Raw genomic sequence first — 60,263 nt, 5'->3', positions numbered from 1 at the left:
CGTTGTAAAAGCCATTGTAAGGCATTGTATCATTGTAAAAGGCATTGCTCTGTGTTCATTGCCGTGCACAAGTGGAGGAAGAGGAAGACAGGGATGAAGGTCAAGGCAGAGGGCACGGCAGCATGGTTTAACTGTGGAATTCGCTTCTGCTATTGTTGGGTTTCAGGGTGGAGAAGCGTTGGCGCCGTGCCAGGTCTAACTCTCAGGTGCTGCGTGTTGTGCCGCACGTCTCAAAACACGGCTCAAGTCTCTGCCAGACAAAACAAGCCACCGAAACTCCATCAGCTCCTGTGACACTGACACCAAGAGCCTTAGTTGTTGCAACCAGTTGGGAGTGTGCAGAAAGAGGCCTCCACAACAACTGTAAGGTTGAAAACTGCAAGGTTTAATACACTACCATTTAGTGTATTAAGAGAATGTATGCAGAATTCATACCACATACTGTAGCTAGTTCTGTGTAAATGCGTGCACTGTAGATTTCTGTCATTTACTAGGATGTGTGAAGACATAATGAAGATACATTAATACATTACGTTTCCCATGAAACTCTCCATAGATGCATAGATCTGTTCTGGGCTGAATGCACTGAAACACTACCATTTCATAGAGTGCTAATGAATGCATAATTCATTCATATAGCTCGTTCTGTAGTTCTGTGTGAATGTGTGCACTGTGTAGATCTCTATCATCTAACTGGGATATATGTGAAGATTGGGTGGAGACATATGAAGATACATTAAGAATGTAATTAAGGTTCCTATGAGACTCGTTTAGGTTAAGTAGGCGCATGCACATCCATCCCACCTCACTGGGGCCAGGTGCAGGACACAAAAAATGTAACAGTGATAAAATAAAGTAGATGTCCGCACACTGGAGACTCCAAAACCGACAAGGTTTATTAAAACCACTACATCCTATGAGACTCTCCCCAGATGCATCTGTTCTGGGATCTGAGGCTGTGGCTCTATGATTTGGCACACTGTTCCAATCCAGCCCCCAAAGCTGCAGCGTCCCTTCTATCAAATATTTAACCCGGCCGCCATCAATTTTTCAAACTTAAGATGGTCAATTCCAGGTCATGTGCCGGTTTTCTAGCCAGACGACGACCGCCTTTGAACACGCACCCTGGATTGGTCGTGTCCCGGGGTCTAGAGATGGGATGGGATGATATGGTGGTGCGGGGGTAATGGAAGTCTGGTCGTGGAGCAGTGCTTTGAAATGGGTGTGTCTGTCTGAAGACAGTCTGTCCTGGGTCTGGACACAATGGCCTCAAATTTGCCCTCGTTTTCATCGGCCCTGGGTTTCTTGCTGTTAGACTATTCTGTAGCATGATGTTGGGTAAATATATATATAGATATTAGATAGATAGATAGATAGATAGATAGATAGATAGATAGGTATAGTTAATATACAGATGCTAACTTGAAACAATCACTATATAAAAACCAAGGTCATACTAAAACCCACAGTTCCTTCTTCCAACTTTCCCTTCTTTACAATTTTCATTTTACGTCAGTAATTAAATGAGGCCGGCGCTGTTCCACGATTATCCCCAAGACAATAGTAGCAGGGATTCAAATAGCCTGGAGCTTAGAAACAACAGGAGCCTTGGCCCACCACACACACACACACACTCACTTTAGGGCCATAGGTGCTTGGATGGCTACCCATTCAACTGCACCCTGTTTCAGCATTCTCCCTTCATTGAACTTTATGTACAAAGGACGAGAGGATGAAAGAGGACAACAAGAGAGGAAGGGTAAAAGGAAAACGTGCGAAAGAGAGAGTTGTGCCAAAGAGGCAGCTGTGTTTCGGCTACGGGCAAAGGACATCCACGGTAAGAGGCTCTGCGATCTGTTCACGTGAGAACATCTCATCTCATCCCTGGCAGCGCAGAGAGCACCTTCAGCCTGGTGCTTTTGGCAGCCGCGGTTGTGTGTAACTCCCTACCAGCCCATGCAGCTCAAAACTGGCCCCATCTCATCAGCTGTTTCACTTCCTTTGCTACGGGTTTATCTACAGGCAGTACACACTCATCCAAACCAGGTCAGGGATTGAAGCAATGCCCTGTTTTTAAGAGCCCCCCTCCCCCCTCCCCCCCTCGTCCCCTCTATCCATCATCACCAACAACACAGACACCATTCCACACCACTTGACTGATGCTTCTCGTAGTTCTCAAAGATAAAAAACAGCCATAAAACAGAATAAACTATGATCACTGAAATTATTTACCATTAATCACCCATTAGACCCATTCTTGGTACTTGCAGTGTAAAGCAATTGAGAAAGAAAGCAGTAATTTGACAGGTGGTTACTCATGAATTCTACAGCTATGCCATTCACCTACATTTAGGAACAAAATGATTAGTGCATTGGTTTTTAAAACATGCACGCACAGAAACCAAGATATCTAGAGTTACAAAATATGGCTACAGCAGCTATTTCTTTATTAGCTTTAATGCTAGGGATTCTATAGCCGCGTTGACGCCAGATCCTTCTCAGTTGAGAGTGAGTCTGGCAACGGTTATAGTAGTGTGTAGAGACATTTGAAATGGCCCTCAATGGCCTCTTGGCCAGACAGACCTGTAGAGCAAGTCCCAAATTTGCCAAAGGTTGGTAAAAAAAAAAAGCTTTTCACAAACACCACTGAATAATTTGTACTTAAATATACAAACAGTAAAATATTATAATGAAACATTCTTATACTGTCAAATCAGTATCTTGTTAAGATCGGTTGGACTCAAAGGGTTGGACTATGGTGACGTGATGTCTAAGTTCCTGATAAACACAGCAGGGGGGGGATCTCCTATACCTTGGGCCTCGGTCTAGAGACATGATTACATAACACAGAACATATTGGTGGTCCCTAAAATAGGATGTAGACGAGTTGTTCTACTCAGGAGTGATTCAACTTTGATCCCCTGAGCTGCTCCGCTCCACTGCACTCCCTCTTACACACCCACCCCCAACCCCACACACACACACACAGACACACACACACACACACACACACACACACAAATAGACCCCCCCACCCCCCAAATCCCTAGCCAATCCCTTTAAAGCACCCAATGTTTACATAGGGGGTGTTAAGAAAAAAGCCTGAGGGCACAACCAACAAGTTGCCCATCTGCCATCTGTCACGCCACCATGGCTACGTTTTTTACACCAACACCTTGACGTGTCCAGGTAAGGACCGGGTGTCCTAACCTGCACCCCTTACACACCTTATATCCCAATATAGGGTCTATCACTGTCCCACCTGAAAAGCCGATAGACGGCCAGACAACGGCCACCTGCTCGCTGGGGTGCTTCCTGACCACTTACGTGCGTGACGTCGGCCATGACGGGCCGTAAGCGGGGGCCGGGCAGGGGGCCAAGACTCAAGCGGCGCTGCTGCCCTGGAGGTCCAGAAGGGGCTAAATATACTTAAGCAGGCCCTGCGATGCCTGCACTGCACTGCACTGCATTGCCTGGCTGGATTGCTGGCCCGGGCTTGACGACGCTAAGCAGATTGGTGGCATTTGGCATCTGTGTGCCCTGCGAGGAAGGGGAAGCGATCCGGGATTAGGGAGCACTTATCAAATCACCTCAGCGGCCGCGTCTCAGATGGCCGAGCAGGTGGACGGACCGACCGACGGACGGACGAAGAAGTCCCCGAGGAGGATCAATAGTGAAAATTAATTCACTACTGGGGATTAGGTGGGTTATTGACTAAGGTGTTATGACAAGCTCAAGGTTACGCTTCTGAATCATTAAATCAATTCCCCCTCATCATGTGCGAGCGAGAGAAAGAAATACCAATAGGTTCAGTCGTCTAGTTTATCTTTATACCATGGTCTTCACCTCAGCTGTAGAGGTGAGCTCAGTGCAGTCTCTGGAGGTAAACGACGTTCGATTAGCATTGATTATGACAACACTATACATTCTTCATATAAATCATATCATGTTATAAGTTTTGCACAATACCATACAATTTGGTGCAAAAGAAACTGATGTTGCATAGACCACAGAAAGCCATTTAGCTGAAGTAGCAATGACAACAAAGCCTACCTTACACTGGCAGACTCTAACAAGATTCTTGAAAGATTCTTGAAAGATTGTGGTCTTTGACTAAAGCTTGAATTAGGGTCAATAGTTAAAAGACTATACACTTTCAAGAATATTTCCCAAATCGTGTCCAAGTCTGTTAGTCTGTTAGATACTTCAATAAAGTATCTATCTATCCCAAAAAAAAAACCCTTGAATTTCCCCTTGGGGATCAATAAAGTATCTATCTATCTATCTATCTATCTATCTATCTATCTATCTATCTATCTATCTATCTATCTATCTATCTATCTATCTAGTATAGGGTAGGCTCAAGAAGATGCATATGTGCTCAATGTGGGAAGATACCAAGCCAGTGTTTGTCTCAGGGCCGGGCTCCTCTGGGAGATCTATCTCGGGCACGTGCCTCTCACCCAAAAGAGCCCAGTAGCACCCCGCTGAGGTCAGGTGCACCCTAATGCCCCGCTGAACACGATCCTCAGGAGCACGAGCTCAATCCCAGGATTCCAAACCCGTCAGGCTTCTGTGGAGTGTGGTCAGGCAAGTCCAATCTCCACGGTGACTGGCAATTCACTGGACTTAAGGAATCTGCTGGTCATGCCTTGGCGCTAGATGCCACAGGGCACCTTCAGTGATCTTCCAAGCGTTGGTGCATCAAATACTGTACACTACAAATACACTGTAATGATAGCGCATGAGGGACGACCAAGTCAGTTAGTTAGAGGAGGTCGTTAGACATATCGCAGATGCACGACTAAAAAAAAAAAGAAAACAATTGTCAGGAAATACTTTTAAAAAATCCACAAACTTCATGATTTTCTCCCTGTTTGTCATGCTTAGCTGAGTAACATTTTAAGCTTGCAGTCCATATCCAGGGATGATCAACACATCAACACATACTCAATTTGTTTGTACTGTTGGTGCGGTTCATTTTGATAATGTGAAGACTAGCACACTCGAGTGTGGATCCGAGACTGGACCCGAGTACATCAGAAAATGGTGCTCTGGGGGTACGGCTTGCTGGAACTCCATGTGGTACCAAAATAGACACTGTTGATGTTCTTTTGTTGCGGCGTCACTAAGCCATATTGGTAAACAGAAGCTTATGTCTTATGTCACAAATGGACCACATTGTGAATGGAGACCAGCTGAGGCAGGGCTGGAGAAAAGAATTTGCGTCGAGCTCAGTGCAGTGAAACGGACCATGCGTGAAGGCGCTCAGTTCAGTGCTTGGCCCACTGGCTTACTCAGTAAGTGCTACACCTTTAGCCAAGTAAGTACCACACTACTGGCCAAGTGGGCACAGCACCTCTGGGCCAAATTCACCTTCTGCCTGCCGCCCAACGCATCTCAGCCTCTGAGGTATAGCTGAGGGGAGGACAGGCGGCCTAATCTGCACCATCTGGATGGACAGGAGAGTGGGATTACACCCGTCAGGGCACACAGATTACCGGATGGACGATGCCACTGAGGTGCGACACACACACACACACACACTCAGATCGATTACCTCACAGGGGCACTGACCCCGTGGAAACAGAGCGATCGTTAAACCCGATGGGCATCATCACGGCATGAGCCGCGGGCAGGAGCTGCAGTGGCTGTTACATAAGCGGAGAGACGCGTATACGCAAGAATGAGCTTGCTAAATTAAGCAGCTTACCGTCTGTCTGGATGTAATCAGGAGTATGAAAACTAAATTCGAGAGCTCTCTGCGAGGCACATCAGAGTTGCTGAGTGAGCGACTGCTATTCTCAAACTCCAGCCAGCTGTGAGGACAGATTTGGGGATTAGGTTCCCAAAACAAGACATCCTCCACTTTAATGATCTTTCTTCAATCTTGTTTGTTTGTTTCGTTTTGTTTTGCTTGTTTGTTTTCGTAATCTCAGTGGAACTGCAGGCGGGGTGTTATACTTTCATTTGCTTTTACTTAACAACAAAAACAGTACAACTACAATTTCCCAGATACACAATAAACAAAAACATAACTTGAATATGTTTTAAACATTGAGATTGAGATACCTATTGGGAACCAGACTCTGCTCATATTAAATAAAGCCATGCATTCTCATCGGAACCTAACTATTCTCATATTAAATAAAGCTATGCATTCTCATCGGAACCTAACTATTCTCATATTAAATAAAGCCATGCATTCTCATCGGATCCTAACTATTCTCATATTAAATAAAGCCATGCATTCTCATTGGAACCTAACTATTCTCATACTAAATAAAGCCATGCATTCTCATTGAAACCAAACTCTCCTCTCATATTAAATAAAGCCATGCATTCTCATTGAAACCAAACTCTCCTCTCATATTAAACTAGAAAAGCATTCAGAGAGCGCAAACCTCCACCAAGCAAAAATATACCGGATCACTCCCAAAATGTAATCATCTCTTCATTGTGTAATTTCAGACCATACCTGATTTAATCAAAATCCATCCATAACTTTGAGTTATCTTTCGAACAAACAAACAAATAGACAGACAGACAAACAGACAAGACAAACCCCGATGAAAACATAACCTCCTTGGTGGAGGTAATTAAGTCAGTCTCAATGCCCCTGTGCATAAGAGACCATCAGGAGAGCATGCTGGTACTGCTCTATCTTCCCCAGCTAAAGCCACTATCTCTGTATCTCTGTACCACCGTTATGTCTGATAAGACTGCCCAAAGGAGTCGCTTTGAAGATTACCTTACAAACATTTCCAACATAGAGAGTACCGTTTGGAGTAAATGTGATCAGATATGGTGGAATGCACTGAAACAAGTTACCATTTGTCCTCAGTCTCGGACTTTGATGTGACACACACAAACCCCAACAAAAGCCATTCACACATATCCACATAGAACCTTCACTACATGACTACTGCACTACAGCAGAGCTGTACATTCAGACTCATTAAACACTGCATTAGCTGCAGCATAACAAACCTCCTTATATTCCATTAGGCATCAGTCACGTGAAAACCATTTCTACTTTCATCAAAAAACCTCAAATTTCTACATATTTGGTACAGCTAATATCAGCAGGCAGTAGTGGAGTGAATAATGTACACAGCCATAAGGACATATCAGAAGCAGCACTCACGGAAATACTTGAGCGTCTCCTCGATGAGCTCGGGGGAGAGTCCGAGAGCGACCTCTGGTGGCAGGATGGGGGTGTGCAGCCAGTCGTCGTGGTCGTACCCAAACACACAGTCCGCCCGCAGCGTGTATCTGGGCAACTCCTCCGACAGCAAGCTCACCAGCTCCACCTCCGGCAGGTCCGCATTGTAGGAGAGGTCTGTGAGCGTGTGTGTGTGTGTGTGTGTGTGTGTGTGTGTGTGTGTGTGTGTGTGTGTGTAAGATTATGTAAATGTGCGTATGTGATTGAATAAGAGAGTGTGTGTGTGTGTGTGTGTGTGTGTGTGTGTGTGTGAGTGAGAAAGAGAGAGAGTGAGTGAATAAGTGAGCGAGTGAGTGAGTGAGCGAGAGAGAGAGATGAGTTTGTGTGGGTGTGCGTGCATGAGTGTGTGGGTGTGCGTTTGTACACAATTAATTCATGTGAATGTTTGAATATAGCATACGAATATGAATGTGTGTGTCCATGAGGAAAGGTCATTTGGCAGGAGAAAAAGAGGGGGAAGAAAAGGGAGAGAAAAGCATAAACAACATTAATTTCCAAAAATGAATGAAAATCTTTACGTAACGAGACCTGTCCCGTTTTATGTATGAATGCTCGATTCATTACGCTGCCTCCAGATTAAAGGCCTGAATCAGCTCTCAAGTGGCCATTCATAACTGGACGGCACACCAGGCACTCTCCTAATGAGCATCACTTCAGCAGGTCGTACGGGGAAGAGTTCTGGCGCCCCCTGCAGGTCGCTGGTGGAACTGCACACAACCTCTTCCATAGTCATAAACAGGATGCCTTGTACAGTAAGGGTGACCACACGTCCCCCGTTTTCTTTAAGATAACTTGTATGCATTTAAACAACATTTTTGGGATTATAGTCCCCGTTTTTGGACTTGGACATCTGGTCAACTTATTGAACAAAAAAGGACAATCAACCCTGTGGGCTCCTAAAGAGCTACAATACTGTATCAAGAGCAGTTATGACCGAAACACTAAAATATAGTCATGCAAGCAAGTAAGTATATGGAATATGGCGTCAAGCATAACTCATGCTAAGTGACCTAGCCGCTAACATGGGCTGTTGACAGCGTTGACCTGCAGCAGCTCTGTCACCTGCGGCATTCAGTTCCCATTAGGCTAAACCGGAGCCCTGATTTAAGGCGTAGTGCCAGACGAGGTTCCTCACTATACATCCTGCATTGTGTGCGCCTAACCAAGTGGAACCAATTAAACTCAACTCACACAGCATGTGTTCCTGACATTGTGTTCTTCTGCTTACATAATACTTATGGCTACGTGAGGCAGCTAGGTCTGATTACCATAATGCAGGAAAATAACCTCAAGTCCTGCTACAGCTCCAGAATGTAGGCCTACATAAGCTCTTACTGCTGATGTAACGTGATGTGTGCTTGGGTAAGATGATGTAAAATGGTAGCCTATATGATGGCGAAAGGACTAACAAGGTTCACATCTAAACCCTCACTTCTTGCGCTTAGATTAAAATGAATATCCATGTTCAAAGCAGTCAATATAACTGTAGTAAAATCCACTGGAAATTGATGTAGCCTACGTATATCAAAACCAGTCAAGAAAACTGTAGTAAAAGACACTGATTTAAGAATTTGTGATAACCAGTGAAGTTCCCCTACCCCCACCCCAACCCCTCAATAAGATAATAGATCATCTTGTAGTGGTGAATAACAAGTCAGTTGAGACTTACAAACTAACGCTGAGTTTGCTAGCCCAAAGGCTTCATGACTTGTGCAGCTGGCTGGCCAAATAATTAAATAGCCACAGAATTGGATTAGTTTGACTGAGGGCTTGTTTTGTTTGCTGTTGTGAAGCACTTACAAATCTCCAGTGGCATGCCAATCAACCTTCCCTCTAGTGTTTACTCCAAGGTCTCAACCATTTAGTAGTAATGCCCTAAAAGACCATTGAGGACACAATCAGTGGGATTTGGCTCACTGAGAAACAGTAACAGAGCTACAGTTGAGGCAATAGATAATCAACTAAAAGGGAGTTATATCCTTTATAATGAGTAACTCTTTAAGGATAGTGAGGCATCTGAGGCTGAAAGGGCTTTTGTTTGCTCTGTACAGTATATTTCTGCCAGGGAAATCATGAAGCTTAATTTTTATATATCTAACAGATTATTGTTCACTAGTTCACTAGTTTTCCACCTAATATTCATCAGTGTCCAGATGTTCAATATCTGCCAACGGACAGACAACAAAGCCAAACCACAAACAAATCCTGAATGCAAACACTCCAACGACTCCCATTATCTGACTGACCCAGCCTCCGTCTCGTGTGTGTGTGTGTGTGTGTGTGTGTGTGTGTGTGTGTGTGCGCGCACACAGAGATCTGTAAACGGATATCCTAATGCTGATAAACATCATCAGTGTATATATGCTTGACTGTACTTCATTGCCTCATGGTTGCTGATATCTGAGCTCACAGCCAAATCATGTTCCACCTCTCCATTGACAAATGCATTATTTGGATTGAATAGTGGGCATGGCTTAGGCTCTGTGTGGCTGAGTCACTTTGCTTTGCATCTACAAAACCAGGACTGTGGTATGCGCGCATGTGCACACACACACACACACACACACACACACACACACACACTATAACACCCTCATGCAAGACAGAGAACTCAAGAACAGAACTGACACTGTATATAACAAAAGCTATTAAGTTATGGCCTATTAAGTAATGGCCTACAATCCTCCACCGTTGCTGAAGGCTTTATATGATCAAATTAGCCCACCTTCTCTACTGGGAAAAGAAGAAATCCCATGATCATTGCATAAGATCTTTAACAAAGTAGCTGAACAGACAACCTAGAGGCCAGTACAGTCTAGGAACTCATTACCTCAGCCTTTGGCACTGGTTCAACTTCACAGCAGGAGGTGTGTATTTCATACACCAACAACGTGGGGATTTCTGTATCGCTACAAAGCTGCAAGGGGGACATTTCACTGAACGTGTGTTTGTGAATAAACACTGCATATTGCAACTGTGGGGTGCTGCTATAGCTTTGCTGAACAGTCCGATTCAGTTGTGTTGACCGGCGAGGTTGCTTGGGTCGACTCCACACAGACCTGATGAGATTGCTATTGATTGTCCTCCTAAAAGCACATTTGTTCTTAGTGCTCAGACAGACCTGATCACTGGCCCCTGTCTTGTTTAGGAACAGCACAGCACAGCGCTGGCTAACAGTGTTTCATAACAACAACAACAATAACAACAACAATAACAGCAGCAACAGCGACAACAGCAACAACAGCAACAACGCAAACACTGTGATGATTTGCAAGTTCTAGTCACAGGGCAATTCTCACATTGTTGAAGAGAATCTGAAAACAAACCAACACTATTTTGTCAGCAATAAGTATATCTCCTGTATAGCTTTGGCTAAAAACCGTCAGCCAAATGTAATGTGTTGTGATATACAGTAGCTTCATCTGCTATGTATAGATACAAAATTACAAAATGTAATTGTACAACAGTTAGGTCTCATCAAACTATTTACAAACTATATTTTGTTAGATCATAGACATTTTTAAACCCCTTAAACAGGAATCTGAATGGAAATATTTACCAGATCAATCTGTCAAAAAAAACAAACAAACAATTCAGAGCAATTCTAGGAATACATCAATTAAATGAGCAAAAACCACAAGATGACTCCTATGAGGACATGAGTCTGACTACATGATGAATGTCTCTTCACATTGCAAATCCTTATTAGACCAGAGACTTCCCTATAATGGTGATATCCCAGGGCATCCCCACTTGGATTCTAGATATCAGTCAGCATTTTTAATTGAACAGTATCTTTTTTAAACCACTTAAACAGGAATCTGAATGGAAATATTTCAATGTTTACAAGATCAATCTGTCAAAAAAAAACCAAACACGATTAAAAAAAAAAATCTCCAGCCAATCTCCAAGGGATACATCGATTAGCAAGACCACAAGATGACTCCTAGGAGGACATCTGACATCTGGAGACATCTGGAGTCTGACAGACATGATAAATGTCTCTTCACAAAGCAATTCCTAATGGGCCTCTCTCCCCCAACACAGACCCCTTCTCTCAGAACACGCTAAGACAGTGCAGCTCACCTGTCAGTGTGGACACATCCTTGGCGGCGCGTCCGGCTTTGGTCTCGGCGTTGACCCCTGCGTTGACCCCTAGCAGGGCCTGCGTCTGGGGTCGGGGCGTCCGGGTCCGGCTAGCAGGGGCCCCGCGTCCCCCCGCCTGCTCCCCATGGACGGGTCGGGGGCCCCGGGGCTCCAGGGGGGGCCGGGGAGGCGAGCGTGCTGAGGGCGGGGACGACTGAGGACGGGACGACGACGACGACGACGACGTCCCCCCCGAGGGCTGCTGGGACAGCGCGGCGGGGGGCCGGCGGTTCAGGGTTCTGGGCGGGGGGCGGTGGGGGTGGACGGGGCTGGACGGAGGCCGTCCGACGGACCAGGAAGAGCCTGTGGCGCTCTAGGAATGGAGACGTTCGCGATGGTCAACATGGGTCTGGGAAGATGCTCTCATCTGACTCCTGATAACAGAGTGATAGAGAGAGAGAGAGAGAGAGAGAGAGAGAGAGAGAGAGAGAAGTTAGTACATCACTGTATATGCTTTGGCAACACTGTTTATGAATGGTCATGCCAATAAAGCCTGTTGAATTGAATTGAATTGAATTGAGAGAGAAATAGAGAGAGAAAGGAAGAGAGAGAAAGAGAGGATGTGTTTGAGCCTATGTTGCCTTTTCACATTTCAGTTAATCTCAAAAAAGATTTAAATGGTGGCTATGCTGTGTTCTGCACGTACAGTATTTTTGAGGCAAGCCCTGTGCCTAGGATCAGCTACGGCAACACAGCCAGATTGCTCCACAGGGATTACGTGTATAACAAAGTGCCATTTCATGCCACTGTTCATATATCAATCTGTACACTGCAGCAAATCCACAAATTATGTAAACCAACACGGATTAACCCCTGAACATAACCTTGTTATCTCCTAGAGGAGACTCACTCAACTCAGAAGAGTAGGCATATCACTTCACAAATACCTCCTTTCTTTCCTCACTCCACTCATTCAATCAGCATTGTGACTCTTCGCATGAATCAACCACTTGACGAGCGTCTACAAGACAACAGTAACTTTACTCACTCTGTGCTTTTACTCAGTTAGCCTAGCGCTGGCTAACGCTCATTCAATTCAGCCTTGTTGTTTTTGCCGTGGCCTTGTAGAGGACACAACAACAGTGTTTGGCTTGTTCTTGTTCTTCGCGTATCACTTTCACCGGGGAACCTGGCCCAGCCAATGATAACTCATCGATCTGTAACCAGATAGCCACTGATGTGGTTCCTTCGGGTGAACAGTATAACCTATTCTAGTGTTATCAGTGTTGTGCTATTTTAAGGTCAATAATACAGCCCATCATAAAATAGCAACCACTGACATTCAGTTATTTTATGAAGATAAGACACTCCAGATATTTCCTTATTATGTCCAGCCTCTATGGTTTCATGATGACATTTGTTTATGCCAACCAAGGTGTGATAGGCTACTAATGACAAAGAGAGTAACATTCAATGAGGCTTCGCCCTTAAGCCATGACAATGTTCCCACGAAGGTAGTTATTTATGTCAAACGCTATCGAGTTTGCAACAGTCAAAACTTTTCACAGCTTCAGGGGAGAAGTGTAACTTTAGCGGGGACATTATGGCTTCATGCCCCCCCGCTTGACCTTCAAGGCAACTAAAACAGAACTCCGAACTCCAAAAGTCAGCCGGCAAGAGCCTGTGGTGTTCTATCTGTGGGAGGAGGGTAGTGTGTGCATGTGTGTGTGAGTGTGTGTGTGTGTGTGTGGGGGGGGGGGGGGGGGGGGGGGGGTGTATACGTGTGTCTCCTCACACACACCGCAGGGCCTTTTCTATTCACCAAACACTCAGAGAGAGAGAGAGAGAGAGAAAGAGAGAAAGAGAGAGAGAGAGAGGAGGGGAGGGGCAGGCATTGGGGCAGGCAGGGGAGGGATGAACAGAACAGAGAAGAAGTAGAAAAAATAGAGAAAAAAAGGGGATTACAATGGGGGAGGGGTGGAGCGGTGGAGAGAGGGAGGACACTGGATGCTCCTCATTCATTTCAGGGCAAACATGCTGAATAACATACTATGATTTGAAAACCTAGACGACATGGAGAGGGGAGAGGAGAACACAGGCCTCGGAGGAGCTCCACTCTGATTGGCCGGTCCCTGCGGGCAGCCTCTGTACTCTGAACCCTCTGTCTCCCGGGAGACGGGCTGACTGCGGCTGGCGTGGGTCATGTGACGCGGTCTGTCAGGAACCTTTATGAATATGGGGCTTAGCCTGGCAGGGCAGCTATACAAACTTGTGCCAACAGGTTAACTCTCTCTGTCTGTGTGTGTGTGTGTGTGTGTGTGTACCACTGTACAGGCCAAGGGCTAATGTGCTTAAAATTAAATGCTGTATTTGTTTCCAGTAACTCTCCTTTGTGTGCTAACTGATGACTAAGACAGACATTATTTAATTTGATAATATTTTGTTTACTCAGCTTCTTTAGCGACAATAAATGACCATATTATGAGATAATAATGGCAAGACAGAGAATTGTACTGACACACACAGTATAATTATCAAATCCACACAGACGATTACCCTTCAGGTCATTTGAATGTGAACATATCTGATCACAATGTGATGCAAAACTCATGAGAATAAAGGAGCTGCATCATCACATTTCTCTCTCACACACTCTCTCTCTCTCTCTCTCTCTCCTCCTCCTCCCTCCCTCTCTTCTTTCTCGCAAAGAATCAACCTGGCCTCTCAAATTGCTGTGAAACAGGCAGTAACGGACCTCATACACCTCGAGAGCTGGGCACATGAAAAGCTCCCTTGTTTATGCTTTGGTGAGTGGATAATTAGATGAGGAGAAATCGAGGTCACCTCCATGGCGGTGAATTCAACTCTACGGAGGAAGGGAACCGCACGAGAGTCTACCGGGACCACCATACTGGAACCGCGTAAACAGACCGGCCTGTTTTGGTGTCAACACTCACGGTCTGCTGCTAGGGTTGAAGGGCTTTGCGTGACACACAATGTTCAAAAGCTGACCGATAAGCAAAAAGGAAGTTCTGGAACTCAAAGACTCCTGGCCTCGATCTGACCTACAAGGACACAACTACATTGTTTTGCACTTTTGCAACAACATAAATGTTGTTATAAAACAACATTTGTTGTTTTATATCACAGTTCTCATTAACTGAAAACATCAGTACCAGTGAACGTGTTAATTATGTAGTAGAGTATGCACCATAAAATATGAAGCAAAAAATAACATATAAAGAAAATGAAAGTGAAATGAGTATATAGTATACTCATATAGTTAGCATAATCAGCATTTACTATCATATAGTTTCATGCAATGTAAAAGTCAGCTGTTCAAAGTCTGTTTACATTATATACTGCTTAAATTGCTGGCAGTAAAATCCTCGGAACTCAATATCATTCATTCATTCATTCAAAACAGCATCACATTAAGTATGAGTTTCCTAGGCTGTTTCCCCATCTTCACCAAAGCAAAACAAAAGAAAACATTTTTGTAATCCAGAATGTGCTTGTTGTCACTGAAACGATGCAAGAGACATTCACTGGCCAATCTCAAGGAAGGTTCACAGATTGGTCAAGAAACAATATCAAAACCCGCAATCCCACTAATCCTATACAAACTTCACAACAAAGGGCACGACTGTTAACTGTTACGGATCAAACTTGCACAAGGCACATCAGCCTCGTTTAACCTGCCCCTGTGCCAGACCAGCTGGAGGAGGACCTTGGTTGGTGTGATCGGAGATAAGCCCTACTAGCAATTTAGTGCCCGAGGACGAGCTCAGCTGCACGAGCAGGGTGCCCGCTGCCTACGAGCGCTTCTGCACATCAGCGTCTCCGCCGCTGGCACAGGGCTCAGGTGCATGTGACCGGTCGTCAGACTGACAAACACATGCTCAGTGCAGCGGCGGAGTAGGCGATTTTTTTTCTGCCTCATTTTGCCTCCTGTAATTACGTGGATAAATTATAGGTATGGTTCTTGGGTGTAGCTTTTGATTTAAGCGGTTAATTCATCAGTTAATAGTGGGTCTGTCGCTGTCCTCCACTTACGCACTCCCATGTAGTCCCACATCTCCATTTCAATACATTTGAAACAAACTCCCTATAATTAGCTTTAGATGCAACAGAGCATTATTTCAGTGTAGTGTGTGTGTGTGTGTGTGTGTGTGTGTGTGTGTTAATTCACCTCACTGGTAGTTCATTTCATTGATAGTTCATTTATCAGACAGCACAGTCTTCATCTTTATGTATTCAATTTGTCTGAAGCCTTTCCCCAAAGTGACTTACATTTGTCAATCAACTGCAAGGTCAGATCAGATGCCCTGGAGTGACCCTGGGGTTAACTGGTCATCCTCAAGGTCACGAGGGTAGCAGCTGTGGGATCGAAGTACTACTACTACTACTACATAGTGGGCCTCAGCACGTAGCTTCTGTTTCAACCCTGACCCAACATCAATAATTCGTAAGGCAATCAGCACAGAGGCTGTGATAAGGCAGATACAGACATCATTGCACTCACTTGCACGAGGGCACATCAAAACTGAGTGCGGTGCCTTTGACTACTTTGTATGGCCAACTATACGAGAACTTTGCAGAGTCAGCAAAACAGGAAAAGTAAGCAAAAATAGTGTACGTTCAGATGCAGTTCAAACACTGACACAGCGATTTCGGGGGCGCAGCCTAGGTAGGCCTGACCGGCCCATGTGTGCACAGGAAGTCACAAATGCACTGGACGCCACGCTCAGAGCCATGATGTCATCTATTGTCCTGTGTCTCCACCCATTCCTAGTCAGAGTAGATACTGGCATAGACAGGCCTTCATTGCAGCATCCAGCTGGTTAACTATTAAGCCACAGCATGCCTTTCCTGTACGGGAAGATTTCCTATCAAGACCTGAAGGTGATTACGGCCACCTAAACCTTCACCGTCGCAATCGTTATTGATCACATGTGAGAACTATTGAACTCATCAGACCTTTCCCCAAACAGTGCCTGTTTCAGAGGAAGTCGTTGGATAAGGAGGAACAAGGATAGTGCAGCACATTTATCCCAGGAAATCCCTCAGTAGGTCAATTTTACTAGTGCTACAGCGGTTTGCTCCATTTTCCACACATGTGACCAGCCCTGGCAAAGGCGTATGCAAATACCATAAATCTGTGGTGTTAACGTCCATGCCCATGAGCCAGTGCAGGGCAAAGTTAGAGCAGGAAAGGCCTCAGCGTGACTCTGACTGGTGAGTGGAGTGTTCTGGGTGCAAAATTGAGGGACAGGAGAGGATACAGAGGATACAGAATATGTATTTATGACGGAAGTAGACAGTGAGAGACCAGGATGATAGGTAGAAGATTTAAGTAAGATGTAACATCAGTGTTGTAGCTATATGGTAGTTGGCTGTGTGTGTGTGTGTGTGTGTGTGTGAGAGAGAGAGAGAGAGAGAGAGAGAGAGAGTATGTGTGTGTGTGAGAGTGTGTGTGAGAGAGAGTTAGTGAGAGAGAGTGTGTCTGTCTGTCTGTCTGTCTGTCTGTGTGTGTGCGCGTGTGTGTACTGTAAGTCCAAAACTTTCCTGGAGAACCTCTAAATACTTTCACGAGACAATTTGTGTCCATGACAACGAGATGGGCTGCATCTCAACAGCAGGAAAGTTTATCCCCACAGCAACAGCTTCTGAACTTCCCATAAACTCTGCTGTAAGGGTGGGAGAGTGAGACATAGATGTGATTGTGTGAGTGTGTGTGTGTGTGTGTGTGTGTGTGTGTGTGTGTGTGTGTGTGTGTGCATGTACTGTATGTGTGTATGAGTGTGCATGTGTGCACATGTGAGTGTGAGGACGAGCATGTATTTGTTTGTGTGTGTGTGTGAGAAAGAGAGACAGGGGTGTTTCTAGTACAGCCTCTTGATTCATGGAGCAGACATGCGAGTTCTCAGTAGTGCACTCTGGAGTCAGAAAACACTGCCATCTTCTCAAGCACATGACTGAATAAAGCTGTTTACTGAAATAGGTGACAACGCATGTGACACTGTTGCAAAAGGACACCTCGGTTAAAAGCCCGTTTGGGCTATGGAAGTTACTACAGACCACACATACACAGATATTCAGAGAGAGAGAGGGAGAGAGAGAGAGAGAGAGAGAGAGAAGTGGGGGTGAGAAAGAAAGAAAACTATCTATCGTGCCGCACTACTCTACCAGACAGCAACGACACCAGTGGGCCAGTGGGCAGGAACAAATGAGACCCCAGGCAACCACTGAATGAACAACTTCTGTCTGCAGAACACACACACACACACGCGCGCGCACACACGCGCGCACACACACACACACACACACACACACACAAACTTGCTTGTCCAGACCGAAGACTATCAGAGACATTTGCTTATTTAGCAACTGCTCCCCAAAACGCATGCAAAACACACAGACTAAGCTGACGCAAACACACACACACACACACACACACACACACACACAGACAGACACACTCAGTTTACACTCAAGCTGTCAGTACAAACAGCAAACACACAGACATAAACACAAGGACACATACACACACACACACACTATATAGCACCTCCCAATTGCAAAACACACAGACTAAGCTCACACACTCAAACACACACGCACACACACACACAAGCTTGTCCAGACTGAAAACTATCAGACATTTAGCTATTTAGCAACTCCCCAAAATACATGCAAGACACACAGACTAACCTCTCTCTCTCACACACACACACACACACACACACACACACACAGACACACAGACACAAAAAACAAACAAAAAAATAAACACAAAGCCCCAAACACAACACCATGCCCTCCCTCATCCCTCATCATCATTAATGTTGTAATGATGTCTCGTGGCTACTCTCCCGTGCGCAGCCACAGCAAGTACAGTCCAGCACTGTCCACCGCAGCTCTGAGGCACCGGCAGCTGTGCGGATCACACATACAGTAAAAAGAGAGCAGAGCAGAGCAGAGCGGAGCAGAGCAGAGCAGAGCAGAGCAGAGCAGCCTGCAGGCACTTACTGCGCGGAGGGAGCAGGACTCCTGCACCGGACGGGGGCGGACTGTCCTCTACGAGCCGACAGGAAACCCAGGTCACTTTCTATTCAAGTCCTTCAGCTGATTCCACTTACAGCTGGACACACTTCCACACACCTCTCTCTTCTCTTCTCTCTCTCTCACGCTCTTTCTCTCTCTTCTTCTACCTTTCTTTTTCTGTCCTTCGTTCTCTTTCATTCACTCACCTAATCACTCAGTCAGTCAATCACTCACTCGCTACAGTACGCTCCTTTCTCCCTGTGTGCCTGGTGACGGAGGGGGGAGTGGTGGACGGCGCTGGGTGGGAGGAGTTAGGGGAAGGAGGAGGAGAGAGTGGTGAGAGTGGAGGAGGAGAGAGAAGGACAGAGGGAGAGAGAGGTATGGGGAGAGGGAGAGAGAGAGAGAGAGAGAGGGAGTGGGAGAGGAGGGTATATAGGATCAAAAATAGAGGGTGCAGGAAGGAGAGACAGACCAAGAGAGGGAAGCAGGGAGATACATTGACACATGTGCTGTGATGTTAAGGGAGACTGAGTGAGTAGGTGATAGAGAGAGAGAGAGAGAGAGAGAGAGAGAGAGAGAGAGAGTAGAAGAGAGCCTGTGAGTCAGCAGTCTTGTGTCTCCTGTCCAGTGCTGTTGCTGGGGGGGGGCATAGAGAGAGAGAGAGAGAGAGAGAGAGAGAGAGAGAGAGAGAGAGAGAGAGAGAGAGAGAGAGAGATCTGTGTCCGGGCTGCCTGTCCGCGGTCCCTCTCAGCTTAATCACATCCCGTCACGTTGCGTCATCGCCGTCACTCCTGAGCACTGAGCTGCCCACTCAATCAAGTCACCTCTCAGCTCTCAGTCACACAGCTAATCACACACAGACTAATGAAACAGCCCCTCCATTAGGCTTATCACTGCATGCCTTCAGTCACTCTGGAGGTGTTGATCAAATGTGTCTCGTATCTAATGCATGTTGATTTTACATGCTACTTGTCTCTTTAGCATCTCACGTGTTAGAACAACGCTAAATCCACATAAATCCCAAGGCATTTTTTTGCAGGTTCCCTTGAACAAGATACCACGTGCAATTTACAAATGATTCCGTAATTAGCATAATGCTCTTCCTAGCATGAATTTTCCAGGGTTACAGTAAATACATTAAATGTTAAAAAAAAACTGGCATAAATTATATGTAAATAATAATCTAAACATTAAATAAAACAGCTTGACCGTTCCACACAGATATCATCGTTTAAAACACATGCCAAATCTGGCCTTAGCTTGCCATTAAATAGCAAGGATCTCTCTGTCTATTTGTGTATGCATGTGTGTGTGTGTGTGTGTGTGTGTGTGTGTGTGTGTGTGTGTGTGTGGGCATGCATGCACACAAGTTGTGTGCAGATGAGTGTTTGTGTGCCACTCAGCAGCAAATGTCAGATAAGCTGGCTTTTGATGGCCTTCATTTGGACACTAATAGCGCTGTACTCCACTTAAAATGCTGCCAAGTAGGAGCGAGGCAAAGAGTACAAACTACAAAAGTAATTTCACTGACCGTACTACTTTACCAGCTCACATCACGTGTGCTGGTATAAAGCTATTATCTCAGTGTGTATTAAGGGCAAAGCAATTCCCTTTGAAAGACTCATCTCCAGGAGCAAACAGAACTCTAGTCTCTAGTCTGGACTGTGGATGTTGTGATGCAAACTCTCAACAAGTTTGAGACAAGAAGAGATCAGACGAGTTTATGACCAAAACAAGAGGTGTGTATACATAAACACATACGTTTTGTTTCACAGAGGTCCTAGTAGGTTGTTGTTTTTGTGCGTCTACTGTCTAGAGAAATTCATATGCCCCGATAATTAATTAACGACAGGATATTTAGTGTGTGGCTCCAATTACCTGTCCAACAGGGAAGAGGCACTTAAAAGCATGCTGTATTCTGGCGCTGCTCTATTCTGTGCCTGTGTGCGTTCACATTTATAACTATAGGCCAGTTACATACTCCTCAATGAGGGCGACTGGAAAAACAAATGGGCATGCATTGTGTACTGTAGGCCTGATGAGGAGGGTCGGGAGGGTCGGGAGGGTCGTCATGGTCTCAATGGGTGGTGGCCAAAACCGGATGTCAGGGCCTTCAAAGACATCCCTGTATTGTTGGCCTGTTGTTGCGTTATAAATTAAACAGTGCCATTTTTGCATTGTTCCATGATTGCACTGATGCATATCATAAAGAGGCTACAGGGAATAGTAGTAACAAGGGGGGGGGGGGGGGGGGGGGGAGACATGGCACTGTTGAGAAAGGACAGAACGCCCTCAAGTGTCCAAATATGGAACTACTCTCTTTCAAAAGACATTGTCCCCTCAGCAGCATCAGTATCGCTATCACATACCTTGTGTGTGCTACACTCTAGGTTGTTTTTTTTTTAAAACATTAAACATTTAGACACTCACTGTCTGGGTGCCATCTGTGCCAGAGCAGGACATGTTTTTGTTTTGCTCTATCTCTGTCAGAAAACTGTTTTTCATATTATTCTTGCCAAAAGCAAAATGGTAAGTTGATCTGTGTTCATTACAAACAGATCTGAAGCAGGCGAAGCAGACAAATCAGCAATTTGGATAGTCGTTTAACTACTAGGAAATTAGAAAAGAAAAGGGAACAATACAGCGCTAAAATAATAGCCTATGGATAAGGCGATTTGCCTTACCCATATCCATTATTAGGGCGAGTTAATATTTCGAGATGTTATACAGTGGGATATAGGCTAGCCTACTGTGGTTCAGTAGGCTACTCGCCTGTTTGGGAAAGCTTATCTGAATTCAAAGGATTCAATGCTTCTTTCTGATTTGATAGTACGCACAGCAAAGCAAGGCAAAGATAACTGTTCCAATATAGCCAGCAACAATCTAGGTTATGTGAAACAGTCCACTAGAAGTAATTGACCCGAGGCACCGGTAAGAAAGCCAAGGCAAGTCAAGACTTCCGTCCGATGCCACAATTCGACCTTATTTGGGAGTAGGGTCTACGGGAGAGCCACACAGTCTGGTGATCAGTGATCTACACCGTTATCTTTTCAACTGACAAAACATTAACAGAAAAGTGCCATATATGCTATTATCCTGTCAAGCACAACAAACGTAAACTTTAAATCCATCTTAAAGTCAAACGATCGGTGTTCTTTTTGGATTGAAAAATCCCGGACAATGTCCCACCCTCTCCTCTCCGGCACAATAATGTAAAAAAAAACCCGTACTTACTTCAAATATTGCGTTGTTCACGTCAGTGTTGTATTAGACGTTTTCATGTTTTTGAGTAAAGAACGCTTTTCTTCACAACCCCCACTATGTTTGTCATAAAATAGTCCTTCACGCTGTTTTGGAAGAACTTTCTTTCAGACCGCAAGCTGTCAGGGAAGGGGGTGGGTGTCCGTTCATTTGGCCAGTGAAGCGGTGTCTTATGGATCTCGTAGTTTCATAGGGGTATTGTTAATGTGCGTAGTACTACAGACTCTGCAGTGTTTTTACAAGCTTGCTTTCAACTCAGCAATTGACAAAAGTCAGACCACACCGACTAATTGCTCAGATTAAATGTTTCAGAAGTATTTATTAGCAGAGGAATGTTCCTGGACAACCAGTTAAAATTGCCATTGATTATCAATTAAATATGCGTTTTGTCATTAAAACTATCCAGACAATATCAAAATGTTTAACAAACACAAATGATGCCATGACAGTTTTCAAGATAGATAGGCAACTCCAGAAATGCATAGAGTGAAATTGCATACCTAAAACTCTGACCATACCACCTCCTATAGCCTATATATCACATGGCAAGTATTTTAGTCAAAGAATTCAAAGCCTTCTCTCTGAATAGTTAGTAATCCTTTCAATCACGCTGTCTATATGTCCCTGGTCTTTTTCAGGATAGGGATAGCACTTGACATGGAAGGAATGTTAAATATGCACTGTGTAAAAATGCCAATAAATTGAACGACCTACTCACAATATCCTGTCATGTTTGCATCATGTTTCATTCAGAGATTCATACAGTAATGTCTCATATCCCAACACATCTCTACAACAAATTGATGTTTGTTTACCATGTGTGTGTGTGTGTGAGTGTGAGTGTGTGTGTGTGTGTGTGTGTGTGTGTGTGTGTGTGTGTGTGTGTGTGTGTGTGTGTGTGTGTGTGTGTGTGTACAGTAGGCTATATGTAAATGCCTGACATCTGTACAATCTGCGTTCTAATAAGGTGACATGACTCATGGCCCATGCTGTGATACTACTCCCTTTCTCTCTCTCTCTCTCTCTCTCTCTCTCTCTCTCTCTCTCTCTCTCTCTCTCTCTCTCTCTCTCTCTCTCTCTCTCTCTCTCTCTCTCTGTCTCTCTCTCTCCATGAGAGGCCCTAAGAGGGTGACGTTTTCCTCACTGCGGTCCTTGTCACTGGCGTGCCAGATAAAAAGGTCCTGCTCAGTCTATATGTAGAGTGTCAGCCTGCTGAGGATGCTGAAATGGGCTTGGCTGCAGTAAACGCTTGGCTATTTTAGCGCCTATACAGCTGGTCTCTCTCGCTCTCTCTCTCTCTCTCTCTCTCTCTCTCTCTCTCTCTCTCTCTACACCCCACCACTCAAACACACACACACACACACACACACACACACACACAAACACACACACACACACACACACACACACACACACGCTGCACAGCTCCTGCCTGTCTGTTGCTCTCTGACCCCCGTGCCTGCCTGCTGCGGTCGGGCACACAAAGGCCAGTCAGGCACAGATGACTACAGTCTGGGCTTGTTTGTCCCTCTTCGCTGCGTTCAAGTGTAGCAGCAGGATGCCCTTGAAAAAGATATGTCAGGGAGGGCAATTCAGAGAGACACGTCATATAGAGGTATTTGGGACAATAAGTAACCTACTTCATGAAATGTCTTTCTGTTCATGCCTGCAGTATGACCAGCAGGCACTTTTAACTGAGGCTTAGCTCGTACTATGCAGTATAATTCCTTTTTTTTTTTTTTTTTACAATCTCCACTTTGATAAATTCTTACCCACTTTTGGTTACATTTGAATTTGAATAGTATTTGCATAAATCTAATATGCCTGCTGTTCAGATAGGATTACTGTTTACATAATAACACAATATCCAGACCCCATGTTGGTAATATACATGCCCAAATAGCCAATATTTCCCCCAGCATATCAGTTGGCAATATCCAGAACTAGTGAACCACTCCATCACACACACAGCATACCATGCAAACAAAAGCACCAAACAAGTGGCTATAGGTTGGATATGGTCTGTTCACCGACTGGAGGTTTCATTAAATAATTAAGTATGTAATCTTATCCTGCTCATGAATAATGCATTTGTACACACAGTTTGTGTTTACTGAATGTTTGCCTCTATTAGATTCTGCTGACAGTGAAACATTTGTAAAGTGCAGGTTAAAAAAACAAAAATCGATATACAAAATACGGCATACATGCTGTGTAATCGGCTTTGTGTAATCGGTAATTTGTGTTCAGAGCAAAAAGTGAACACCTGACTCTTGGGATGAGTCATCTTTGTCTGCCAGGTGTTGTGAGTCTGTTGTGAGTCATTGACCACAGAGTTGCAGTTACACAGGGTTGCTATTGGCGACAAACTATAGGCTACCCTGGTCACTGCTGAGAGCACTCAGAACTTCTGTGGCAGGGAGGGACTGTATCGTCCCCCCTTGATAAAGACCTGGTGTAGGACTGACCTATTTCAATAAGTCATACAATATGCAGGAGACTGGCTTAACACCACTTGCTTTCGATTCTCACATCCAAAAGGGCTATTTAGAAGTTTCTCTCTCTCTCTCTCTCTCTCTCTCTCTCTCTCCCCCAAGACCAATTGTATAGAGATATCATTATGAAACATTGTAGCAGTTCACACAGAATTTATAGATGTTCAAAACTAATGTAACCACTTTTTCCACTTGCTCTCTCAGAGAGAGATATAGAGAGAGAAGAATTAAGTCTGATGTTAACAGCTTTAAAAAAGAGAATAAATAGAAAACGTGGTATAATTTTTTTTAAACTCTCATACTGTGTGAACTACAATCCATCATATCTCTCATTGGTCGTGAGAGGAGTGGTTGCATGACGCATCTAGGTGTGGTTGACTGGGCGAATATGCCCTACAGGTAGGCTATACCATATATGGACCGTATAGTTTATTTCTTAAACATAGTAGATTTAAGAAATGATAAGTCAGTTCAGGCTATATTATTGACTGACGTAGCTTTCACAAGAATAATTAAAAACCTTTTTTTGTCTTAAATCGTTATCAGTCGTCATGTCGCGCATTATTTTTTCAGACCTGACGCCAGTGCTCCTGCCGTGCGCCAGTGGCGTTCCCAACACTGAGCTGCGGGTTAGTGCGAAGCAGGGTGTGGTAGAGAACCCTCATGGTAACGGGGGCGGAGCTTAAAGCGAGGCATTACTGTCACACTAGCATTGTTCAGCGATACTAGAGTTGAAGGGAAAGTGGACGGTCGACAGAAAATTCGCAGAACATTCTCTACCAGGACCACTGTCTCTTTGGAGTGTTTCCCGGCCACCGTTTCTATCAAAAGGTAACTAACGCAACGTTCAAACGCGGCTTGCTCCGCAGTTAAACGCATTTCCACGTACTTTAAATGACGGATGGTCTAGGCTACTACTTTATGCTATTTTGCTATCTTGAGTGTTAAAAATCAAGCGGAGTTGGAAACGCGTTAAGTAAACTAGGCTAGGCTTCTCGTCGTTATTTAATATTCTGTCGTGGTACATTTGGAGAGCTGCATGGTCTACATTGTAACTCCTGTGAACGAGCAGACTCAGTTGATTATTGGATGTAGTGTGTTTTGTCGTGCCATTTTTTTGGGTCGGTTGGTGTCGTTTTACCTGTGGGGTGTAATTTGCTCACTTCCGTGTATCGGTCGAGCTTGAGCGATATACAAAAGTGCAGACGAAACTAGATCCAGCCCCACAAGCGGTAGACTACACACTAAACTTGGTCGGGTTATGTTGGATCGTATTCGATTTTAAAAGGAATTTCTGGTGGTGAAAGTTGTGGTTGTCAAATTTACAAATGAAAAGCATCGACTGCGTGGGCAATTTCTCCGGTGTCGCAATAGGCCTATGGCGTTTGTGTCTATCTAAAATCTATTTAAAATTGATTTAGGAAGTAATGAAATAGGCCTACAGAAAATAACATGTTACTATTTTCTTTAGTTAACTGTGCGTGATTACGCATTCTATGCTACTGTTTTGTGAGGGACATCTGCTTGTGATACATGATTGGATACAAAGACAAAAAACAGTGGCCACAAATCGAGAGTTCCTTGAAATCAGTGTTGATAATAAGTAAAGAGAACATTCGTGTAAATGGCAGGCTATAGCCTACTGTTTGACACTATTGAAGCCTAGATATTCCATGGAGCATAAATATCAAGAATGGATAAGATGATAAGAAATGAGGCAAGTTCTCTTCAGCTATCTGTATTATTCCACATAACCACCTCAGCCTTGGCCTACCCTACACGTTTTATCACATCTCAAAAAGGCTCTGATGTTACCATGCACACTTGTCCACATTCTTCAGTTGGGATCACTCTGTTGTTGATGTCATTTGGAGTGCTGTTGATGTCATTTGAATTGCTGTTGCTGATAAATGTAGCACACATACTAGTCTCACGTCTGAGAGCTCATCGCTATATTTTCCCCAGTGCCACGGTGTTATCAGATCTATTGGACATGTGGTATTTCATAAGAATGAAAGATCAGGAGGTCACACACTATTGGTAATGCTTACCATCACTCTTGGCGGACAAGCTGGGATTACGCCAAGTGTTTAAGTGGACCATTAGGATGTACTTTACATCCCTAATGTGGTCTGCATTTTCCTGTACATCCACAGCCCCTAATGTATCTTGCGTTTTTCCGGTAACTTCCATCATCTGTGAAGATGGATAAACTGGACATGGTAACACACACACACACACACACACACACACACACACACACACAGCAAAACTGACCTCACTGTGGTCAGTTGTGTGAACGTGCCATCAGGGTTACCAAGTAAACTGGCCTTTGGCGATTTGGACCTCTGTTTAATGACGGGGTCTTAATGTAGTATTAAGGAGGCTAAGCTGTGCCCTGAAAGTTTGGCTTATTTTAGTCCCAACCATGCAAACAGAGATTGGAGGTCTCTCTTGGTGAGCGCTTGATGAGCAAAGACCGCAGAGAGTAATCAGAGGGAGGAACATTTCTGCCTTAATTGGTTTCTTTTGGTTATGACGTGTCACCAAATGGGAATCCTATCCTCCATCCTCATCATCATCATCATTTCCTGGAACGTTCCAGTGCTGTGGTGTTTGTCAACAAAGTCAAAAGCTGTTTACTCGCACGATTATTAAATTATTTCCAACCATTTGGCTTTGGTCTTACGACAACCCACCAAACTATTTTAAGCGATTGCCAGTAAACACTACAGAACATGCTGGCGTTGGCTCACAAGAGCTGCTGCCTGACCGTGACGCTGTGCCCAGTTTTTGATGCTCTGCCCAGATAGCCCCCCATTTGAATTCCGTCGGCATCTGCGGGCGGCTAACGGGGCAAGGGCTCAGAACAGCCTCTGGGGCACTGCTCCGCACCACTCCGCAGTGCAGGGCAGGCTGGCAGGGGACCTGGCAGCGTTGTGGCCCGAAGGTGGGGGGGGGGGGGGTCGCTTGAGGCACCCGGGGTCACCCAGGCACTAATCCCCCTCCAGGCCTAAATCCCTGAAACTGTCCTACATTAGGGGCCAGAGGCAGGGTGGCAGGATCCTTCGGTTTATAAATATACTTTCACACGAGGGGGGTGGGACAGGCGATTAATTCACCAACGGGGCAAATCTGAGTTTGCTGCCTGCTGTCTCGTTCTTTCTATGTCCCTCTCTCTCTCCCTCTCTCTGTCTCTCCATTTTTTGCTTTGCTTTCTCTCGCTCTGTTTTTCACTTTACCCTTTCCCCAGTTTTTGTTTTGTCTTCTCCATCTCTCTCTCTGCTAGTGTGTCTCTCTCTTTCTCTTTCTCTCTCTCGTTCTCTCTCTCGTTCTCTTTTCTTCTGTCTCACACTTGTAATGGTGTGGTCATGGCTGTTCTTCACTGTCTTTTGTTATCCCTCATGCCCTCTGTGGTGCTTTTACACAACCCCAACCCCACCCCACTCCACCCCTCTATACTCCAGGCTCCTGCAGTCCTGTAAGTAGCAGGTGCAGTGTTACACAGAGAGAAGGATCGCAATCAGCCAGCTCTCAGAGTGACCACATCTCAGACTGACCGGTCTTTAAGTGTTAATGGGCGTTCCTTGGCCTGTCAGCCTCCCCATTAACATGGGGTGGGCATTCGTTTTAGTGCCCACGACGTTGCTGCTGCTGCTGCTGCCGCTTTTGCCGCAGACGGCGACTCAGACGGCTCAAAAGTGCTGAGACTGAGTGGGCATGATGCCTACGTAATCTGGACGGGAGGTTAAATCCCCCCTGCGCTCTTAAGCGCAGGCACCTTCACAGACAATGATACCAATCCAAAGCAGATTAACCCTCCATCAGCCCAACAGAGTGCGACTGGTTCAGTGTTATTTAACCGTCGATGGATCAGCACTCACCAGTGATCTCTTTAATGCCACACACGATCAGAGAGGGGGAGGGGAGAGGAGGGGGGAGGGAGGAGGGGTAGGTGTGGTGCTTTTTTTTATTATCTCACTGTGATGTGTTTTGTCAGTGAATCACATCGCTGGCCTTGTGTGGTTTATTGAACCGCACAATACCCTGATGTTGGGTGAACTTCTTCCTTCTTACTGGACACCCCTTTTCAGAGCAGCTCCATAAATCAAACGAATAGTCCGGATTATGAGCTGTACCCAGATCAGCATCCACCACCAACCGCTCTCCTTCAAAATGCGGTGAGACACGGAGTTACGTAAGCACCCGAGTCCACCACTGCCATTTTGGTGCCTTGAGGGGTCCCAGGGGCTTGGGTCTGTCATAGACAAATAAATATTTGATCACCTGCAAGCCCGCCGTGCTTTGCGACAGCGTGTCAAAGTGTTTAATGTAATTCTCATTTTGTACTCATTCTGGCCTACATTCACGTCTCTGTGTGTGTGTGTGGTTTTTTTTTTTTTTTTTAACCTCCCTCAGATTCAGAATGTTTCCAGTGCAGGGTGACATGCATTGACTTGTAGACTCGGGAAAACGGTACATTCCTAAAGGGAGCTTGCCGAGGTGTTTTCAATGTTCTCAGACGTTGACACACTTTTTGCTGTCTGTTGCCTTGTGATGTGGTGTCACTGTAGCTGTTGGACCAGCGTATGAGGTCCTTCCTATTCCAGAGAACGCTGCTGTATCTCTGATGAGCCAGCTGATGAGCAATGAGGTTTGGACTGTTAGACTCTGTATCAGCATAATAACACTGCCACACCTCAACACAGCCCCCACACAGAGTTCAGCAGGGAGAAAGGGAGTGACTCAGTTAGTCAGAGAGAGAGAAAGAGAGAGAGAGAGAGAAAGAGGTGATAGGCCTGTGGGAGTGGTGGCATGAGTGCTGATCACAGAGCATTCTTTACACTGTAGCCACAGACTAGCGAAGGTCTAAACAATGTGCTGGTGGATTCGCACGCTCCCGACAGTCTCACCCTCACGCTCCGAGACAGCCTGATGTGTCGACTACGCCATGTGTGGAACTGGGAAGGGAAAGGTGGGATCTTTGTGTGGGCCCCATTGGGGGCGAAAAAAGGATAAAAGAAGCCCAGGCTGAAACAGACAGCTCTCAGCCAAGATGCTTCATCATTCACCCTACTGTTCGGACTGTCCCAGATTATTTTGCCCTGGAAAAAAAAGGAAGGCTGGACACCAGTTGAGCATTCAGCTGCTCTGGCACGACGGAAGCGAGGGAGTGCTTCTTTTGAGAAAGCACTCTGCTTGTCTTGCCAACCTTGTAAGCTGCCATCTTGTCGTCTTGTAAGCCTCTCATTAAAGTTTTGTACCCTTAGGATTTATGACCGACACTGCAGCTTGAGATTGATTTGTAACGCCCCCCCCCCCCCCCTCCCCTCCGCCCTCCACCCTTTCCTCAGGCTACTCAGTTCTCCTTGATTAATTATTAGCCGACTGAACGTGACTCTGACGAGCCGGACGTTGCCGAACGTCCCCACAGATTTGCCACCGCGGTCCCGCAGATGCTCCCTCGGCAGCGGCCGTGGCCGCGGCTCCTCCTCTGAAATATTCACCATCTGTCACGGAGGCTCGCATCAGAGCGGCAAACTCATGCGTGCCTACGAGGACGAGGGGGCCCCGGCCCCCCCGCGAGGAGCGACACGACGGCGCTCGTAAAAAGCTAAGAGCCCGACGTGCGTGTTTACCATCTCGCTGCCAGGACGGTGAAACTGGGACATCCCACGTGTGTGACCAGACCCTGGTGGCAGAGGTGGGGCGTACAAAAACCACTGGCACTGCCAACCAAGTCAGTGCATGGGCCAGACTTTGAGTAAAACTAGAGAGGTAGAGAAGGATGGGCTACTTTACATTAGCTAGCCAAGGTTGGTCCTCTGATATCGTTAGGGAAGACTGACTGGGAAGCCTTGAAGATAAATCCTCAAGTTCCTGATCGAAAGGTCAAAACATTGTGCGACAAAATAACATCCCCAAAAAAAGGGAAAGTTTCAAGAAGTGTGCAGACTTTATTGACCGTTGTTTGTCCTGCACCTGGGATGTGCACAATGACCTCCTAAGCCTGGAGATCACCCAAACCCAAATAAAAAAAAAAACTCTCATCCTCTCCTAGCCAGGCAGCAGTGAGTGGACCTTACGTAAGCTCCCGTTTTGATTCACTCTGCCTTGTCAAAACCTCGCGTGTGGAGACATCTACACACGCCTCCCATAACACAAGCACACAGACGCATCCCCCCGCACACATCGACACAGGTGTCCAGGAATGGAATTCCAAGAGCCGGCACGCAACCTCACAGCTCACACACACGGACACACACACGCACACGCACACATGGACATGATCTGGGGTTTGCATCGCTCGACGGGGCCAAGTGTAAGGAAGCTTGCACGCACACCACCAGCTGGGTGCTACCATGTGTACACAAGCGCTTCAAAGGTCCTCAGTGTAGTAGCTGTGGTGATGGTAGTGGTCCGAGAGAAGGGGGGCCTGGGGGGGGGGGGGGGGTCCTTTACCCGACCACCAAGCCTAAGTGTTGGGGATCAGGTTTCCCCCTCACTGTCCGTGACACTTGGCTCCCAAACTACCCCCCCCCCCCCCCCCCTTCCCCGTTCCTGTTTTCGACCTTTGATGTTTGCATCCTCGATGTCCTCCTCCCACCCTGAAGAGTTTTCGCCGACGTCGAACGGCGAGATAGCGCTTGGAGAGGAATGTGTCTGCATGGCATGCGCTGATTTCTCCGATACGAGAACGATTCCATGTGTTTCGTGCAGCGCCAGATGTCTGCCGTCCAAGGCTAAACGGTGCTGCTTGAACTTTGCGGCTTTTGTAAAAGAGGCTACGCTCCGCACAACATGGTTAATCGAATTTTGAAGTTGTTCTCTGGTCCTATTGTTTTGTCTTATTTTCTCTGGTCCTATTGTTTTGTCTTATGTCCCCTCTCCTTCATGCGGAAGAGCTATTGTTCTCTCGGTTCCAGAAAAGACCCATATTATTAAGGTCTTCACTCATAACCTCAGTCACTGGAAAAGGCCCCGAGGAGCTTGACGGTTGGCGTTAGTGTTTGTCCGGCTTGTTTGGGTGCTTTTAGCAGTGTCTGTCCATACTAATGGCCCTGCTCAGTCCAGATGGGACCATCTTGTACGACCTGAGGGAGAGATGTCTTTTTTTTCCCTTCTCCTCCTTGCTAGCTCCTCTTGCAGCACCTCTGCCTCTGATTCATCTTTTGTTTGTCTACCTATTCTTATCTGTTTATCTCTCTCCCTCTCTCTCTCTCTCTCTCTCTCTCCCTCTCTCTCTCTCTCTCTCTACTTTTTCTCCCTGTTTCCCTCTGTCATTGTGTGTAACAAGGGAGACATTCATCTCATGGGTTTGACGAAACCCATAGTTCTTGTGCAGGTGCTTTTCAGGACGAGGCGCCTGCGGTCATTTTCCGACCTGATAATTACGTAGCAATTCCTCAGTATGAGGCATTCGCGTCCATGACCTCATATAATAACTGGGCACTGGTGTAATTGTGCATCACAAAATGTATGAATATTTCACACCTAAGGGTGATTTCTTGCGCTCTCTCTCTCTCTGTCTCTGTCTCTCTCTCTCCTCTCTCTCTCTCTCTCTCTCTCTGTCTCACCCTCTTCATTTCCATTTCATGTTTGACTCTCAAAGGGTTTTTGGTTTGTTTTTTTGTACCCTCCTTTTCTCCACCCCATCCCTCCATAGCTATCCCTCTCTTTTTCTCTCTCTCTCACTCATTTCTCTCATTTCTTTCTCTTTTCTTCCCTCTCTCCCTTCCATTCTTTGTCTCTATCTCTCTCTTCCTCCTCTCTCTCTCTCTCTCTCTCTCTCTCTCTCCATCTCCATCTCCTCTCTTCTTCACACCAATCCCCCTCTCTCCCCACTCCCCCCTCCTCTGCTGTGCCCGGGGCAGCGGGCAGCCTTGACCACCTGCTGGCTGTGGGCAGTGGAGGAGGAGGAAGTGGAGGGCGTCTGGGGAGCCACTCTGGGACCACAGGCTCTCAGCAGCTGGGGCTCAGCTGGACACTCATGCCCTCCTAAAGCCAGTAACCACATTAGGCCGCCGCCGCTGGTCTCTCGCTCTGTGTGTGTGTGTGTGTGTGTGTGTGTGTGTGTGTGTGTGTGTGTGTGTGTGTGTGTAGACTGACACTCATGCACACAGATTGTGTGTGTATGTCTGTTTATATGCTGCTCAGACACTGAAAAGCTCTTCGATGTCTTGCTGTGTGAATGCTCGTTCCCTGCCCTAAGTCCCTCTCTTATTTTTATTTATTTATTTGTTTGTTTATTTACTGACTTATTTATGCTTGCTGTTGTGGAGTATATCAGGGATTATCTGCGACTTTATTTTGCAACTGGTTTTGGTACCAGTGGGCACTCTGGAGTATTTTGATAGTAGTGTTCAACTTAAATCACACAATGGGCCTCTCTGTTGGTGGAGGTGGCGGTCGTTTTACCACATCAGTGACATGTGTGAACTGAGGAAGTGCTCTTCATGTCTCTATGAATCTACATGTGTCAGAGCCGTTAGTCTAGAGTTTAAAAAATGACATTTGTAGCATGTAGGCAGATAAGAACAGATGTCCCCGCCCAGCGCCACACACACACACACACACACACACACACATACCTGTGGCACACCCACAATGAGTCCTTGGGACATCATGCAGACACACCCTGTCTGAGAGGGAGAGAGGGGGAGAGTGAGGGAGTGAGAGAGAGAGAGAGGGTTTCAGGCTCACTGTACAGACGCTTTTGTTTGCTCTCTGCGTCTCTCACAAAGGTTAATGATCAACCTCTCATCTTTGCACTGTAGTGCTACGCAGGAGAGAGCCATTGCCGTTCGAATGTGGTGACGGAGAAAGGAGAAGCAGGCGGTATATGGAGGAAGAAAATAAATCAGTTTCCACTTTGTTATTTCCTCTATTGCTGCGGTTTGACCTTAAGTAGAAGGGTTTTTAAAGTGCAGCGCCATCATCTCTTTACAGTGACGGTAAGAGAGCACAAGCAGTGCTGAAGTGAACTGGGAACTCCAGAGAAATGGAGAGGGTGAGCAAGAGAACAAGTCAGAGGGCAGGAGGAGAAAGAAAGAGAGAGAGAGAGAGAGAAGAAGAAGGAGAAGGAGAAGGAGGAGTCAGAGATTAAGGAGCGAGAGAGAGGGGTAGCAAGAGAGGGAGAGAGAGAGGTTGAGGTCTTGAGAGAGAGAGAGGAGAGAATGTGCTAGACGAGTGTGGAATGTCACAGCAGGCTTATGGAGCAGTGCCTGACCAGTGTGGACTACCCCCCCTCTTTCTCTCTTTTTCTCCCCCTCTTCTCTCTCTTCCCTCTCACCCCATCTCCCTCCCCCTCTCTTCTTTCTCCCAACTGCTTGCCTCTCCTCCTCACCAACACTGCGTGTGTGTGCGCTTTTGGGTCTCTTTGCCGGCTCCACCACAGGTTCCCCCCACTGACATTCCTCCTCCATTGTGCGGGCTTCCTGCAGGCCATTTACTTCCAAAAAACCAGGCCAGAAGGGGGGGGGGGGGGGGGGGGGGGGAAGTGTCGCAAACCCAGTTCTCCACCAAAAAGCAGCCTTATTAGGGGGCCAAGCTCCTGTGACTGGAAAAGCTATGGAGAGCCTATCAGTCATTAACAGCTTGCTGTAACTGGGAACAAAGTCCAGTCCAAGGAATGGCGTGTTTTAGGGGGTTATGCTCGTGAACAGTAACTCTTCTCTCTTGATTACAATGTAGATGTTTAACACAGCCAAGGCTAATTCTTGAACTGATTCTGCCCTTGTGCAAAGTAATCAATAACAGATCCCTGTCAATATACAGCAAAGAGAATCTTTGGCTGAACACCAAAACAAAAAAAAGCTATTCCGCTAGTTTCAGAATTCCGTCATTTCCGTTTGCTCTCTAAACGTTTTTATTTTGGGCCTTCGCCTTATCTGTGCATGGCTCTTGCAGCGGTGGTTTGGTTTGGCCGGTGACGGCAGGCCGGCCTCTGCCAAAATGGATGCCAGAGGCTGTTATTGGTCTCGGGCGTTGCGGCGCGGTGCGGCGTAGAGCTGCCGCTAGCCGTGTTTACCATCTCCATGTTTGGTGCCGACTAAAGAAGAGGCTCTGAGGTCAAGCGCGCCTCTGGAAACGAAAGCACAAGTTCCGGCACGTCGGTAGGCGAGCGGTGTTCACACGTGTGTGTGTGTGTGTGTGTGTGTGTGTGTGTGTGTGTGTGTGTGTGTGTGTGTGTGTGTGTGTGTGTGTGTGTGTGTGTGTGTGTGTGTGTGTGTGTGTGTGTGTGTGTGTGTGTGTGTGTGTGTGTGTGTGTGTGTGTGTGTGTGTGTGTGTGTGTGTGTGTGTGTGTGAGAGAGTGACAGAGAGAAAGGCCGAACGAGAGAGTGAGAAAGAGGGAGGGCACAAGTGTGTGTGTGTGTGTGAGAGAATTCTTCTACTCGATGAAGTTCAGGGCTGAGGATTTGGGGTGGGGCAGGGTGTGGCACAATCACACTGTAACTTACTGAAAACTACAGCCTCGCCCGTGAGAGGTACCTAGGAACACTTACGTAACACCAGCTCGGAGGGAATCACCTTTTAACCCAAATCACTCCCCATCCTTAAAAGAAGGTTCCTTTTAAGGGACATGGATTTTGGAGAAAGGAGAATGAGTAGGCCTATGGCTGGATGAAGTGAGTGCAGAGATGGCTGCTAGCATCAAGGTGCGATTTGTCATGTAGCTGTTGAGTGGGTTGGATCAGGGTGTTTTTTTACAGCAGATTCATTAAGTGACCACATTGGCTCATCTCACTTTCTGTAAACAACATGCTACGAAAGGCTAAAGGGGCACACTAAAAGGCCAGCAAGGTTTTCTCTGTTGAACCGAGTTGAGTTGAATTCTGAGCAAGAATGGAAAAAGTACATCTTTCATTGTCTTGTCCTGTCCAAATGTCTGTGTGAACCCTGTTAGTGACAACCCTGTTTGACGCCCTGAAGCCATTACTGTAATTTCATGTGAAATGTTGATATCTTTTTTTAAAAAAAATTGGGGTTACAAAATGGGTGTTGCCTGGCTTTGCCATCTCCTCCCCTTCATGAGAAACACATGAACCCACACCTGCCTCTCTGGAAAAGACAGTAGCAGGCATGGGCACGTTCTGTAACCTACACACACACACACACACACACACACTCCACCCTGGGTCCTGCCCCAGCCTGCCCCGCCCGACGCGATGGGGTGGGGTGTGGTTTTGGCTCTGCTGCCTGTCAGCGATGAGTGAGTGGTGAGTCACCTCACTGTTGTCTTTATCACCGATTACCTCATGTAATACCCCACCCCCCCTCTCTCTCACACACACACACACACACACACACACACACACACACACACACTCCCATACACTCCCATCCTTCTCATGGATATGAAAAGCCTCTGTGTTAAATGGCCTCTTTGAAACCAGAGTCTGAAATGTGAGACCCCAAACCCAAACCGGCCCATTCATTTAAACCCCAACCTGACTGGCCACTGGAGGGGCCCGTCCACTCGGTTACCATGAGAACCAGCAGAGAGACGGGGGAACTGATAGGGCATTCATCTAGTACCTAATGCAGTCCAAAATAGGCTGCCAAAAATAGCAGTTGGTCTGAAAATACCACGGGGACTTTGTGGAAGTATGCTTTTTTAAATATTCATTCGATATACTTATCTTTAGACATTCAGCACATGCCCAGTAAGCAGGTGAATGTGTGTTCAAGACAAGTCTCTCGGGACTTCTGTCCTTTTCAAGGCATTTCAGGACAGACTAAAGCGCAGAGAAAGACCGTGCATGGCACCATTTTTAAAGGAGGTGCTTTTTGGCGTTCAAATCAAGACCTCCTTCAAATTCTGTGCTTTTTCATCCAGGAATGTCTCCAGGACGCCCTCATAAAAAAGTAAAAAACCTCCAACATGGCTTTCACTGTAACATTTCTGCCAGACCGATTGTTGTACACCAGTCACGAAGACCTTTACTTGTTATCTACACAGTTTTGAATGCAAGTGCGCTCGCTCGCTTGCTCGCTCTCCCCAAATAGACACGGGAGGTGTGGCGACTGGGGGCCGTTGAGGTGAGTCGAGGTGACGGGCTAACACGCTCACATCTCTCCCTCCCTTAAGCCCCCCCCCAATACACACACCACCACCGTTTAGCCCTTCCCATCTAAGGCCGCATATTGTGGTTCCCGGCAACTTTTCCTTTCCAAGTGAAAATGCCTGGAGTGATTCAGAGCTGATCTGTCCCTGATCTCTCCGTCAGACCAGATCTGCTCTGTCTTGCCATTGCTGTCTGCTGTGAAAGGATAATTAGGCTTAAAAGTTCCCAGAAGGGCTTCTTGGGTAATATCTTTTTGGAGGTATTGTTTCAACGCGACCGTTCATCTTTGGATGATTACAAGTGCTGTGATCTGTCTGTTCATGCGCCTGTGATTATAAACAGTTGTTCTGCTGGGTAGCGGAATGACAAAATACTGTAGTGGCTTTTCTGCAAAGTCTCACAGATGACTGAAGGTGCTGACAATGAGAAATTAGACCCAAAGAGAAGGAATGTTTGCCCCCCCCCCCACCACACCACCACACATGATTTCCAGTAATCTTACCGCTAACAGTATTTGTCTTTGCCAGTTTGAGTCATTATCTGAAAAAAAATGCTAGTTTTGTAGATGTAATCAGTCAGCCTGTTGATTCATTTAGAAAACATTCAAATTATTCTTATTTTGCTTGTGAAAGACAAGGCGACAAGATTTGGAATCCAGGCGAGTAGTGTGCCACTGAATTTCTACAGCCACCTGTGTTCGTTATTTAGTCTTGGAATGTGATTTGATTATAATGCACCATCGTGTGTGTGTGTGTGTGTGTGTGTGTGTGTGTGTGTATGTTGGGGGGGGGGGTCTCTGGAGAACCATTTGGGTTGTCTACATCTGCTCTTATTACACACACACACACACACACACACACACACACACACACACACACACACACACACACACACACACACACACACACACACACACTCTCACTCTCTCTCTCTCTCTCTCTCTCTCTCTCCATTTATCCCCCACACTTCCGTTCCCTCAGTAGGCTGTTACTCTGCGATGACTCAGGCACCACAGGAAAGCGATCTCTGGCCCCCCACGCTTGAGTCATTGATCCTCCTCGCTCCCCATACCATGACCTTCCACCTCTACTGGTCAGCCTACGGTAGCCATGGGGGGACAAAAAGAGTCCAGCCCTAACACTGTCCTTTTGACAGCTACGGTGTGAATCATGGAATCTCCTGGATCATGACTTCATAAGGCGGACCAATTGATTTGGGTCCCTTCATGAACCTTCTGCCTCCAGACCTGGGTGTGGTCAATTGTGAGCTGGTGCAATGAGTGTGAACCTTGAGATAGCGTGAATTGTGACCGATTGTCTGAGGCATTTCAGGCGGGATTTCGACACACTTCACACCTCTCCGTTGGTGTGTTTCATCACACTGAGGACACAAGGTGGGAGGGAGTGATGTCATCATTCGGTAGTTCACAGCCAGCCCTAAGCTGGTCTCGTCTGGTTTGAGAGCAATTTCACGGACCTAAGTGTGAGAGAGAGTGACAGAGAGAGAGAGAGTGAGAGAAAGAGAAAGAAAGAAAGCGTGTGAGTGAGACTGTCCTCATGATTAGCCACAGATGTTTTTTTGTCTGTGCTGTTACCAACGCGTCAACTCAAGACATTTATCATACAAATAATTGCACCGAGACACGTTCACACACACACAAACACACACACACACACACACACACAACTGTGGACACACACATACACACACAGCCTCCTCTTGTCTTTGACCTTTGAGAGAATGGCCTCAGATAGTAATTATATTTCTGTACGCCATGCCTCCCACTCGGTCCTTGACACACACACACACACACACACACACACACACACACACACACATACACACAACACACACACCCGCACATAGTCAGAAGGCATGTGAGAAATGTGCATGGTAAGGTCGTTCCCTCTGTTTGGCCCCTGCACTTTTATAACATCTGTTCCAGAAGAAGACTGCATGCATTCTACCCAGAAGTCCACTGTACATGTGAATTCAAGTGTGTGTGTTTGTCTGTGTGTGTGTGTGTGTGTGTGTGTGTGTGTGTGTGTGTGTGTGTGTGTTACTGTATAATCCTCGCTGATGTTAATCCAAATCGTCTAAAGTCAGTGGCTCAACATTGTGAGTGTGGAGATATGCGAGGTCTGGCTCTGCACTGAAGTGTGTGTGTGTGTGTGTGTGTGTGTGTGTGTGTGTGTGTGTGTGTGTGTGTGTGTGTGTGTGTGTGTGTGTGTGTGTGTGTGTGAAGTGTGTGTGTGTGTGTGTGTGTGTGTGTGTGTGTGTGTGTGGGGAGAGGGGGGGGTTCCAGATTCTTTCTGAAAGTCTAATTTTGGGTATGTGTCAGTGACCCCTGGTTAAGTCGGGGTGAGCACTCTGGAATGTCTGTTTGCGTGTAGTGGAGGGACACATAGAGGCACAGTCAGCAGCGGCACCACAAAGTAGGAGTTTCTTTAATTATGAAGTAGAGAAAGGAGAATGCGGTGGTGAAACGATAGACCAGTCACTCTAGCCACAAGAAGGAGGGAGAGAGAGAGAGAGAGGGAGAAAGGAAGAGAGGGGAAATAATGAGTTGGCTTGGATTTTTAGTACCTCAGAGAATTCACAAGCACAGAAGCGGAGAGGCAAATCCATTTTACTGAGCCAACAAGCGAGAGGAGACATGATCTCTGTATGCCTGTAGGTCAGAAGACATGATCTCTCTCTATGCCAGCGGAAGACATGATCTTTCTATGCCTGTAGAAGACATGATTTCATGAACTCTGTAAGCCTGTAGAAGACATGATTTCTCAATAGGTCTGCACGAGACATGATCTCTGTAAGCCTGCAGAAGACATGATCTCTGTAAGTCTGTAGAGGACATGATCTCTGTATGCCTGTAGAGGACATGCTCTCTGTGTGCCTGTAGGTCTTATTCTTCCTCCCTCCTGCTGGTGGAGAGGTGCCCGTTGCCTCTTCAAAGGGGGGCTAGTTGCTGCACGTCGGTGGTTGTAAACGATCCTCGCCATCGCATGTGTTTTGAAGTTTGTGCGTAACTTTGGAAGAGGCTGCAGGATATGAACAGGGAGGGGAGTTCTAAATTAGAAAAAAAATGTATCTCATGATGAGGTACACGTGAACGTTTGTGTACTGCAGCCTGTGTTGTGTATTTGATTGTGTGTGTGTGATTTATTTTCGGAGGGTGTATCTTTCTTTTTTGACTGATGGGCTCGGCGAAAGTTGTTTTTGTGTGCCAGGATATTTGCATGTGTGCACTTGAGCTTGTGAGGGTTTGTGTGTGTGAGATCAGGGCGTGGACAGCGCAGGGCTAGGGTGTGTGTGTACAAAATGTCTACCTGCTTGTTTGTCCTTCGACGAGGGCAGGTAAGCGATCAGGGTGTGTGTGTGTAAGTGTGTGTGTGTGTGTGTGTGTGTGTGTGTGTTCCGAGGGCTTGCGCACACAAGCGGCGACCAGAAACGCGCCGAGCCGGTCGAGCGAGTCGTGGCGTCTGCTGCAGTCCCTGCCAACTTCCCCCCTTTGGTTCCCACGGATACTGTATACGAGGCAGTGTAGGCATGGCGATCGAGGGGCGGGGTGAAAGGTCAACTGCCATTCCTCCTCCTAAGGCAGCTGCCCCCACCAACACACACATACACACACACACACACACACTCTCCTCTCCTCCTCCGCTCTGCTCTGTGTGTGTGTGTGTGTGTGCGCGCTAAAGGCAGTCATGTCCAGGGCCCTCCCAGAGACCAAAGGCCGAGCACAGCTCTGCTAGGGCCAGCGACGCTAATGACTCCGGGACAGATTAGCCCGATAAAGTTGTTTTGCAGATGGTGCAAAAAGGAGGAGCCTTTGTTCAGTTGGCTTGGCATTTCTTTTTCTTTTTTTTGGTACATTTTTGTAATCACTTCCATTTTTCTCTCTTTCAGGCATTTTCTTCCACATTGATCATCTTCAACTGAGCCTTAGAGGCTACTATGGCAATGCAGAGTAAGTCTTTTATTTTTTTATATTTTTAATTGTCTCTGAGTTTATGATTTTTAGTCAACTGTGTATTTTTTTTTAGACAAATCTGTTGTGATCATTCATTATATATTTTGTAAACCAATTTTGCAAAGTCTCACACGCCCTGTCGCAGATTTGCCATTTAAGCCTTTAAAACTAAAACCTTTAAAACTTCAAACTTTAAAACTTTATTATGGACTGTGAAAACGGCTTCTTTAGTTATAGTGGTCTGTTTCTGGTCTCTCGTCTGTTGAGAGCCTGACTGTAATGAGAACTCCGTTCTCTAAACGCGTTGCTTTATTGAATGTAAAGACTCTTGTTACCACATTTGCATTCTCAGTCATGAATATGCCTGTTTAAAAGCTCTAGAGACATTTTATATGTCTATAGAGTGTTTTTACTAGAGACCATGCTTGTCTGAGAGTGATCTTGTTTATGATGCCTGCTCGCGCCGTGGCTTTGAGTTGTGTTTAACGGGTGTCTGTGTGTGTGTGTGTGTGTGTGTGTGCAGTGGGCGAGCCCGAGGGCATGGTGAAGGTGTCGGAGTGGCAGCAGACCTACTACTCGTCCGACTCGGGCATCCAGTCCGGTGCCACCACAGTGCGCACGGACGATGACGGAGCCGAGTACAGCAAGCAGTACACCATCACCACCACCGTCACCGCGGACAACTCTGCAGGTAGGAGCACAGCGCTGTGTGTTTGTGTGTGTGTGGGCAGGGTGTCTTTTCCCTGAAGAGCAGCCAAGGAGCATTGTGAGGCATGATAAGTGAAGATGGGTATAAAATAGTTGTTCTACTTTTCTTTTTTTCCCCCACTCTGCTCTAAACTCCAGTCTGAACGCTGTCATAAACCTGGCAACGCCTTATTGGAAAGTCTTTATCAACCAAAGTGCCCTGTCAGGAAAATGCTCAACTTTATTCTTTCTGCTAAATGCGCTGCCCCAAAACTTGCCATGAGGTACGAAGTGCTAGACAAGCTAGTCATAAAAACAAAGTTCATTTTCTGTCTCTCTCTCTCTCTCTCTCTCTCTCTCTCTTTCTTTCTTTCTTTCTTTCTTTCTTTCTTTCTTTCTCTCTTTCTCTCTCTCTCTCTCTCTCTCTCCTTCTACCCCTCCTCCCTCCCCCACAGATCTGGAGTCTCAGTTAAACATGACGCGTGCTCAGCGCGTGCGTGCCGCCATGTTCCCCGAGACGGTGGCGGAGGGCACGAGCATCCTGTCCACGCAGACCGAGGGCACCCACATGACCAACGTGCAGAAGCTGGCCGAGCCCTCCCAGCTGCTCAAGGCCGCCATCGTCCACCTCATCAACTACCAGGACGACGCCGAGCTGGCCTCCCGCGCCATCCCCGAGCTCACCAAGCTCCTCAACGACGACGACCAGGTACGGGCCTTTTTCCGCCTCAGGAACAAAGCGTACATCAAGAAACAGAGAAAACGTATCCAAAAACGTATCCGTCCTTATAAACAATGTAACAATGTAAACAAAAATGTTCACTACAGAGAATGTCTTTTTGTATGTATAATATATTTAACTTTAAACGCAAGAACCAAATGAATGTTAAATTCAGTGCATGGTACACACACACACACACACATGTACACACACATATATAAGTACAAAAAGTTTAGTAGAAGAAAAGTCTAACTTGGAGAAGGCTCTTGTGTGCATATCTTTGCATAAGTCATAAACAGAGGAATCCCAATAAATCAAATAAATTGCGTGTCACAGGTTGTTACAGGTAAACGCTTGAGGGCCTGTTGAAAATTGCACTGTGGAAAATTAGATTTAGAAAAGAAGGCGAACCCATTATGTTTTTTATTATTTATTTATTTTTTTAAATCATAGACTGAACGTTCACAGTTGGCTTCATGCATGAGGAGCAAAGGCTAAATGAAAGACATTTCTAAAGTCAATTTTTTTTTACCGGAAAAGTATCAGCACATAATTCAAGGCCACAAATTTACTTGTGGTGCATTTGGCATCTTTCCTAACTCCATTCTCTCTCTCTCTCTCACACTCATTCTCTCTCTCTTTTTTCTCTCTCTCATTCTCACTCTCTCTCTCATTATCATTCTCTGATTCTCTCTCTCTCTCATTCTCATTCCCTCTCTCTTTTTCTTTTCTTTTCTCTCCCTCTCTCCCCTTCCCTCTCTCTCCCCCTCTCATTCTCACTCTCTCTCTCATTATCATTCTCTGATTCTCTCTCTCTCTCTCATTCTCATTCCCTCTCTCTTTTTCTTTTCTTTTCTCTCCCTCTCCACCCCCCCCCCCCCCCCTCCCCCTCTCTCTCTAGGCGGTGGTGGGTAAGGCGGCCCAGATCGTGAACCAGCTGACGCGCAAGGAGGCGTCCCGGCGGGCGCTGATGCAGTCGCCCCAGATGGTGGCGGCGGTGGTGCGCGCCATGCAGAACACCAGCGACATGGAGACGGCGCGCGCCACCGCCAGCATCCTGCACAACCTGTCGCACCAGCGCGAGGGCCTGCTCGCCATCTTCAAGTCCGGCGGCATCCCCGCCCTCGTCCGCATGCTCAGGTCAGTAACAGCGGGAGACCCGGGCCACTCGAGGCTCAAGTTCCGGCGGTGGTGTCACCCCCCGTGCAGGACACAGGCCCGATAGAGTTCAGGTGTGGTGCCTGAACTCAGGCTTGAGCTCGGCCATGTCCGATGTCAAGAAAAGGCTATTCTTTATATGGTCTTTGAATGTATTTGATCATTTCAGGCACAGATCATTTCCTGTCTATCAGTCCTGAGGACAGAGTAGGACAAGTGCTTCAGGGCCCTGGAACAGTCAGTCAATCAATAACTCAATCAATAGATCAATCAATCCGTCTTTCAAAAGGGTTTATTTCAGTCAGTCGGTCCCTCACTCGGGACTTATCTGTCCTTGATTGATTGGTGGTGGTACACCGTGGGTCAGGTAGCCAATCAAATGGTTACAGCTGCCTGCTGGGAGGTCAAAAAGGCTGAAAGATGGCTCAGTGACATACAGTAGATATCATCATTAGAAACCATTGCAGTGCTCCCAAGAAAGATGGTTTCCAGTAAATATGTAGGAGGCTGATGGCTCCTGATGGCTGAAGTCACACACATCTTACAGTAACTTCACTCTGCAGACAGGACTTCTCTAAACAATATCTCACAATCCTGTGGTCTGCAGACGATGATCATTTATATTATCTAAACTGTTTAGACCGCTGGCCTTGACCAGTGACACCACAAAAGCCAAAAGGAATGTGCTGACACTAAAGTTGAAGTATGCTGACGGTCAAACCCTAATCGCAGCCAGTTTACCCGATTGATTTAGCCTAGCCTAGCCTAGCCTAGCCTAGCGCTAAAACCTTAGAGGTTTGAGGCACCATAGTAAAACCTTAATCACAGTCAAACCTTAATCACAGCCAGTTTACTGGATTGATTTAGCCTAGCCTGGCGCTAAAACCGTAGAGGTTTGAGGCACCATAGCTCGATGAACTCGAGCCCAAGTGACCCCCACGGTTGACCTCTGACCTTCTTGTCTCCGCTCAGCTCCCCCATGGAGTCGGTGCTGTTCTACGCCATCACCACGCTGCACAACCTGCTGCTGCACCAGGAGGGGGCCAAGATGGCCGTGCGTCTGGCCGACGGGCTGCAGCGGATGGTGCCGCTGCTCAAGAAGAGCAACCCCAAGTTCCTGGCCATCACCACCGACTGCCTGCAGCTGCTCTCCTACGGCAACCAGGAGAGCAAGGTGAGGACACATCTCTCTGTGTGTGTGTGTGTGTGTGTTTGAAGATGGTTTTAATAGAATGCTTTTGTTTGTGTGTGTGTGTGTTTGATTGTTTTATAGGAATGCTTTTGTTTGTCTGTGTGTTTTTGATGGTCGTTTTAATACTGTGTTTTTGTTTGAATAATTTGAATAGAATGCTTTTGTGTGTGTGTGTGTTTAAAGGTCATTTGTATTTGAGTGTGTGTGTGTTTGATTGTTTTAGTGTGCTTTTGTGTAAAGTGTGTGTGTTAGAGAGAGTGTGTTTAAAGATCATGTCTATTTGAACATGTTAAATCGTATGTGTGTGTTTTGTATAGTGTTTTGTTTGTATTGGAATAGTGTAGAATTCTGGGAGAGCATTAAGTGTGTGTAAGTGAACACACATGCATGACTTCATCCGTGAGGCTGTGCAGTCTGTGCTGTATCACTGTGTGAGATCTGTGGGGAATGTGACTGGAGTGAAGTGTGTGTGTGTGTCTCTGTGTGTGTCTGTGTGTCTGCCTGCTGGGCCTCTCAAAGCCCTCTGGCACTGACACGAACACCCATAAATATGACGGATACATCTAAACTACAGTAGCCCACCTGTGTATACAGACACACGTGCAGAGACACACGCAGACTAACATGCAGAGACACATACACACACACACACACACACACACACACACACACACACATAAATATATTGTTTCGTACATGTTGGAACAATTAAATATTAACATTTACTGATTTACTGCAACACCATATGCACTCTGTAGAATCACACACACACACACACAGACACACAGACACACACAGACACAAACACACACAGAGACACAAGTAAAAACAAAGTAACATTTCTACAACGGAGTGCCTTAGTCTCTTCTCTCTTTTTTGATTCTTGACTAAACCCACAACAGACTAAAGAGCACCTGTCTATTTCTAACACGAAAGGAACCTTGCAGCGCCTCTGGTCCTTTTTTCATAACACACAGAGACAAACACACAGACACACCCACATGCACACATACACAGGCAGAGTGTCTGACAGGTTGTGTTGCTGTGTTCTATTCTGTAGCTGATCATCCTGGCCAACAGCGGGCCGGAGGGCCTGGTGCACATCATGAGGAACTACAACTACGAGAAGCTGCTGTGGACCACCAGCCGCGTGCTCAAAGTGCTCTCCGTCTGCCCCAGCAACAAGCCCGCCATCGTCGACGCCGGTGAGACACCGCAGCAGCGCGCACACACACACACACACACACGTACGCACACACACACGCACGCACACACGTACGCACACACTGTTTGTGTTTCGTTTGCAATATTGCCAGAGGGTGCTGCATACAGTAGGCAAAGGATGTTAATAGTTAATGCCCTCACCCAATTCACACTGAAAGCTGAAACTGAATCTCTCGCTCTCCTTCTCTCTGTCTGTCTCTCTCTCTCTCTCTCTCTCTCTTTCTTTCTTTCTTTCTTTCTTTCTTTCTTTCTTTCTTTCTTTCTCTGTCTCTCTCTCTCTCTCTTTCTTTCTTTCTTTCTTTCTTTCTTTCTTTCTTTCTTTCTTTCTTTCTTTCTTTCTTTCTTTCTTTCTTTCTTTCTTTCTTTCTTTCTTTCTCTCTGTCTCTCTCTCTCTCTCTCTCTTTCTTTCTTTCTTTCTTTCTTTCTTTCTTTCTTTCTTTCTTTCTTTCTTTCTTTCTCTCTGTCTCTCTCTATCTCTGTCTCTCTCTATCTCTCTCTCTCTCTCTCTTTCTCTCTCTCTCTCTCTTTCTCTCTCTCTCTCAGGTGGCATGCAGGCCCTGGGTAAACACCTGACAGGCTCCAGCCAGAGGCTGATGCAGAACTGCCTGTGGACTCTCAGAAACCTGTCGGACGCCGCCACCAAGCAGGTGAGTGAGGACGCCACTGACCAATCACCGCCTCTTATCGCCCCCCTGATCTCCACATACCTGCACCACTATCTCCCCCACTGTCAGAGAGAAGGCGCCATTTTGTGGCCAGCTTCAACTTCTCCCATCTGCATAACATTGCAGTCATGAGATGTGATAAACAGCAGTATTTGGCAAACAAAAACATTTTGGATGTGTTCGACCTTTTTTGTTTTATTTTTATAAATTTTTTTAGCTTATATTTTTTACCTTTTATAGCATGTATAAAATATACATTTGAAGACATGATTGCTTTTTTGACATTATTAAAGACTGTAACGATAACTGTTTATTAATGAATTACTTCATTTAATTCCTTTATGTAGCAGTTTATTTTTTGGAGTCAGGTTTGGCAGTGGTAAGTTGATGTCTCATTGAGAGCTAATTGGTTGTCCCTCTCTCTGGTCACCACCAGGAGGGTCTGGACAGTCTCCTGATGGACCTCGTTGGCCTGCTCTCGTCCGACGACATGCACATGCTGACGTGCGCCACCGGCGTGCTCTCCAACCTGACGTGCAACAACGGGCGCAACAAGTCGCTGGTGGTGCAGGGCAACGGCGTGGAGGCGCTGATCCACGCCATCCTGCGCGCCAGCGAGAAGGAGGACGTGGTGGAGCCGGCCGTCTGCGCCCTGCGCCACCTCACCAGCCGCCACCCGGACGCCGAGCTGGCCCAGAACGCCGTGCGCCAGCACTACGGCATCCCCGCCATCGTCAAGCTGCTCGCCCAGCCCTACTACTGGCCCATCATCAAGGTACGCAGGAGCAGGGGACATGACCACTGATTTAGAGAGAGAGGGGGGGGGGTAGAGATGTGAGAGAAAGAAAGAGAGGGAGAGAAAGAAAGAGAGTGAGAGAAAGAAAGGGAGTGAGAGAATGAGAGAGAGTGAGAGAGAGAGAGTGAGTGAGAGAAGGACAGCACTACGGCATCCCCGCCATCGTCAAGCTGCTCGCCCAGCCCTACTACTGGCCCATCAAGGTGAGGAGGAGCAGGGGACATGACCACTGATTTAGAGAGAGGGGGGGTATATGTGAGAGAAAGAAAGAGAGTGAGAGAAAGAAAGGGAGTGAGAGAAAGAGCGAGTGAGAGAGGGAGAGTGAGTGAGAGAAGGACAGCACTACGCCATTGTCAAGCTGCTGGCCCAGCCCTACTACTGGCCCATCATCAAGGTGAGGAGGAGCAGGGAGGAGCAGATTTAGAGAGAGGGAGGGAGGGGGGTAGAGATGTGAGAGAAAGAAAGAGACAGTGAGAGAGAAAGAGAGTTAGAGAAGGAGAGAGAGTGAGAAAGAGAGACTGTGAGAGAAAGGGAGTGAGTGACTCAGAAAGAGAGAGAGAGAGAGATAGATGGGTTCCATCATCCAGGTGAGGAGACCGAGCGAGAGAAAGATGAAGGGATAGAGGGAGAGAAGACGCAAGGGAGTGCTGTATCTGAATGCTTCTGCTCTGGGGAAGGGGGGCAGTAAGAGTGTACTGTACCCAGCCCATGTACCCAGTAAGTAGGCTAGGGGTTGGCTGAGAGAGGGGGAGCAGCAGCTGAATCTGCATATCATCAAGCTGAGAAAGAGGGATGAAGAGCAGAGAAGGTGAAGAAACTCTCGTGTGAGAGTGCAAGAATAGACAGTTGGGAATGGGGCCCCCCTGGAAGAAAAAAAAAACAAGACTTGGAAAGGGCTGGACAGAAAGGAAGTGACAAACGGACCAAGTGCTCTTAGTGACAAATAGCCTTGCCTGTACAATCAAGCCTAGCTTTTGGAATGTGCTCATTGGTTCCACCCCTTTGTTCCCCCCCACACAGGCTGCAGTTGGTCTGGTCCGTAACCTGGCTCTGTGCCCAGCCAATCAGGCGCCTCTCAGGGACGCAGGGGCCATCCAGAGACTGGTCAACCTGCTGGGGAAGGCCCACCAGGACGCCCAGAAGCACGGCTCCACTGCCCAGCAGACGTACCAGGTAGCTCACCTCACTCTCGCACCTCACAGGCTGGTAGCATCACACCTGTCTTAACAACACACCTGTCTGACACGCCTTTTTCCTCAATAAACTATGGCAACAGTACACTGTAGACAGGGTGTATCTATGGCAACAGTACTCATTAGACAGGGCTGCAACACAACTCTTGTGTTGTAAACAATTGCACTGGCTGAGACACGAACACACATGCCACACATACCATGCCATGCCTACATGTATACACCCACACACATTGTTGCATCCTTCCAAGACTTGCTAGCCTGCAGTCTCAAAACAATGTAACCTGCCAGCTTGCTGCCTGTTCAACAGGTCGAAACCGTAGACATTGCACAGATAACGTTAGAGTGAATGTCATGTGACTAGCAGAGAGTGGACCTTGCACTACTTTATGGGTTTATTGATCTTTTTCACACAATGATCTGGTCATGGGCACATCATAAGCACCTCTCTTTCTGCTTGAGTAGAATCAGCTCTTTGTCAAATTATCGTTTTGTTCAGTTGGGGAAAAAAAGGCTATAGGTACTGTGTCCTCTTCAAAAACCTGAAAACCTGTTCAGACACATAAAACACCGAATAAACGAAAGTACTTAACATTAATTTTCTTTCTTTCTTCCTTTCTTTCTTAATTTCTTTCTTTTCTCTCTTTCCCTCTTCCTCTTCCTCCCTCTCCCTCCCCCTCTCTCTCTCAGGATGGCGTGAGGATGGAGGAGATTGTGGAGGGCTGCACAGGAGCTCTGCACATCCTGGCCAGAGACCCGGCCAACGCCGCCGAGATCGCCTCCATGGACACCATCCCCCTGTTCGTCCAGGTAACAGAACACAGTGTGTGTGTGTGTGCGTGCGTGCGTGCGTGCGTGCGTGCGTGCGTGCACGTGTGCCAGTGAATTGGAGTTTGAGTGAATATGTGCTGATGTAAAGATATGACTGCTGAGCTAGTGAATGTTTGGTCAGCTAAAAAACATCAGTCTTACAGACTAATCCGTAACTCTGTAACCTACAGAGAGAGAGACTGTCAGACTTGGACAACTTAATGCGTACGTGGCTTAACTCCCCCCTTTCTCTATCTGTGTGTGTGTGTGTGTGTGTGTGTGCGCAGCTGCTGTACTCCCCAGTGGACAACGTGAAGCGCGTGGCCGCCGGCGTGCTGTGCGAGCTGGCGGTGGACAAGCGCTCGGCCGAGGTGATCGACGCCGAGGGGGCCTCCGCGCCGCTCATGGAGCTGCTGCACTCCAGCAACGAGGGCATCGGTGAGTCCAGCGCCGACCGGCCCCCCCTGCACTGACCACTGGTGCTTGGGCTTGATCTGAATAGGACCCCAATGAGGATGTGTAAAGCACGCCAAGAAATCAGTTCATAGTGTCTGGGGGAGATGGAGAGAGGGAGAGAGGGAGGGACTGAGAGCGAGGGATACACAGACAGAGAGACAGAGGGCATCGGTGAGTCCAGCGCCGACCGGCCCCCCCTGCACTGACCACTGGTGCTTGGGCTTGATCTGAATAGGACCCCAATGAGGATGTGTAAAGCACGCCAAGAAATCAGTTCATAGTGTCTGGGGGAGATGGAGAGAGGGAGAGAGGGAGGGACTGAGAGCGAGGGATACACAGACAGAGAGACAGAGGGCATCGGTGAGTCCAGCGCCGACCAGCCCCCGCACTGACCACTGGTGCCCACAGAACAGAGCACCACAGAGGAGCAGCGGGCTCATAGAGATGGCACTGAGGATAGCATGGGCTTAATCTGAATAGGTATAAAGCAGGCCAAGAAATCAGCTCATAGTGTCAGAGAGAGAGAGGGAGAGAGAGAGAGAGAGAGAGACTAAGAGAGAGAGAGACTGAGAGAGAGAGAGACTGAGAGAGAGAGAGACTGAGAGAGAGAGAGACTGAGAGAGAGAGACTGAGAGAGGGACTGAGAAGAGCTGCGGGCTCATAGAGATGGCACATAGGCCAACATGGGCTTGATCTGAATAGAAACCCAATGAGGATGTGTAAAGCACGCCAAGAAATCAGTTCATAGTGTCTGGGAGAGAGAGGGACTGAGAGCGAGGGATATAGAGACAGAGAGACGGAAAGCGATAAAGAGAGAACGAGGGACAGAGAGCGAGACACGGAGAGCAAGAAACAGTGAGCTAGAGCCAGAGAGTGAGAGACCCGTCCAGAAGCCCCATCGCAGTTCAGTTGTGGTGCAGATGGAGGCTGGGCCTGTTCCATTCAGCTGCGGCAGTGACCGACAGGCCAAGAAAATGGCCGCCAGGAATGCCTCATTAGAAGAGGAGATGGACAAGCGAGAAGTGATTGAGGAGACCCAGAGCTCATAGAGGGAGAGCAGGAATCCAACAGGAGAGAACGATTAAAAGTCTTTCCATCTATGTTGGAAAGGATGTCAAATTGTTATTATGTTGTTACATTTTATTTTAAAAAACTGTTTGTTGTAGAAAGCCATACTCTCTTAGAAAAAAGGTGCTATGTAGAACTAAATGGTTCTTCAAACCATTTTGAAGAGTTAATCAAAAAAACCTTTAAGGGTTCTTTAAAGCCTGCATGGTTCTATATAGCACCTTAAGAACCTTTTTTTAAGAGTGTAGTAGAGTAAGCACGTCTGAAATCGTAAAGTAAAGAATGAGCTTGAACCAAGACGGTGGACGCACATTTGAGATGACTGACCGTTGCGTTGTGTGTCCCCCCCCCCCCCCCCCTCCAGCCACCTATGCCGCCGCCGTCCTCTTCCGCATCTCCGAGGACAAGACCGCCGACTACAGGAAGCGCGTGTCCGTGGAGCTGACCCACTCGCTCTTCAAGCACGACCCGGCCGCATGGGACATGGTGAGTGCGGCGCCCCCTTGTGGAAGTGCCAGTCCGCTACAAGACAACTCTGTGTAATGACTTTAGTCAGTCTATGATGGTAGTCAGTCTATGATCGTAGCAAGGCTAAACACTGACCGGTTTGCCGTTTGAGTTCAGCCGTGTAGAAGTGAATCTGTACACCTGCTAGCTTGAGGGGTCAAGACACTTTGACCTCTTGTTCTGACCTTCGACCCTCTGTCTCGCATTCCCAGGCACACAAGACTGCACAGATGGACACGCAGATGGGCTACGCAGCTGACGGTGAGTGTCCCTCTCGTTGCTCTTTCCAGAACAGTTCCAGCACAGTTCCCACAATGCAACTGCACACACATAGAAGGCCACCATTGGAGTCACTGACCGGTGTGGTATGTGTTTTTGTGTTTTCCCTCCAGAGGTGGACGGTGGATACGGCGCCGGCGGCTATGGCTATCCTGAGGGTATGCCCATGAATGGCATGCATATGGAGGCCGAGATGCCCGATGACTATGCCCCCAGCTACGGCTACCCAGAACCGCCCTACTAACAGGTCACTGCTTACCGCCACGCACACACGCGCAGGACACCGGCAGGCTCTCACTCTCTCTCTTTCACACACACGCGGGCAGGCTCTCACTCTCTCTCTTTCACACACACGCGGGCAGGCTCTCACTCTCTCTCTTTCACACACACGCGGGCAGGCTCTCTCCGAGGAGCGAGGGAGGATTTATAAACGCTGAATGAGAGGCACCTTCTCTCTCTCTCTCTCTCACACACACACACAGGACACGGGTAGACTCTCTCTCTCTCTCTCACTCACACACACGCACGCACCAGAGGGCCTTTGCACACATACACATTTTAAGACTGAAGACGTACATTATACATACACACACACACATGCACACTTTTTACCCTCATCATCCCAGCATCCTTAGAATGGTATAGAATAGGATTTAAATCAAACACACACACACACTCCACACACACACACACACACACACACACACACACACACACTTTAAAAATAGTATATGCAGACACACACCCCTACCTACAGATACATACAGTATATGCATTTTTGTGACATACATGTGAAATACCCTTCAGAGACTCCATGGGCTTCAGCAGTAAGTATGAAATGGCTTGTCACACAGTACAAGTCATGTTGCTCTGTTGAGCCGTAGCTTTCTGAAAGTCACGCTTGCTCAAAGCTTCAAGGCTGTGTGATGTATAGCTTCCCCTCAAACCCACCTCTGCCCAGGAAGTGCATCCGCTTGGACTTTTCTTTTTGCACCTGCTTCCTTATGTGACGTGAGGAGGCCGTGGAGCGGTTTGCAGCTGCGCAGCGGAATGTTCCGGCACCAGGGTCGCGGAACCACGGCGCCGTTGTCTGATATTTTGTCCGTTCTCTTTCCAGACGCGTGAGGGCGAACGGAGAGATGAGAGAGGAGCATGGAGAGAGGGATGTGCTGAACGAACAAACGAACGAGAGAAAGAGAGAGGAAGAAAGAGGAGTGGAGGATCATGAAGAAGAACGGCGTTCCTCGTCTTCACTACTGTAACACGACTCTGATGTGGCGCTCTACGCCGCTCTGCTCCGCCCCGCTCTGCTCTGCGCTACGGACTTTACTCGCCGTCTCACCAAGGCCACCACACACACCAGTCCCTTTCTTTTCTCCCCCAGAAATAATATCATTCTTTTACATTTTTGTTTTATTTTGTTCTTCTTCTACGGAAAGATTGTTGTATTTTATATAAGGGCTTTTAAGGGTGTGCAATTTTTTGCTTTTGTTTTTTTTTTGTTTGTTTGTTTTTGTGTTTTTGTTTTCACTGCGCTTAGGTGAAAAAAAGGGGAACACTACTGTATGCCAAAGAGATGTGTGTTTTATTTTGTAATAATTATAATAACCATTTAACTTCTGATTTTAGTTGACGCAGTTGTTTTGAGAATGATTTTAGAAGAAAGAAAGAAAACTGTAAAATATCTTGCCGGTCATGTGACTGACAACGCGTTGGTGGTCGTAGCCCCGTGTTGCTGACCTCAGTCCTGCCTTGGATTTAATGGAACGTTTGATAGTCTGAAGCCTGCACAGACGAGGCTGATCTGGAGTCAGGTTTTCGGCAGGTTTTTGCTTTGTTGGTTTTTCCTTTTCTTTTGGCCTGACACTGCGCTAGCCACAGCCCTCCACTACATGATCTTCATAGTACTACTGCTGCACCTGTTGGTCAGTGACCAAAACTTTTACTGGCTTGAACTGGCACATCAAACTTTTATGTGTGTGTAGGTGCATGTATGATTCTCTTTGTGTGTATGCTTGTGTGTGTGTGTGTGTGTGTGTGTGTGTGTGTGTGTGTGTGTGTGTGTGTGTGTGTGTGTGTGTGTGTATGCTTGTTTGTTTGTGCGTGCGTGCGTGTGTGAGTGTGTACGTTTGTTTGTTTGTGTGCGAATTCATTTTATTTTCCTTTTCCGGAGTTGCTTTTCTTAATAATAAAAAAAATAAAAGAGTATAGTAGCACTACAAATCTGCTGAGTGACAGTAACGGTCTTAAAAAGTGATGTAAATGAAATGATTTTATTACCTGTGACCATTAACTCGGCACATGACTAGACGCAGGAAGTACTGTCGAAGGGAAACATGTGGTCGGGACGTTGACAAATCAAAATGGCTACAGGTTTTGAAGAATCTCGGCTGGAGGAGAGTGTGAGGAAGTGCTTTAGCCCCTGTGAGAGAAGAGGTCTGACACTGACCGTAGAACATGGCAGTGTGGACGCATCAATAAACCTATTGACAGGGAGGGTTTTTTTTGTCTTTCTAGAATGTTTTTACTTAATATTTTTTGTCATAAGAAGAATAAAATGAACTTGTCTAACAAAGTGGTGTAGTGTGTGTGTGTGTGTGTGTGTGTGTGTGAGAGAGAGAGTGAGGGAGAGAGAACTAACTTGGTTGGCTGAATATCTTTCATATCTTTTAGCTCTTGGGAAGTCACACACAAGGTAGCCACAGATATGGGAAATATGTTTAATTCATTGAGCATGGTCAGTTAAATTCAAACAACTTTTTTTCCCCCATTAGGAGCTTAGAAACGCATCAATTCAATACAACATAGCGCACACATATTGGTTAACGCTCTATATGGTGACTGACTGTTGTCCAGTACGGGGTAGTTGTATGACTAAACTTGCGATCAGTATGAAACGAAAACCTAAATAATCCTAATTTCCTTTATATTAAAATACACCTTAAAACAATGAACACAGTTAAGATCTGTGATGTTCTAGTGCTTTTTTGTTATAATCCGCTTGCCCTATAACCTTCATTGAGATTCTTATGAAATAGGCCTACCTAGGGTATTTCTAATCAAAATCTGAGCACACCTCCCTGAGACACAAATAAAGCCACATAATTGGACCATCCAGCAGGCCAGTGCATCATTTGCAGACCAACGTAGAAATGGTTCCATAGTATGTATGTCCTATGTCTATGAATGGTTCTCTCTCGTGGTCATCTCCGTTACATTATCTGAACATTGGATACCTGTGAGGTCGGCGGGATGCAAATGAGAGGCCATAGGCCTATAGCCTAAGTGGCATTATTTCCTTCATTATACAAGGTAGCCTAGGCCATATAGAAAGACTATATATTTTCTGTTTCACTGTATATATAAAATGGGTGTAATTATGTACATTTGTAGAAACAAACAAGACCAATTGTGAAAACCCCTCATTCTAGAAGTGAGAGGGCTCGTTGTTATGCCCCCAATGCGCGTCTTCCAAGGCAGCACTGCATGGAAGGCGCTCCCCGCCCCCAAAAATGTCAGCCTATCATTGCAGGCGCTAATATCGAGTTTGTTCAAGGAGTTCCACCAAAGTCCTTTTGGTCTCTCTGGTCCCTTTCACTCAGCATTTTCCAAGGTAAGTAGCCTAAATGTTTTACGATAGAAATATTACGATAGCAATATGACTATATGAATTCATTTTGAAATGTTTCAAGTGTTAAAAAGTTGTAGCCTATGCTCTGAAGGTTTTTCTTAGCTGAATCTGAATGGGCATCTAAGGTAGCTAGCTGCTAGCTAACTATTAGACGAGATTAGCTCAAACATAGTGAGGCTGTTATAATAATAGATGCCATTGGTGAGCATTCAAGTTATGGTACTACTTTTAAACGTATCAGTGGATATTAAAGACAATTAAATACATGGTTTACTTGTAATGGGCTAGCACGGGCTGGTTAACTTGTCTTCCAGCTAGCTAACTTGTGAGAGCCTGTAGCTGCTAGGCTACTCATGTCTCCCAGTGTGCTAGTGTGCTAGACTGACTTCCAAGCAACCTTGTAATATTGGCTACTTCCAGAGAATGTCTAATAAGGGGAGAAGGACCACTAGCGAAATACTTCCGCATGGTACTGCAACTAGAGGGCGATCGCGAGCAAGTGATGAATGAATGGGTAGCAATGGAGCTGAACCCCCCAGTACCACATTTGTCGTTATATAATTTTTTCTCCTGAAATTGCATTAATGCATGCGATGCAGGATAACTTGACTTGACAATCAGCTGACCAATAAAATTTTTAATATGTGTTGTTATTCCTAAAAACCCTTTCAAAGTTTTCATGTCACGTGACACAAGCGAACCACTTTACGGCCATAGACCTAAAAGAAGGTTCAGCTTCACGACGGTCGTAATCGGTCGCGAGTGTCGCGAGCATCCATGAGCTAAATGCTAGCATGTTACAGGGAAAACGGCCCATCCTATGAAAAACAGAAAGGACATGAGTGACTTTTTATTTCATTTCCAGTGGAAAACCTATACTCAGGTAGCTACTACGACAATATACATTAAGAAATGAAGTTGTCAACTGTGAAAAAAACGAGTTCTAGCCGCTTAGCCCCATAGACCACAATTCATTTATCACTTGCTCGGCAACGTCCCTAGCGGAATTTCAACAGATTGCAGGAACAATCCGGTACAATGGAGTTAATAGGAAGTGGACCGGCTCTCCCTAAAGGGGCTCTGCTACTTCTGAGACAGCTGGGTTTTGAGCCTCGATTTAAAAGTAGAGATGGAGGGTAATTGGTGGTAGTGGTAATTGGTTCCACAAACGTGGAGCCGCAACAGCAAAGGCCCTGTCACCTTTTTGTTTTAATATGGAGTGGTAGATATGTAGAAGACCCTGATGGCAAGATCTCTGAGTGGGGGTTTAGGAGGTCTGCAATGTAAGATGGGGGCCTGGCCGTTGAGGGCTTTGAACACCACCAGCAGGATTTTTAAAGTGGATCCTTTGGTGCACTGGCAGCCAATGAAGGGATGCAAGGACAGGTGTGATATGATCCCACTTTTTTGAGCCAGTTAAGAGTCTTGCTGCTGCATTCTGGACCATTTGTAGGCATTGTATGAGGGACTGGGGGAGACCCAAGGTAGAGGGAGTTACAATAATCCAGCCGTGATGTAAAGGCATGAGTAATTGCTTCCAGATTAGGATATGACATAGCTTGGATAATATTGTTACACTGACTAACTTGCAGGCAACCATTTGTTGTTAGACAAATGGAAGGCATCTACAGAGAGCTAGGTACAGCCAGACTTTAACTTTAATTTGTAATTTGTAATATCTCGACTTCTCAAGCTAAACTGTTAATTCTAACTGCTAAACCAACAATTTCAAGGCCAGGGAATCAAATGGCGCCAGTTTCAAAGCTCCAAGACTTTACCACATTGACCCATAGATGCAAGTCGGTCAAAAATTACCCGGCGTGGTTATTTTCTAGCAATTTCATTGTTATGAAACATTGTTTGCATTTAATATTCCATGATCCTCCTGAACTATGTTTTTTTTTATCTTCCCATTGAAATACATCCACAAATGGGTTAAACTATACATATTACAAGCAGATGGTCAGATAACTCTTTTTCCTTTTATTGAAGAGTTCAGAATTAGTTAACGTAAAACTTGAATGTTCTGGAACTATCGACATGCACATTTAGACCACAGTATGATTATTTTTATTTATTTATTTATTTATTTTTATTTTACCTTTATTTTACCAGGTGAGTCCCATTGAGACATTTTACAAGGGAGCCCTGACATACAGACAGATAAAACCTGATAAAAAAATATGACAAACATACAGAGCACAGGAAGACTGGTCTAACAGAAGATAAAACAGACAATTAACATACAGAAAACCATACAACAATGATAGATTGAGGTGTTTGAGAAGTTTTTTTTAAATTGGTTGAGGTAAATCACAGCAGACAACTTAAGTTCTTTCTGAAGAAGATTCCAGCACCAGGGAGCTGCCAAATGAAAAGCTGTCTTGCCTAACTCGGTCTGTGTGTGGCGAGTCTAAAAGAATAATGTTATTTGAACGTAACCTGAGTGTGTATGTGACAATGAATTTGAAAGATAAGATGGCAGTTTGCCAATAATACCTTTGTATATAAAAATATGCTAGTGAACCCAGTGAAAGAGAACTGAAACTCATAGAGAGTACAGTGATGAGTGCGTGGTTTAGCAACCTTTTTAAGTGGACAGTGTCTATACACTGGCTAACTTGCAGGCAACCATTTGGGGTCATTCCACCTCAATTCAACAAATGCCTTCTGCTTGATCAAAAAATCCCATAAACACACTCCTAAACCTTGTGAAAAGTCTTCCCAGAAAGACTATCTGGGAATATGAATATCCAATGACTATCTTTAAATATTTCACTTTTTCAAAAGCCGGTCCCCTTTGAATTTGTTGTTGCATTGAGGCACACAAAAAGATTCCCCCACCTTTCCATGACATTATTTGTTTCACTCTGATGGTGGAAAATTATCTGGCAAAATTGGACCACATGGCACCACACTGTATCCAATTGTCCCTCAGGTAGTTCAGCACTATGTCAGACCCTGTCGCTTTGAGAACATTTTCAAGGACTGTAGAAGCTGTCTGGTGAAATTCTTTCTCCTAGAAATGTAAATAAAATTAGATGATTACAATTTAAAAAAAAAAAAATACAATCCGTATTATGAATGAAAACTGCATCCACCGCCCCTTACTCCATTCCTAATTATTTTCCTATACTTTATATACAAATACAGCTCATTATAAGGGAGGGGTATGAACGCAGCTCACTGTTAAGACCGGCGCCCACCAGACACGACGTTCAGCAATGCAAGTTTGACGAGCAGTATTTTAGAACAGTTTTCTATCTTTGTGCGGCTGCTGCGCGACAGGCGTTTATAGTGGACTTTGCTCCGTTAAAAACAATGGACTTCTACTGGATAATGGCTGGAGAACATTATACTTTATGTGAGCACATTTTATGTGGGTGCACGCAAGTTCCTGTTTATCATAATGGATTTTCAAAAGGAGGAATACTTAACTGTACGGCATTGTTTCAGGGAAAACACTCCTTGAATAATGATGTTTCTCACAGTTGGATCTTGGACATGGCCTCCATCTCTCTCGACAAGCCAACGATGGATTGCCTTCATGCAAACAAAATTAACAATGACAGAATTACTGAGGACTCGTGAGATCTTTTTACAAATCCTAGCATTATTTTGGGAATATTTTAAATATTGGAGAAAGCTATTGTTACGATGCGGTAAGGCCACGGCTCACTGTTGTCTAGGGTGTTCTACATACAACTAAAGCCCTCCGCACTCGCAACCCAACAAAGCCACACAAACAGAAAGACCTAACCTATACCCTGCACGCTAGCCCTACGTGTGGTGCACAGACTTGGAAGTAGGTCCTAACCGTGTGTGAATGCGAAGTGTGTGTGTCAGCTTGGCTAGAGCCTCAGAGAGCGGTCAACATACCTGTGGCGGTGCCCGGTGCTCTTTGTTAGTTGGACCAGCCCAAGCCGGTTTCGCTGTAAGTTTTTGTTCTCTTAAAGTGGTGTTAAATCCAATGTGAAAATGGCTAAAAGAAAAGGAAGAACCTTAGCCCTGCTCCCACCGTGGGCCTCCACTCATTGTCCCAATCTCCTTGATTGAGAGGACAGGTGTCATTTTACCAGTTAGCCACAGGTAGTGACATCATTGAAGCCCCGCCTGTTAGGGGTGCACGATTCAGAGAATTTCACGATTCGATTCGATTCCGATTTTCAGGCTCACGATTCGATTCAAAATCGATTTTCGATTCAAAAACGATTCTCGATTCAGAAAAACGATTCACAGTATAGTTACTTTTCCCATATGATTGCAGTAGACATACAATTTAAAAGAAAAGAAGCACAACAAATTAAATAAGTTTAATTCTACTAAATGTAAGCTTATTTGGGTAAGATGTATTGCTTTCATTCTGTCCACTCATAAGGATGGGCAACATAAAGTTATAATTTTGACTACATTATTTACTATTTAGGCTACTTAATGATACTACAGTGGGCGTTGGTTGACATTGGCCGCTTTCACGTGAGATTCTCATGAGAATCACGTGTGAATCACGTGTATTTTACTTATTTTTCCCAAGTGAAGCTGCAATGTCCCAAACAACCACCAGGTGGCACTTGTGAGCAGGGTTAGGAATGTCGGCATTTACCACTAGCCAAACAGTCCCAAATTGAATTCAATCCCGAAGCAAGCTGAACATCTTTTCTGCTTTTAATAGCCTAGTCTCACGACAAAACTTGTTATTGTTTATGAAGGTAGAAGACACCTTCTAGCCTATTTTATGAAGAGGCATCTGGCTGTTTCGTTTAGGTTTGTTTTGCTGTCAATGGTTTCATGAGGTAGCCTAGGCTAAACCACTAAAAGCATAAGCCTATGTCCTAAGCACAACTGTGTTCTGTTTTTGGGTCAATTCATACATTTTATTTCAAATGTGTGGATAGGCCGATGGTAGCCTACGCTTGTTTTTATGCTGGCAACAAAACAAAATGGTTCACGAATGTTATTCTTGATTCTAAATGCGGGAAACAATTAAAAAATAAAATGTCCCATTTTCCGACGCACAACAAACCTCTTGCCTATAGCCTATAGGCTATGTTTATTTGTTAATAAGATAGGCCTACTGGAGAAACTATGGTTTATGCTCTCTTATGCTGTTTCATTCCAAACCGAATGCGAAGAAGGGAGAATGAATTACGAACTGAACGGTTTTGATCAGGCGGGAAACGATTAAATATAAAAGGTCCCATTTTCCGAAGCACTACAAACATCTTGCCTATTTAAATATTCTATTATTTGGGCCTATTATAAAAGTTGGGACTTTTTCGTTAGAAAACAATTTCATTTGAATTATGGACTGCCTTTGAATGAAGTTTGATCGGACTTTCAGTTCACAGAAGAAAGTTTCAAGACGCTAAGAAACACGTTTGCCCCGTGGCATTAACGGTGGCTTAATTTATTTCAAAAGGATATGACATGAATCCGGTTGTTTGCCGTTCTATAGGGGATGCATCTCATATATCACTGCATTGCAGTGTAGGCCTATTGAATATTGACAGGTTTGAAAATCGTAACATTAGGCCTATTTTCAATCAATACAAGTTGAAAGCCACACATGTTTTGTCTTTGTTTTGTCTTCTCCTAGATTTTGTTCGGCAAATTTGACAACTGTCAGCTTAAATGTCAAATCATATTTCCTTTCCTTTGTCGCCCTAGTAGGCTATTGAGAAAAACGCAGAGAAACGAGAGAAATGAAAGAAAGAAGAGAGA

General features: G+C 46.0%; 1 protein-coding gene across 1 annotated transcript; it reads left to right on the top strand.

Moving 5' to 3' along the window:
• The first annotated feature begins 24,806 nt into the window (after positions 1 to 24,806).
• LOC134090779 (junction plakoglobin-like) lies at positions 24,807 to 53,486 on the top strand. The gene is made up of 16 exons (XM_062544280.1): positions 24,807 to 24,945; positions 40,092 to 40,152; positions 40,679 to 40,846; positions 41,298 to 41,551; positions 42,465 to 42,703; positions 43,694 to 43,895; positions 44,974 to 45,118; positions 45,681 to 45,784; positions 46,239 to 46,577; positions 47,619 to 47,771; positions 48,482 to 48,601; positions 48,889 to 49,039; positions 50,490 to 50,611; positions 50,845 to 50,893; positions 51,025 to 51,158; positions 52,029 to 53,486. Exons 2-15 carry the CDS (start codon positions 40,140 to 40,142, stop codon positions 51,153 to 51,155), a joined length of 2,190 nt encoding a protein of 729 aa, XP_062400264.1. The 5' UTR covers positions 24,807 to 24,945; positions 40,092 to 40,139; the 3' UTR covers positions 51,156 to 51,158; positions 52,029 to 53,486.
• The last annotated feature ends 6,777 nt before the right edge of the window (positions 53,487 to 60,263 follow it).

This window comes from Sardina pilchardus, chromosome 1 (genome assembly GCF_963854185.1).
Source record: "Sardina pilchardus chromosome 1, fSarPil1.1, whole genome shotgun sequence".
Taxonomy (NCBI): domain Eukaryota; kingdom Metazoa; phylum Chordata; class Actinopteri; order Clupeiformes; family Clupeidae; genus Sardina; species Sardina pilchardus.
The sequence above is the reverse complement of the archived record's forward strand: the minus strand, read 5'-3'. Positions and strand labels throughout refer to the sequence as shown.

Bases quoted from the DNA above. Each gene is read 5' to 3' on its own strand.
- LOC134090779 (XM_062544280.1), top strand. The intron at 49,040-50,489 runs GTGAGTCCAGCG...CCCCCCCTCCAG, and splicing joins CTCCAGCAACGAGGGCATCG to CCACCTATGCCGCCGCCGTC. The intron at 50,894-51,024 runs GTGAGTGTCCCT...TTTTCCCTCCAG, and splicing joins GATGGGCTACGCAGCTGACG to AGGTGGACGGTGGATACGGC.